This window comes from Schistocerca serialis, chromosome 4 (assembly GCF_023864345.2).
Source record: "Schistocerca serialis cubense isolate TAMUIC-IGC-003099 chromosome 4, iqSchSeri2.2, whole genome shotgun sequence".
In the NCBI taxonomy this organism is placed as follows: Eukaryota; Metazoa; Arthropoda; class Insecta; order Orthoptera; family Acrididae; genus Schistocerca; species Schistocerca serialis.
In genome coordinates, this window is record NC_064641.1 from 296888845 (window position 1) to 296960933 (window position 72089).

Sequence of the window (72089 nt, forward strand, 5' to 3'; positions counted from 1 at the left end):
TATGCACCATACGAAACGTTACGCACCTTACCCGTCGATACAGAAAGCTGTGTTCTTGGTTATTATTCTTACTGATTCATCGTGCCAATCAGATTCTGGAAGTCCATCATTATGACGATTTAAATTCAAGTGTTCGCTTGCTAGCGCAGGACTAGGGGTAGGGGGAGCGGAAGGGGGGGGGGGGGGGACAGACCTTCTAGTTTGATTGCCAAAGTTGCAATGTGCGTCTCCGGCATAACAGGCAAAGTTAAGGATTGGTGTGGATGGTCACATGGTTAATCTGTAACTTCTGCAACCGTCAGTTGTGCATGACTCGTCGGCTTGGTTAAATCGGATTTGGCAAGGTTAATTTGAAGGGGTGGCCAGATGCCCTTCCTGTTGCCATCCCGTACCGCCCCCCCCCCCCCCCAGGGACAGAATCAGTGTACCCCAGCTGTCTGCAGCTAGTGTAAATCATGAATTAGACCGAACGTGTTTTAAATGTCTGCGAGTCGTGTAACTGACGCGGGACTTGGGGACCAGCCTAGTAGTCACCTAGTGGGATGTGGAAAACCGCCTAAAAACCACAGCCAGGTTAGCTGGCACACGGGCCCCCTTTATTAATCCACTGGGCATATTCGATCCGCGGCTGGCGGGCCTACCCAGGTTCAGGAAGCAGCGCATTAGCGCTCTCGGCTTACCTGGCGGGTTCATAAATTCCCTTATAATATTGTAGAGCCGGCCGCGGTGGTCTCGCGGTTGAGGCGCTCAGTCCGGAACCGCGCGACTGCTACGGTCGCAGGTTCGAATCCTGCCTCGGGCATGGATGTGTGTGATGTCCTTAGGTTAGTTAGGTTTAAGTAGTTCTAAGTTCTAAGGGACTGATGACCACAGAAGTTAAGTCCCATAGTGCTCAGAGCCAATATTGTAGATAAAAGTTTCTTTGTGTGATTCTTCTGTTTCATTTATGGCGTGCAAGTAACACACAGTGGATGGTAGTTTTCGCCCCTCATGGCATACCTGAAGTAGAGTCCGTGCAGGATACAGTGACTGTCGCAGAGTGACCAGTTTACGTCCAAAGCGCTGGGCGTGTTCATTCGTACGTTCGAAAGGGGAGGTTGACATTGCCCAATATCGGAGGGTAGGCTAAGCGCTGTGATGACAGAATCGAGGCGTGCGCCCTGCAATCTTTCTTGAACAATTTCACAGAAACTATGTGATAAAAAAATTAATTTTTCGTTACCTATAGCTTGAAACGTCCCCTTAGAAAAATTATACATGACATACAATATTTTTAGCGCAACGCAATCTGACTTTATCTTAACAATGAAGATAAGGGAAATGTCTATTCACATCTTAATTTTTATGTAATTAAAGTGGTGCACCACAAAAACTTATTCTATGAAATAAAATACCAAGTACTTGAAAAGAAAATTATGTATGCAGTTCCTGTGAAGGGAAATGTCTTTGTGCTCCCTCATTTTTTGGGAAGTGTATTACAAAATTAGTATTTACTGGATCTGTAGACAGAAAATATTTGTATTAGTACATCTATAAAATTCTATTTTAACCATTGCTGCAGTGCAGCTAGAAACTAGATATTAAACAAAATGAGCAAATATCTCAACTAGAAAGACAATATATGTAAAATGTTTCTTATCATTTCATTAGGCATTTTAGTAAATATCATAAGTTAAGAGCTCCACAGTGTAATTATATGTATTCAAGTTTGAGCGTGTCGTAATTGCGATGCTTTCTACAAAGAAATGTCAATAGCGAGGATAATGGCGTCTTTCTTCTCATCCTAATGGCTTTTTCTCAAGGCGGCTGGCACACCTGGCCGCTCACAACGCATTACGTCACAGTCACTTACCTTTCTTACCGAAATATTTACGACAGCAGTTTCCGCTACAGTGACAGTCTCATCCAAAGTTTTGTAGGTCGACAATTTGCTTTACAAATGTGTAGAAACAAAATCCTGTAAATATAACAGTGTCCAAAAAATTTTCGCCAGCATTGTGATACATTCACGCATTTACACACATTTGATAACTCTTAAAGTACGATTCTTGGTTTCCAACATCCTTTTTTACAAACCAGAGTCCCTAACTACTACTCCTTATTCCTTACCTTATTACACATGTACATATTCATATTCATCAACATGTCTTCAATATTTCATCATAATGAATACATAGCATAATCAAATTCCTCATATAACACCAGCTTATTGATCATAAACATACCTCAACAGCATAATACACATCGTCGTCGTAATAATAACATCATAACACCTCAGTCAAATCTCAAAATCGTCGTAGCTTTCTGCAATAATGTCAAAACCTAAAAAAAATTCTCTGCTCATTTCAGTAGTGTCATCTACCTCAAACGTACTTTAAAATCATGCTCCCTTACCAAATACATCATTGAAAGCTCTCATAGTATCACAATGGTTCCGAAAAAATATGAACAGTTCACAAAGTACAGACATAATACAGTTTTATAAGTGTGAAGTTATTCAACTGTGTAATTACGTAAACATCTGTCACTGATGTAGTAAAATAAATGTTTGTCTCTCCCAGTTAAATGATCAGATAGCTGTGTAATTCTGTGTTACAGAAATATGGTACTGATGTGTAAAGTTGTATTATCATATACCATATTAGCTAGGGCTCCTTGTGCTTGCCAAACACATGGTACAGAAAGTAAGCGTGTACCCCCCTGAGGATTAATGTAATTATACCCTCAGGTGTTACAGATTACAGCAATGGAATGAAATGTATCACGGAAAACCTTTGTATCATTGTACTTCCAATATCTTTAAAAAAATTATTTAAGTACAAAATTAATCACTCAAATACGTGTCCTGTAGCGCTAAACTTGCGTCTTGCTGTCAGATAATCTCTGTGGAAGTGTAGTTATTGTCCTCCGAAAAGTAAGTGCTGCAGAAGTCAATGTACTTACCTCATGAGAAACAAAAGTGAAATGCTATGCGTATAGATATCATAGTTATTACGTACATTACCGTGATCAAGAAAGTACTATACTGTAACATGTTGTTGTACTTCGAAAAAGGCTGTCACATTGTAGCTATACCACAAAAGTTACTACTAAAACATGTTTTACTTTCCAGAATAATTCAGAAAAACTGTGCAGATATGAAACAGAAACACTGCAAAAGCAACATTGTAAATTGTCACTCATTATTAGCGTCGTGATAAAATCGTGTAGCCGTCACATAAACTAACCACTGTGTCATCTGGTATCTCACAGAAGGTATTTTAAATCCAGAATGTATTTTCAAGTAAACCAAAATGTTGCATTAAAATCTCATTAGCAATACTGGTAAATGTTCTAAGTATGTGAGCCTTATAGACGTTACGTAATCGTGCAACTAACAAGCAAGAATGTACACACACACTAACACTGTGTCGTCTGTTCACAATAACAATGCATTCGTAATTTCTGTTTAAATAAGTTCTCTTCGTTCTTGACTGGATAGTTAACTTTAAAACATAGCTGGATGTTAACAGTTTCTAAGATTGAAAAAGAGTACTAGTAATGTGAAGTGAAAAATTTTATAGCAAAGACTAAGTTAAAAAGCAGATTATCTCTCAATAAATGGTTTTACATGTGAAATGTGGTTTCAACTTTAACGCAATTATCGTGTGGTATACGTCGGTAAAGTATACTGGAATTTTTCTCAAGGTTAGCGTCTATGTTATTTTTCTCTGAGACAGCGGGCGCACGTGGATGCCTGCAGTGCGAGTCATCATCTGTTTCTTTGTTGGCGCGCGCCCTTACTGGGATGAGGAGACCTAATTTCTACAAATTCGCCTTGCCGAGAGGGCCTAGCCCTGTTAGAATTCCGCCAGTTCTGATGCAATTCAGGTCTGTCGTTACGATCATATCGTCTGTCGTCATGTCGGTAGATTCCATAGTTTCTTTCTTGTCGGTCACGTGGTGGAGAATTTCTACCTGAATCGTAACTGCGTGCTGGACCGTTGCGTCTGAAGTTATTCTGTCTCCCTTGATAATAATTATTTTGGTTCCCATATTGTCTGTTTCTCTGATTGTCTCTGTGATAGTCACTACCGCGGAGAGGTGATCTTTCCCTGTAACTATTACTAGTCTGCCAACGGTTGTCATATGGGTAGTGTCACGATTTGTGTTGTGAGACTAGCCTTGTCGTGCCCAGTTATTATTTCTGTCATCGCGGAATTGTGACGGATGTGACCTGTAACTGTTGTGTTCCTGTTTTTGCATTCCGCGATTGTCAGCGTCAATTTTCAATTGTTGTAACAGCCCCTGAAAAGCTTCAATGTCATCTTTGCAACGTCCTGCCAAAATAATATGTCGTAAATGTTCAGGTAGTTTGATTAAACAAATGCGGATGAGTTCTGAGGGGCTGTATGGGTTTGACAGGTATTGATTCTTGTGCAACATGTCTTCAAAATATTTCACAAGACTGGAAAATTCAGATTGTTCGAAATGTTTCATCATTATGATGCTATGTTTTACTCGGTCTTGTGTAGCTTGAGACCAATATGCTGAGAGGAAGGCATGATAAAATTCTCCTTCACTGTGACAATCGTGAATGACCGATCGCATTCTTTCAGCTGGTTCATTCTCTAAGTAGCCACACATAAATTCTAATCTGTGCTCTAATGACCAGCTGGGAGGAAAACAATGAGAGAATTGACGGAGCCACGCTTGTGGATGAATGTCGTTGCCAGAATTCTTAAATGTTTTGAATTTACGTGTAGTAATGAACAGCTTATAGTCAAAATCATCGTGTCGGCGAGTAGCATATCGGTCATTGTTACGTCGTTTCGGCGGTTCCATCTCAAAATTCGGTGCACTTTGCCAATTTCTTTCATAATTTCCGAAATGCCCCGTGTTATTATTTTGTGGCTTTTCCGTATTTCTAAGTTCCTCTTCCCGTGTTGGAGCGCGAGTGTCCTCTGAAATATGTAATTTTTGTATTACTTGTGCCAACTGATCTTGTACTTCCAGGATTTCTCTTTTGTATTGCGTATTAATTTGATTCTGATTTTGTTTGAATTTCTTAATTTGTTCGTACTCTTCTGTGTGAGTGATGGCTACAGGGCTTGTGTCATTCATATCATCATCTACCTTTGTAGATAAGTTAGTGAACTGATCTGAAAGCTCCGCTACTTTATCCGATAGTGAAATTATTTCCTCTGTGTGTTTTTCTGAACCAAGTTTCAGAGTGCCCATTTGTGTTCAAATCGTATATACTGCGTCCTTTAAGTTATCCTGAGTTTTTGCAAGTTGTGTAACCGAATCGGTAGATGCAACTGAGTCAATTTTAGCTTGCAAGGTGTCGTGATTTTCATGAACAATAGTTTGCAGTTCTTTTATGGCTGCTTCGTGATTCTGTAATACATTTTCATGACGCGAAAAAATAGGTTGGAAATGCTCATAAATTTGTGATTTTACGTCATTACAGACTTTCTGACATTTCGATTCAATGTTATGTAACTCAGTAGTTAAATCTTCACGTGTTTTTTCAAGTGTGGTGCCTAACTTCCGAAGATTTTGTTTCATTGTGTCTAACTTTTGAAGCTTTTGCTGTGTTTGTCTCTGATTTTGTTCCATTGTGTCTAACTGTTGCTGTGTTTGACTCTGGTGTTGTTCCATTGTGTCTAACTTTTGAAGATTTTGTTTCATTGTGTCTAACTTTTGAAGATATTGTCCCATTTGTTTCTGATTTTGTTCAAGCGTTGTGTCTAACTTTTGTTGCCTTTGTCCCATTTGTTGCATTACTTGTAATAACAGTACACTGGTGTCTGAAACATGTTCCTCAGTGCTATTCGGCACTGCATTTGAACCGGCAATATTCGCATTTTGAAAAGCAGGAAATGTGTCTTGACTTATTTGAGAAAACGGTGAGGACGCAAAACCTGAATCTACAGTTTTTGCAAGATTGTGCCCTGTCATTTCGGAATCCTGAGGCGAGCTGTTGCCGACCGATCGATCGATAATGCTTCCCTGTTCACTAATTGTTTCACTGCCTACACCATTATGTACAGCCCGTTCCACTTCCCTATGCACAATTACCAAATTACTCCTTTGAACATTAGTTAATTCATTACATGGTGGAGCTAACACACTGCTTTCGTCTTCACTGTCATTTCTCAGTTTACTTTGGAGCCTAGTATTACGTTTTTCACACGCCATAATTGTCACAATATTTCACACGACAACACAGAAAAACACAATTTGAAGAGCAAAATAAGAAAACACATTAACATAGCATTGAAAATAATATCTAGTTAATTGCAAGCGCAGCTGCGAAATACTTGGTGCAAATCTACATTTATGCCACAACTGTTTTACTGTACAACAATAAAAGACTGCAACTACAAAGCAGATTCTCTCTACAATTACGCGCTAGCAATAGACAATAGCTACACTAATTACACAAACTACAAGAAAAAAATTAGAAGATTCTAGTGAGGTATCCTCGACTAAGGATCGCCATATGAAACGTCCCCTTAGAAAAATTATACATGACTGTGCTTAAACTGACATACAATATTTTTAGCGCAACGCAATCTGACTTTCGAATATCCCTACAAAAGAATGGCCCTGACTAACATTAACCTATACGTTTCACAAATCACTTACCTCACAAAAATCTTGGTTACTCGAACTACCGCAATACAGCGAGCGCCACTACTGCCAGCTAAATAAAAGATTCAAACTACGGAAGGCACTAACTACTGATAGGCATAGTTAGCAAATGAAAGATTTTAATAGAGAACAAACAATGTATTTACCTTAATAGTCATCAAAAGTCATAATATATATAGCAGTTCATGACATCCAGTCTCACAAATTTCAGAACTCCGCCATTTCTCTCCCCACATCCACCACTGCGCAACGCTACGCGCTGTTAACATCCAGCTGCCCAACACTACAATGGCAGACAACAATGCAAATTAGCCATAGACTGCACACAGCACAGCCAGTGATTTTCATACAGAGCGCTACGTGGCGTTACCAATAAGAAAATCTAAACAGCCTACTTACAAGCTTTATATGTCAGCCTCATGTTCAAGTGCCCATCATTAGGTTAATGGTCATAGTTACTGTGATATTTGTGTTTATATAAGACACTTAGCGAAATCGAAAAACGTTTTCATTGGAAAATAGGGGTCACTAAGATTCTTCATTTGGTGCATAATTCGTAGCATGTTGCCACATATTAAATTTAACCAACATATTGAAAAATTTCTTTACACTTAGGTGGAGGTCTCGATCTGTCACCAAACTCGAGGAAATAGATCAGATAAACTATATTCATTTGCGTCTGCACGTACCAGCAATAAAGCCAGAATGAAATATCCACAACATTCCTCATATTTTATAAATGGCTTCAGGTATCGAAATGACATTTTGGCAAATCATAGCACACATAGAGGATAGTATTTTGCCGTATGGTTATTATGGAAAACTCTATTATCAGCCATGTTACTCCACTAACTACAGACTTTTTCGATGAAATAATGTAATTTTTTAGGGGCATCGATAGCTGGTGAAAAGAGAAATGCATTGTGTTTTGTAATGGCATAAGTGAAGATATTACATATTTATTTTTGTTTTGAGAATTTGCGTTATTATAAGCTATTGACCCTACTTTTCGTCAATTCCTCACTTAATAAACTTGATAAACCATGGTTTCAGAATTCCCTTGCAATTGCATCTGAGCGTTAATGAGATGACATTGTGAAATCTCCTCTGTGGTTTGGCAAAAGAAGCAAATTTTAACACGGCAACAAGAGAAATATAGGTTTTATTCAAAGTTCGCTACTTATCACGTCACTCTGAAAGTTATAAATGGTTAAGAAGCCATGCGAATATAAATCACTGATTTTGTTGCATTATCAGCGGATTTTTTTTCTAGATACCAAAAAATAAAAGTGGTTCAAATGGCTCTGAGCACTATGGGACTTGGCATATGAGGACATCAGTCCCCTAGACTTAGAACTACTTAAACCTAACTAACCTAAGGACATCACACACATCCATTCACGAGGCATTATTGGAACCTGCAACCGTAGCTGCCGCGTGGTTCCAGACTGAAGCGCCTAGAACCGCTCGGCCACACCGGCCGGCTTCTAGATACCAACCAAAGCAGAAATGACAGTAGATCTCTTTGAATGGTCACCATGGAAGCGTCCACATAGAGGGGCTCCACTTCATATTCACAAAAAGAAAATGTAAGTTTAGGACGGCACTTCCCCTGGAGAGCAACGGCATTTCCACTACAATGGCGGCCCCCAACCTTGCGCGCATTCTACCTGGCTTCGCGAGCTGTGTTCGCCTGCCAGCCGAAGCCCTGTGAGGGTAGAGAACACCAAAAATTTTACTTTACTTGTGTGTTTGCAGCTGCTAAGACAGCATGTGGAATATTCTTTTACTTTTTGTATTTTTTTTCCAGGCCTGTGAAATGTCAATTACATTCAAGCACAGGAATCACAGCACATTATTATTAGAAGCCTGAAAATGATTTATGAACGGTTTAAGGATTTTTATCGTCTAAGAAGGATAAAACTGTTCACATGTGTTGCAATTAAACATGCTAGTTGCTACTGAAGCTTTGTCGTAACAGAGGAATGAAACCTTTCTCCAACATAGATTTTTAAGAGACTGGAGTATGGGTGGAGAACAAAGAACCTGTTTCTAAATAAATTTCATTAATATGACCTGAATAACAAGTACTCTCTGGTTGTTTGAAGCTACACGTGACGTGAGAGAAAAGAATATGAATTTTAGCCAGATAGTAGATACGAAACGGACCTTATAGAAAGCACGAGGCGAGTCTATCCCGTCAAGTAAAATGTTGCTTAGAGTTGCTTTTCTTATGTTCAAGAGCTGGACAGTTTAACGCGGAATTTTTTTTTTTTTTTTTTAATACAGTGAAGGTAATGCCAGATGCCCTGCATTGTTGGTTATCTTTGGTTGTTAAGAAACACGCAGCTGTTTGTCACATAGGTGTTGTAATAAACGTATTTTAAGCTCACGAATTTACTGTAGATTTTGAATACACGTTATTCGTTCCTTCTTCGAGGTGCACGTAAAGTTTTAGAGCTCTTATTTTGCATATGGATGTTTATCGTATTAACTACTTACACATCTCCGAGCTACGCAAGGACAAGGTTTATCAGTGGTTGGCATGTCAACCAGAATAAACAAGATCGCTAGAAGGTGATGAAAATGTAATATTAACACTTTAAAACTTTAAAGTCATAATAAAAATTTTTCTTCCAGTCTTCCGCCCGCAAGAAAAAGCGGTCGGAACCTGTGTGGACCAATTACCTTCGGATTTTGTGTTGGAACGGCTTTAAACAATTCTGTAACTAGAATGAGATTTTCGCTCTGCAGCGGAGTGTACGCTGATATGAAACTTCCTGGCAGGTTAAAACCGTGTGCCGGACCGAGACTCAAACTCAGGACCTTTGCCTTTCGCGGGCAAGTGCTCTACATCCCCAGGCTGTGACTAAGCCATGTCTCCGCAATATCCTTTCTTTCAGGAGTGCTAGTTCTGCAAGGTTTCGCAGGAGAGCTTCTGTTAAGTTGGGAAGGTAGGAGACGAGGTGCTGGCAGAAGTAAAGCTGTAAGGACGGGGCGTGAGTCGTGCTTGGGTAGCTCAGTTGGTAGAGCACTTGCCCGCGAAAGGCAACGCTCCCGAGTTCGAGTCTCGGTCCGGCACACAGTTTTAATCTGCCAGGAAGTTTCAATTCTGTAACTGACAGATCCACTGTTAACAAAGTGCTTGTGCTCACTGCCAGCGCGTTATGTCAAATGACTAAAACTAATGTATAAGGTAGCACCACTGCACGCGCTGTACCACACACTAACGCTATAGCAAACCTGAAGTTGCTTCGAGAATCTGCAGCGCTCACGAGCGGTTACTGTGTTAATTTTTTCCCATTTCTTCGTAAATAAAGCGCAAGCTGTGAAAGACGAATCTTCAGCACCTTGTCCTAGAATCCATCGGCGTAATCAAACATAGTGATCTTGTGGCCAGAGAACTTGCGTAAGCTGTATGTGATATGAATAAAGTTGGATTGGCCGCTCAAGGGCGTGGTGTATGTCTTCAGCAGCTCCACTTCTAGGCACATCCACCTTCTGTGTTAGACGAGTTCAACCGCTATCCATTGTCTCCGCTGCGTGTCAGCAGATAACTGAAACATTCATTTCTTTCCAAATCAAATGGAATGGGATTGTGAAATTTCAGTTATTTTATCCCTAAAACATGAAAACATTTAAACGCAAAAATCACAGCACATAATATTAAACACATTACCTGCCGGCGTTTGAAGATATAGCGACAGTTCACTTACAGAGGTTCAAGAAATATAATTAAGAATGAAATCTAGAAATATTCGAGAATATCTTACGTAACGAGACTACGAAGAGAAGACTAATTTAATTAAAGCACACACGAGGCATTTAAGCAGTTGTTCTTCCCGCAAAACGCATAAAAATGGCACGGCAATAAATCCTAATGTGTGATACATTACGAATTACCCTCAGACATGCAGTGCGTAGTGGTACAAATCTCGAAAATGGATCAAATGGCTCTAAGCACAATGGGACTTAACATCTGAGGTGATTAGTCCCCTAGAACTTAGAACTATTTAACCTAACTAACCTAAGGACATCACACACATCCATGCCCGAGGCAGGATTCGAATCTGCGACCGTACCGATCGCGCGGTTCCAGACTGAATCTCCTTCAACCACTCGGCCACAGTGGCCGGCTACAGATCTAGAAGTAGATTTAAATTTAGCGTACAAAGAAACACACAACAGACCTCGGCCATAACACGGTTAAATTGTAGGCGTCTTATCCAGAGCCGTCTTATCCTTCAAGAAAATCTGAGAAATCCCGAAAAGCTTCATCCATTACATCGGTTTCTACGCCGAACAGTGGAAGCTTAAAAAATTCTTCTGTTCCTAAAACCCAATAAAATCCTAGTGACACCACTTCCTGCCAACCGATTAGCCTTACCTCAACTTCAAAAGTATCCTCAAATCCATCCTCGCCAAATGCACCAACATACAGCTTGACCGATGTCCCTCTCTTCGCAACACTTAGTGTGGCTTTCCTCCCACCTTTTCCACAAATCAGAAATTCTTACACTTAGTCCATCTCCTTTTCTAAAAACAACTAAATGTAACGTAGTTACCGTATCTAGATTATTACAATTATAACAAGCCGACTGGTTTCAACGGGTATAGGTCATCATTTTCAGGCCTACTGATACAAGAGACAAAACTAAAGCCAACTGACTACAATATCAGACTGAAAACGATTGGACAACATACCATACAATATTTACAGTTTCAACGCGTCACACCTGTTTAATCACAAACTGTCAACCAACGTTGTACAAATCTTCGCGAGTTCATGTATGAATTCTGCACCGGTAAGGTGGCGCATGGCTTTGATCAAAACATCACCAGTAAAAATAAAATTTATACCAAATCATAAACAAAACTCATTTCCATTCAACGATGCAGTGGAACTAAGTTCTGAACGATCAGTTGCCAAAAGGACTTGGCCGCCGAAGAAAATCGTGCATATTTAACAGACGAAAAAGTGATGTAGATTACAAGAAATGACTATTGGGAGGGTGAGATCAGATTTAGTTCTGTGTCAGGAGGCGTTTTCCCAGTTCGCTCCTTGCCAGTTTCCCCCAAAGGATGGTAGTGACCTGTAGTGACCAGTAGGCGCAGTGAAAGAAGATTCAGAATTAGTTATTTATTTCCATCTTGACTCGTGGTTGGCAACGTCTATCAATGCCCGCTGAAGAATCGTGTCGTGAGCTGCCCCAGCCGGGTCATGGCAGCTGAGACCGCACGCTTCGTATCAGCCGGCTCCTGCACTGGCGGTACGGCGCTTGGGGTGGTTCCGGCTCTGGCTGTACAGCGACGCCGCGGCAGTAGTTGATGGCGGCGCAAGTGTTGACCTTATAGATGCCGACTTGGGAGATGCTCCGTCACCGTCCCGCTCACCACCCTTCTTCATCATCGTACGAGGATGACGGTTGCCGTGTAGCCGTGCAGTTCGACAATATTAGTCTGCCGTCCAGTTAGACCTTATTCAGTCCGCCAGAATGTCAGGAACGCTGATTTCCTGATCTTGGAGGGACAGAAAGACCTCCAGGTCCTGCCAGCAGCGACAGAGGCAAGCTGTGGTGTTGAGCTCTGCGACGGTAGCTGTCTCTTCCAGTAGCTGCTACTGTTGTCTATAATGTGCTGGAAATCTACGACATACTTGTTCCAGATGTCACTTCACTGCAATCGGGGGCTCGAGTTCAAACGTCACGCATGCTATCGATCCGTCTGACCGACTGCCTTAGAAGCTAAACTGCTGGGGTATTTATCGGTGGAAGAGGTGGCTAATGTTCACCCGAAGTCATTCGTTATGACCGCATAGGACATGCTATTACGAAGGTGTAAGCGATTTGCCTTCTGCCGTGCTCGCTTAACGAGTTTATAGCTTGGAACTGGTTCCTGCCAGCTATTGGTACCATTTGTTGCATCCGCCTGACCTTTTCTTTCGTCACTTAACAAAGGTGACGTGACCCTGTTTGGCTGCTCTGACTTGCTGCATTCTGCTGAAGTTTGCTGCCTGGCTCGCCAGAAACTCCGATTCTATGTTTTGCCCTGACCCAGTCTCGGAGGAGAAATGTTCTCATTGCGGCCGCCTCGTTTTAACACTGCCGCAATGTAGAGAGATCTATTTGCTCTGGGACTTTGAAAATTTTACACATTTAGTGCGCTATAGAACGTTCGAATGCAACAGTATGAAGCAGGCAAGAGGAGATACAAAAGTCCAAAAAATGAGATTGGCAGGAGAAGGAAAATGGCAGAACAGGAATGCCTAAATACATAGCTGAGTTAGGAAAATTAAAGACCCCGTTTAAGAAAAGAGACGTAGCCATCTGAATATTAAGAACTCAGGTACCAATCCATACTAAGCTGACAGACCTGAGGAAGATTAAAGAGGGCTACAGAAGGTAAGAAAACTTGAGGTCAGTCCTATGGAAAGGAAAGAGGAAGTACATATCATTCCGTCAAAATTATTGAGTTTCATTGGAGATCGAACTGGGCCAACACCATTTTACCATATGAAACATATTTCAGACGCACAAAGAGGATGTAACAATCCTATTTCGAAACAAGACATGTGTTGCCAGGTGTGAATATTTAAGTCATGACTGAAAAATATTAATACAAATTATTCATAAAAGAATGAAAAAACTAGTAGAAGCTGACCTCGGAGAAGTTCAGTTTGGGCTTCCAAGAAATACAGAAGCATGCAAGGCAACTCTGACCAAAGATTTAAAGAAGAAGTTTGGTAACAAATAATCTTGATCATGTTGAGCAACACAGCTGAGGTGACACTGATTTCAATGATCATGTCAGCTGTATTATTAAACATTTATTGTGTTACTACTAGTTTCGTTCTAAGAACAGTTTAGCAATCTGAAAATGTCGTAGCACAATAAATGCGTAATAATACAATTGTGCTTCTTTTAACTAATTGTTAAAATTAGCATTTGACGATAATGACTGGATTTGACTCTTTGAAACTTCAATTGTAGCAAGGATAAAATTCAGGAAGGGAAAAATTATCTTCAACTTGTACAGTAACCGACTGCAGTTATAAGAGTGGAAGGAAAATAGAAGGAAGTGAGATAGGGTTACAGGTAATTAGCGATGTTATTCAATCTGTACATTCAGCAAGTAGTAAAGAAATGAAGGAAGAATAGGAAAGGGTACTGACAGTCAAGGAAAAAAAAAACATTAAAATGTGCTGATGACATTGATATTCCATCACAGACAGCGAAGTAATCAATGATCAGTTGAACGGAGTAACTAGTGTCTTAAAAAGAGATTATAGGATTAATATCAAGAGAAGTAAACAAAGTGTAATGGAAGGAAGGTAGTAGGGCAAGGTTTGTGCAGCCCCACTTTCCATTGTGGCCAAATTTATTGAAGATGGCGGCGATGACGTCATCCAAGATGGCGGCATGTAGACTTGCCAACAGTGCATGACGTCAACCAAGATGGCGGATTTTGCGAGAAAGTAGGCCAATTGTGCTATGTCCACTAACCTAAGCCCCAGAAAAAATGGCGGGGATTTTGAATTTTGGCGAGAAAATAGACCAACTGCGCGTTGTCCACTAACCCAAACGTCCAGAAGAAAAAATGGCGCAAAGTTTGAATTCCAACACGTTAATGCATGCAAAAATCATACTTGTCTTTATTATTATTATTCATTATTATTGATTATCATTTATTAACATTCATTATCATTTATTATTATTTGTTATCATTTATTATCATGTATTATTATTGACCTGCCGCCACTAGAAAATTCCCTCCAAATTCAAATTCCAACACGATAATGCCTGCAAAACCTTATTTTTGTTTATTATTCATTATCATTTATTAACATTCATTATCATTCATTGTCATTTATTATCATTCAATATCATTTACTATCGTTCATTATCATTTATTATCATTTTTTATTATTACAAGGGCTACCTCCACGTGAAAATTGCGCCAAATTCAAATTCCAAGACGATAATGTCTCGAAAACTGTACTTCTATTTATTATTATCATTTATTATTTATACAAGATGTCCGATTTTGTCGATGAGAAAGCCATTTTCCTAACATCCATGCCGGCCGCGGTGGTCTCGCGGTTCTAGGCGCTCAGTCCGGAACTGCGCGACTGCTACGGTCGCAGGTTCGAATCCTGCCTCGGGCATGGATGTGTGTGATGTCCATAGGTTAGTTAGGTTTAAGTAGTTCTAAGTTCTAGGGGACTGATGACCACAGATGCTAAGTCCCATAGTGCTCAGAGCCATTTGAACCTAACATCCATAACAAAAATCTATCACAAGTTCAAATCCCAACACCATAATTGATCACACATACTAGCTTTCTCCGTCACTTATCTTTTTTCGCTGCTAGCCTATCATAATCGCGTCAAATAATAAACTGCTCTTATAGTAATGTAAGTCACGTCTTTTGATTTTGCAGGGGGGAAGGGACTGAAGACTTTATTTAAGGCAATACGGTCATCACTTGTTCTCCAACACAGTCAGCACACACATCTTTGATATCGCAGTGCAGTCACCACGACGTCCGTGCTCCAACTGAATTAGATTAAATCCTCGCCACCCCCTGACCAGCGCGCGAAGAAGCTGCCAACGCCCGTCACGTGAGGCGGCCGGCCACTCGCGCTGGACTGCCGGTACACTGGGGGCGAGCCCAGCGAACGCTCCCACGTCGTAAACATGATTTCGCTGGACTGGCTGGAACTTGCCGAGTTTGACGTTACAGTGGTACCTTGTCCAATCATCACGTGTATTCGTCGCCTCCGCACGTTTCCCGCCAAAATTGTTTGCCTCTTATCTGAATCACACAACGGTCGGCCGTTCCCTGCCACACTTTTGGCGCCAAAGTTGTTTTCCTGGGCACGTTCAATCCTGTCCATGCCACCGCTCACCGTCCATCACGTGTCCTTGTACGAGCTAGCGAGAACGCAGTGCTACACCTTTGGCGGCAAAGTTTGCTCGACAGTGGAATCCGCCATGACTATAGAGCAGCACAGTTGCTCCGCACCAGAACGCTCGCTACTCTCTCTCGTGCGAGCATAATAACCGTACAATCGCTGCGCCGCTGCCCCGTTGACGTCACACACCCTACATACACGCAACGGACATGGACTTCTGTAAAAACCTAAGTACTTAATTCCATTTCGTTTTTAATCATATTAAGTAATTCAGTTTACAATTTCGTATACGTATGCAAAGGTGATCAACTACCTAATTTCAAATACTGTTCGAGGACCAGACAGCCACCTTTCCCTAGGAACCAGTGCTGAGTTGGAATTCTAACAGTACAGAAAGGTCACTTCTACTTTCTCTACCAACCTAACAAAATTGTTGGAAAGAAAGGGCACTTGTACTAACCTCAGCCACCCGACCGCCACTTCTTCCCAGGAACCAGCGCCAAGTTTGAAAGCTGCCAGTAAACAAAGCTCACTGGCGCTTCCGCCAACAACCTGAGAAAATTGTTGCAAACCAAGCTCATCACCGCCATACTAAGCCAAAAGCACTCAACCTCTTCCTACACGTTTCAGGTAAAAGGACTCTGTTCCACACCATACAGACCTCCAAAACACTCCTACATAATTCATTTATAATGCTCTAGACACACGCTTGCTAATTATAAACAGTTAATAATAACTCATAGTACAGCAGAAAGACATGCGAACTGCTCGTAAATAATGCAAAACATTTATGTCCAAATTGCCAAACAACTGCTAATTTTCGGAAATAATTTCAGTCCATAGGCTGATGCAAGGAGGAATGAGTGTACTTTATTTATTTGCGACATATTTTTTCGAAACTTTTGCTTCTCATAGGTTTCGTTATGTAAGGCTGACCTAAGGTATGTTCTGAACTCCAGTAGTGCACTACACTTGGCAACACAACCACACCCATCAAGATATTCGTTCCAATTCAGACCTGTAACTCTTCTACAGATAAATTTGTCCAGTTATTTGTCGATTCTCTCACAGTCTGACCAGATGGCCGTTATTGAGCAAAAACAGCTCAGACTGCGCTGTGCTGCTCCGGGAGGTAAGGAAGGACTGTACTCTATTTATTTCAAGCCCTTTTATTTAGTAGTGGAGTATATTTGTCACAAAATGCCAGCACTGATCTAACTGTGGTCATCTGACACAGGCCACAAACAGCTCTTAAACAATGCAGTACACAACATCAGCAGACGAGCTCTGTACTCCTAAACTCTCCAAATAAAGCACAGCACAGTGCACAGAAATGCTCGCAAAATAGTGCAACAGACGCGCCCAAACACCCACAGCTGCCAAACCGACCAAACGTCTCTGCTCGGTCTCCCCCAAACATGACCTCAACACAGTCGCATTCGTGCCTAACACCAGAGAAATTGATATCGCCTATGCGCCTTAGATTACGCTCCAAGGCAGGCCCAGGCAGCGTGCTCGCGAGGTCGGCTGGGGTAGGGCGTGCCAGAGCCTTCACTCAAGTTCAGCTTCCGTGCGCTTCTGACAGCCGAACAGAAAATGCACTCTCCTCCGACACATGTCAAAGCTGCACTGTTCTTCTCATGTATACCGCCGGTGCCTCAGGTCTGTACCTGCCTTCACGTCTATTGTCAGAATAGCCCATAATTCGTTGACACACACGATTAACGCTGCCGCGAAAACATTTACTACTCACATGCAATCGAGATGGTGACGGAAAACCAATCACTCGGATCTGTGCTACACGCGCGTGGTCATGCTATCACAAAACACCCACCCAGATGTGCCCTGAGCCATGTTGCACAGCCCACAGACACGCACCGAATCATAATATCAGTACACACTACAGCAAACTGCTACTAAATAATACCTCACACAGATGTGTAAATACGCTCAGTACTCGTAAACTATCCTAATAACGCATAACAGGGCCTGTATATCCGCTCGAAAAATAACTCAGCAGACGTACGCAGGTACGCCCCACTCCACACCCTGCCCACAGGATCGTGAAGTCACAATCCGTCTGTTTTCAGACCTTGCACAGCCCCTGCTTGGCTTCCGCTAGCATGATTTGGCGCGGTCAACGCGCTCGTCAGCGGTCAAAGCACACACATACGTCCGTCCAGGACCGCAATCCCTCACAACCCTGTGCCACTACCACCGAACGTGGGTGAAAGTCAACTTAATATCAACATAGCATAATTATCAACGCGCAGCCTCCATACGCTAGACACATCATAGCAGCACATGTCTTTACCTCCTATGGCCCTGTAGCACACTGCACATTGCTCCTCACACGACATTACACGGCCCTTTAACTAAACATAACTACACATCCCTGCTCTCGCCTCATCCTGTGGCCAGCCATCTAAAACCTTCTCAATATTATTCTTACTTTACAACATTTTTTTAAAAAAATAAGATCTAATTTACACCTCCCACCGCACCTAACCTCACACCCGTCCCACAATCAACATATGCAAACGTCCTCAACCCTATCTTGACATCTTGACACTCATATATCACCCGACAAACCATGCCCATCAATCAATTTACCATTCTCATCCTCTCTTTTCGAATTACAAACGTAGCCTCTATCTAAACACCAATCACCTCATCTTTCTCGCAATTTCAACAGTAAAATTAATTTTACACACACCCAGAAATACCAAACGCAATTAAAGAGCCAAACTTTTATACAGAGCATGAAGCACATACGACACTCACACCAATATTCAAAGCCTGCTTCATATTTACCACCTCCACCTTGAATTAAATATTATTACCATTGCCACAACATGCTGCCAGCGCTCGATTTGTACCTATTTTTCCGCTCTTAACTGTTGTCACTAGCGGTCGAATATCACTATCGATAGATTGCATAAATTTCCACATAAAAAAAATCTCGCCCCGCCGTTTAGAGACTCCTATATCCGAACACATAGCATCATTCAACTATCACTTGCTCTTATCTAATAACTCATCCATCAGGTCTGGGGGCAAGGTCATCCCTATGTTTCTTTCTTTCTTTCAGCACCAGACAGCTTTTTTTTTTTTTTACAGTGCTAGCTAAATTGTGCCATCAACTTGACATCACCATTCGCGAAACATACTTTCAATTACTTAAACACCCTTACTCAATTACACAGCAGTCCCGCTGAGGACATGACCTTCAATATTACAGTTCTTAATCCAATAACCACCGAAACAAGTACTAAATGCTCAAATTAATCCCATAGCGCCTTACAAAGCGAGTGTCCGAGCGCCGCCGGCGGCATGTCAAATCCTCATAGGTGTCCATCTAAACAGCCGTCCATTCAGCCCCAGGACCAGAATGCTGAAGTGGACTCTCCCTATACCTGCTCTCCAGCTATTGTCTAACCACATACAGTGCAAAAATGGATTCCTGAATAGCACAGCTCTCTATCTCCCCCTTGCATCTCCAAAAGGACATGTAAACAGTGTCTCCCCCAGCCAGCGAACCCGATGTCATTCACCCTTCGCTCACAATTTCCACTCACAAATCTTAAACACGCGCATATATAAAACCATATTCATTCCTTCCAAAACTCACTTAATAATAAAAAAGCATTCTCCCTTTCTAAGCATAGATGAGTATGCATTTATCTTCACCCATATGATCTCTGCAATTTAAGTCAGAGAAAGACACATCTATTACCTTCTGCAACCTGTCTATAAACAGAACGATCTCAGTTACTGAAGGCCGCGGTGGTCTCGCGGTTCTAGGCGCGCAGTCCGGAACCGTGCGACTGCTACGGTCGCAGGTTCGAATCCTGCCTCGGGCATGGATGTGTGTGATGTCCTTAGGTTAGTTAGGTTTAAGTAGTTCTGAGTTCTAGGGGACTGATGACCACAGCTGTTAAGTCCCATAGTTCTCAGAGCCATTTATCTCAGTTACTACAACCGGACCTTGTTTTGACCATTCGCCGGAAATGCGCGCAATGTTGTACGCCTCAAACTAGGTACAAGTACAACAGATCCTCAACACCCTATCATCTTTATCCTCTATCATCAAACAGTGAAAGAGTCATGAAGGCACCAATGCGATCCACCTCCAGCGCCGACAAACGCAATTCACAATACTCCCCCCGAATAACTCAGAGTGCGACCATCCAAGAATTCCTAACAGCTCGCCAAGTCCGACACCTCAAACTACAGATGCCTATATGAACAAGATCATATTAAATATACACGCGCTGCAGAGACCCCTTAAAGTTTGATCACCCATACTCTAAGTTAATGAGAAGCTGCCTCTGGCCCTTGCTCGAACAGTGTTTTCTAACACGCTTTTGCACACTGCCGAGCATTTCGTCTTTGCCGGCCGAAGTGGCCGTGCGGTTAAAGGCGCTGCAGTCTGGAACCGCAAGACCGCTACGGTCGCAGGTTCGAATCCTGCCTCGGGCATGGATGTTTGTGATGTCCTTAGGTTAGTTAGGTTTAACTAGTTCTAAGTTCTAGGGGACTAATGACCTCAGAAGTTGAGTCCCATAGTGCTCAGAGCCATTTGAACCATTTGATTTCGTCTTTCTGCCGCGACTTCGAAGTCAGTGTCTGATTCTAAACAGACATTAACACTGACTGATGCACGGCCTTTCACAGGAAACTATACCTTGTACCTTGTAAATCATATTCTTACAGTCGATAGCATAACATTGAATGATTTTAAATAAAGGACAGCCACAACACAAGGAAAGTAGAAGAGCCTGCTGGCGTTGTAGCGACTTCCCTCGAAAGTGATTGACCACCTCTACATTTAAACTCATATGTCACAGTGACTGAATACTTCATAACTCTGCATTCCATTTCTAGTGATTGGTCATTTTTGTACACAAGTATGGGATCACCGTTTTCGGTGCTAGCAACCCCGGATGTTGCGGTCCATCAACCAAAATTTGTCCCCCAACTCAAGCAAACATTATCAGTCAATCATTATGTCGTACCCACTGCACAGATGCGATGGGTAAGACACCACCGATCTACTGTAATATTATCCATCACAGCTGATATCGCGAAAAATTTTACAGTAAGTCCAACACTGGCCAATCATGTGACAGCTTGTTTTCTTAATTTCAGAATCATAGCTAAACCATACATCCTCTAGTTTGCAAGTGTCATTGTGAACATTCATAGATGACTGCTCAGCACGTCCATTCACACTTAATTCTCGAACACGTAAAGAGGATCAAATTATACCAGACAACGCTATACATATATCTAAGACCTCGCGCATAGTACTCGATCAATCTCTCTGCGTATGGCGGTCACAGAGCTATTTAGTCCTCTTACATTAAAAGACCATCCTCACCTCGGCATTGACCAACCTACCCCACAACATCGCTACCCAATTATTCCTCAACCGAGCAGACGAATACAGCTTCACTCCACCTCTCATAACTGAATAGAGCTTTCCTAGTCCTAACCCCTCCTAGTGCACCACATTTCTCGAAATGTAACCACGTCTTGAGCTCAGCACACCATATCGATCTATAGTAACAGATCTCAAAGTGCCTTAATTTAATAGCATACGGTTAAGAAGAACATGAACGGAGCGATATTTATACACAATGTAGTTCGATACATTTTAAGTAAATCATCCAATCTATCATGTGTAAAAGTATTGTTCTCGAGTCCATGATCGGTGCATCGAAGGTTCCGGTAGGAGAGAGAGAGAGAGAGAACATAAACACACACAAACATACACACACACACACACACACACACACACACACAAACACACACACAAAAAGACACACACACACACACACACACACACACACACACACACACTCCTAAGACTAGAACGTTCAGCACTTAAGAACGGCCGGCCGGAGTGGCCGGAGGGTTCTAGGCGCTACAGTCTGGAACCGCGCGACCGCTGCGGTCGCAGGTTTGAATCCTGCTTCGGGCATGGATGTGTGTGATGTCCTTAGGTTGGTTAGGTTTAAGTAGTTCTAAGTTCTAGGGGACTTATGACCTCAGCAGTTGAGTCCCATAGTGCTCAGAGCCATTTGAACCATTTTTTTGAACTTAAAAACGGGCAATAACCTTAGCTCGCTTACTTTTCCGTCCTGTCAGACATACATCCTTCTCCCCGCTCAGCCAACACTGAGCTATCTCTACCCCAATCGTAAGACTTTTCCTTTCTATGATACGAGCCCAATATAGCCCGTCTGTCGGGTAAGTGTGTACACAATGATTACAGCCCGTCACAAATACCCACAGCTAACTTAGTTATGACGCTGAAGTCTCGATTTTACACCAAGCATGCGACAGGGTGGGGATCGCATAAATAAAAGTGCGTTTAGAGGAATGCGTCAACTTTCATCACACATGAGATGGAAGTCCTATGCTGACCGACGGGTTCACCGTTAACGATCGCAAGTAGACAGTGCTTTAAACCACATACCGAACACGTAGCCGCATACGACTAGAACGCTGGCTATATCACGTGACTTAAGCATCCAAATAGAATACTGGGAAAAAAAATCTACTTCAGAAACTTGTCCTTCTCTAGAATAAATGAGTCAACGTTTGAATCGTACCTAGTTGCAGCTCTGTCTCGATCGATCATCCCGTACACCCTCTGTTATCATTTAACACAGATGTAAGTTTAGACGTGAATGATTCTCTGTCCTCCTGAAAAGCATCAAATACAGTATTCAACTCGCCTGTATCACTGCTACCTCAGTAGACATACACTATAATACGAACTCATCGAGAAAATATAGACTGCCTTCCTTATTCCGCTCGCTTCGATGTCATCGTTTTCCTGCATTCCTCTTGTTGCCGCATACTTGACATCATGTACAAATTCCCCCCTGTGAACCAAAAGATAAGCAAGTACGTTCTCATTTTCACCGCATTTCGGTGTATATTAGGTTAGTTTATAACTATGCACTAATCGGTTTTCGCATTTATTTCGATTTTATGTCAGATCCATCCATGCGAACGAGACATAAGTTATCGTTCTGTGTGTGCTTTGACCGCTGACGAGCGCGTTGACTGCGCCAAATCACGCTTGCGGAAGCCGAGGAGGGGCTGTGCGAGGTCTGAAACCAGACGGATTGTGACTACACGATCCTGTGGTCAGGGTGCGGAGTGGGGCGTACCTGTGCAAGTCTGCTGAGTTATTTGTCGAGCGGATCTGCAGGCTCTGCTATGCGTTATTAGGATAGTTTACGAGTACTGAGCGTATCTACACATCTGTGTGAGGTATTATTTAGTACCAGTTTGCTGTAGTGTGCACTGAAATTATGATTGGGTGCGTGTCTGTGGGCTGTGCAACATGGCTCAGGGCACATCTGGGTGGGTGTTTTGTGATAGCATGACCACGCGGCTGCAGCACAGATCAGAGTGATTGGTTTTCCGTCACCATCTCGATTGCATGTGAGTAGTAAATGTTTTCCCGGTCGCGTTAATCGTGTGTGTCAACGAATTATGGGCTATTCTGACAATAGACGTGAAGGCAGGTACAGACCTGAGACACCGGCGTTATACATGAGAAGAAAAATGCAGCTTTGACATGTGTCGGAGAAGAGTGCACTTTCTGGTTGGCTGTCAGGAGTGCTCGGAAGCTGAACTGGAGTGAAGGCTCTGGTACGCCCACCCCTAGCCGACCGCGGGCGCACGCTGCCTGGGCCCGCCTTGGAGCGTAATCTAAGGAGCATAGGCGATATTCCATTTCTCCGATGTTCGGCGCGAATACGGCTGTGTTGAGGTCATGTTTGGGGGGAGGCCGAGCAGAGACGTTTGGTAGGTTTGGCAGCTGTGGGTGTTTGGGCGCGTCTGTTGCACTATTTTGCGAGCGTGTGTATACACTGTGTTGTACCTTATTTGGAGAGTTTAGGAGTACAGAGCTCGTCAGCTGATATTGTGTACTACAATATTTAAGAGCTGTTTGCTATTGTGTGGTGAAATTAGGAGTTGTTTACATGTTTGTGGCCTGTGTCAGATGACCACAGTCGGATCAGTTCGGGTGTTTTGTGACAAATATACTCCACTACTAAATAAAAGGGCTTGAAATAAATAGAGTGCAGTTCTTCCTTACTTCCCCGAGCAGCACAGCGCAGTCTGAGCTGTTTTTGCACAACAACGGTGATCTGGTCAGACTGTGAGTGAATCGACAAATAACTGGACAAATTTATCTGTAGAAGAGTTGCAGGTCTGGATTGGAATGAATATCTTGATGGGTGTGATTGTGTTGCCAAGTGTAGTGCACTACTGGAGTTCAGAGCATGCCTTAGATTAGCCTTACATAACGAAACCTATGAGAAGCAAATGTTTCAAAAAAATATGTTGCAAATAAATAAAGTACACTTATTCCTCCTTGCATCAGCCTATGCACTGAAATTATTTCCGAAAATTAGCAGTTGTTTGGCTATTTGGACGTAAATGTTTTGCATTATTTACGAGCAGTTCGCATGTCTGTAGGCTGTGCTATGAGTTATTTTTAACTGTTTATAATTAGCAAGCGTGTGTCTAGAGCATTATAAATGAATTATGTAGGAGTGTTTTGCAGGTCTGTCTGGTGTGGAACATGTAGGTGTGATAGATATACTCCATTCGCAAATAAAGTAAATTGGTTCCCCCATCCATGGACCTAGTGCAGGGTGAGTCCTTTTACCTGAAACCTGTAGGAAGAGGTTGAGTGCTGGTGGCTTAGTTTAGCCGTGATGAGCTTGGTTTGCAACAATTTTCTCAGGTTGGTGGCGGAAGCGCCAGTGAGCTTTGTTTAATGGCAGATTTCAAACTTGGCGCTGGTTCCTAGGAAGAAGTGGTGGTCGAGTGGCTGAGGTTAGTACAAGTGCCCTTTCTTTCCAACAATTTTGTAAGGTTGATAGAGAAAACAGAAGTGACCTTTCTTTACTGCCATAATTCAGGTTCCTAGGGAGAGGTGGCTGTCTGGTCCTCGAAAAGTAGTTGAAAATAGGTAGTTGATCACCTTTGCATACTTATATGAAAATGTAAATTGAATTATTTAATATGGTTAAAAACGAAATGGAATTAAGTACTTAGGTATTTACAGAAGACTATATCCACCACGTGTATGGAGGGTGTGTGACGTAAGCGGAGCGGCGGCGCAGCGATTGTACAGTTATTACGCGCGCGTGAGAGAGAGTCAATTAGGGAGCGTTATAGTGCGGACCAAATGTGCTGTTATATAGTCATGGCGGATTCCACTGTCGAGCAAACTTTGCCGCCAAAAGTGTAGCACTGCATTCTCGCTCGCTCGCACAAGGGCACGTGGTGGACGGTGAGCGGTCGGCATGGACAGGTTTGAACGTGCCCAGGAAAACAACTTTAACGCCAAAAGTGTGGCAGGGAACGGCCGACCGATGTGTGATTCAGATCAGAGGCAAACAATTTTGGCGGGAAACGTGCGGAGGCGACGCATACACGTGGTGAGCGGACAAGGGACCGCTGTGACGTCGAACTTGGCAAGTTCCAGCCTGTCCAGTCAAAACATGTTTATGACGTGGGAGCGATCGCCGGGCTCAGCCCCAGTGTACCGGCAGTCCAGCACGAGTGGCCGGCCGCCTCACGTAACTGGCGTTGGCAGCTTTTTCGCGCGCTGGTCAGGGGGTCAGGGGGTGGCGAGGATTTAATCTAATTCAGTTGGAGCACGGACGTCGTGGTGACTGCGCTGCGATATCAAAGATTTTTGTGCTGACTGTGTTGGAGAACAAGTGATGACCGTACTGCCTGAAATAAAGTCTTCAGTCCCTTCCCCCCAGCAAAATCAAAGGGCGTGACTTACGTTACTATAAGTGCAGTTTGTTATTTGATGTGATTATGAGAGGCTACCAGTGAAAAAAGATAAGTGACAGAGAAAGCTAGTACATGTGATCAATTATGGTGTTGGGATTTGAACTTGTGATAGATTTTTGTTATGGATGTAAGGAAAATGGCTTTCGCGCCGAGAAAATCGGTCATCTTGAATAAATAATAAATGATAATAATAAATAGAAGTACAGTTCTCGAGGCATTATCGTGTTGGAATTTGGCCTATAATAATAAATAATAATAAATGATAATGAATAATAGTAAATGATAATGAATGATAACAAATGACAATGAATGATAATGAATGTTAATAAATGATAATGAATAATAAACAAAAGTAAGGTTTTGCAGCCATTATCGTGTTGGAATTTGGAGGGAATTTTCTAGTGGAGGCAGGTCAATAATAATAAATAATAATAAATGATAATAAATAATAATAAAAGATAATGAATGTTAATAAATGATAATCAATAATAATAAATAATAATAATAACGACAAGTACGGTTTTTGCATGCATTATTGTGTTGGAATTCAAACTTCCCGCCATATTTTTCCTGGTGGTTTGGGTTAGTGGACATCTCACAACTGGTCTATTTTCCCGCCAAAATTCAAAATTCCCGCCATTTTTCTGGGGGTTAGGTTAGTGGACGTAGCACAATTGGCCTATTTTCCCACCAAAATCCGCCATCTTGGATGACGTCATGCACTGTTGCCAAGTCTATGTGCTGGCCTCTTGGATGACGCCATCGCCACCATCTTCGATAAATTTGGCAACAATGGAAAGTGGGGCTGCACTAACCTTGCCCTACTACTAAGGCAGTCAGTTCTGAAAAGGTGATGTTGGGGAAATTGCGTTGGAAATGACACACAAGTAGTGGATCAGTGTTGGTATTTGGTAATCAGAATAACTGGCAGTGGCCGAAGTAGAGAGCAAAAAAATGGTTCAAATGGCTGTGAGCACTATGGGATTCAACTGCTGTGGTCATAAATCCCCTAGAACCTAGAACTACATAAACCTAACTAACCTAAGGACATCACACACATCCATGCCCGAGGCAGGATTCGAACCTGCGACCGTAGCGGTCGTGCGGTTCCAGACTGTAGCGCCTTTTACCGCTCGGCCACTCCGGCCGGCAGTAGAGAGCATATAAAATGCAACCTGGCAAAGGAAGGAAATTGTTTTTGTGAAAGTAGCAGATACTACTACACATATTAAAAATTTAAGAGTTAGGAGGTTGTTTCTAAAGGTATGAGTCTGGAGTACAGCCTGGTATTGAAGTGTAACATGGACAATTAACGTGGACATACATGACGAGATGTTTTTGAAATGTAGTACTACAAAATACTGCTCAACATAACATGCACAGAACCTATACCTAATGAAGATGTACTGAACAGAATGGGGATGAAACGAAATTCATGCACAATTGATAGGACACAATCTTGAGGCATCAAGTATTCGTTAATTTGATAATGGGTGTGTGTGTGTGTGTGTGTGTGTGTGTGTGTGTGTGTGTGTGTGTGTGTGTGTGTGAAAGTGGAGGGGGGCAGGTATAAATTGTAAAAGGATATCAAAGTTTGACTACAGCCAGCAGGTTCAAGTAGATGGGGGCCGTAAGACAAACGCATAGATGATGAAGCTTGCACCAAACAGAGTAATATGAAATGCTGCATCACAATAGACTTCGGACTGAAGAACATAAAACAACAAGAGGACACCGTCACAAAATAACTTCCGGTTCGTAGAGGAATTAATGATACTGTTAAGACTCCACGGGAACCTTAATAACAACGACAAAAATGAGAAACGCATTCCTGACTGGAAATGGAGGAAAAAATATTTGATGAACATGTGTCAGGAAATTGACGGTATGCATGGAATGACAACAAATCGTCCCAGAAAACAGCACAAAGCAGCATCGCATTCACGTCACAACAAATGTTCAAAGGGGCTTCTATGGAATGGGGCGCATTTACACGTCGCATCATGGATTGCTGCGCTCTTTCCCACATGCCGATCTCACTCTGAACAGCATCACAGGCATCGTGAACACGCTGTGGAAGAGTCTGCACATCAGGAACTCAACACTTTTCAGATGCCCCCACAGGATAAATTCCATGGGGTTTAAGTCCAGTGATCTAGTATGGCATGCTACAGGTCACTGTGTCCTATCCAAGGTGTAGGGAGGATGTAGAGATGCCGGCGAACTGTAATACGGAAGTTGGGTGGTACTCTGACGTAACCCGTTGTATTGCCACAGGCACATTCTCAAGCAGCTCAGGAGGGGATTCTACATGAAGTACACTTATGTTCCTTCGTCGAAGTGTTTAGAATAATAACTGGTCCAACTATGTGGTCGCCCACACACTGATGCTGACCTGGTGCTGCTGAGAGGCCTCAAACATTCCCCGAGGATTTTCTGTAGCCCGCAGGTGATTATGCAGACTGAGGATGCCAGTTCTGCTTAAGGCTGTTTCATCGGTAAAGAGGATTGATTACATAAATAACATAGTTGTGATGGTCTGTGCAGACACATTGACAAAATCCTCCCAAATCCGCTGATGATAATCCATGCACTCGTGCAGGTGATAGGGATGGTAGCGGTTGTCATGCAGGGTATACAAAATCGTACTTTGGCTTACACCCTGTCGGCGGGCCACTTGCCTGGAGCTTTTACTGGGGTTCATCTCAATATTCTGTAGAACCCGTTCCTCCAGATCCGGTGGACACACAGCCGCCGCCTTCCCGCACTTCGTCTATGTGAAAGAACGCATGATCACACCAACGCCCAAAAAGGGCTTGAAATGGTGTGTGATGTGGTTGGTGTCTGTGAGGGGACTTGTTTTGCTACAACTGTGCTGCCTCTCGATCATTTCCATCTACTTGGCCATACACAAACACCATTTCTGCTTGTTCCCGATATGAATACCGGACCATTCTGCTGCTTACAGTACGCTGCGTCAATCGCACAGTGTCCAGCACACATGGCACACACGGCACCTGGTCAGAGAAACTTTCATTCGTCAGCGCCATCTACCGAGGCAACGATGGATTTCTGGACACACGCTCATAGGATCTTTTTTCCTCCATTTCCAATCAGCAATCAGACTCTGCTATTTGTCGGTTTTATTAATGTTCACCCTGTACAATAAAATTCATGAAAATGTGCTGAAGGTATGTTATGTAAGGCCACAGTAACACAAAAAATCATATAAAAGCAATGGTCTTAAAGTTGTAAAGGAGTGCAGCACATCATTGCGACCATCATAATGTGTCAGCGCTGTCCAGCTATGCGCCTCCGTTGGCAGGCTGAAGTTTATGGGCTCGGTCTGCAGAAGGAAGCGTGGCGCCACTAACTCTCCACTTTGTACGCATGAAGCAGTCTTGGCGGAAACACTGAAGCATTGCGGCGAGACGCTGTGACATACGTCTCCGGCGCGGCGCGGCTATTTCCATGCTGAGGAAGCTCGTTGCAGATGGCAGAAGCAGCATTGCTCAGTCCATTTCCAGCAGGGCTGTAAAGGGTCATCCTTTTAGGAATTACGTAACGAAAATGACGAAAGTTAATAAAATTACATACCAGCTTCTAACACGTTCACCAAATGGGAATGTCACACCAAACCTCTTTTCTTTTCTAATTCCTTACTCTTTCCTAAACTTTGTCAAAAGTCTACTTGCTGTATGTAATTTATTCAGGATAGAAGGAAGATGCGGACAACGAAGCCTACAAGATGAAACAGTTAATTACGCGTGACAAACAAGGGATTAGTGTCTCGTTTGTCACACGAATAGCAATAATCGAAAATACACCATGACTAAAAGGAAAAGGCAGAATGCTACGACTCTCAGAAATTATTTCACACTGAATTTTTAACTCAACCAAGAATCTGGGCGCGAATGATTAACTAGCATCCTACTTGAAATGTGATTAATGTGACACTGTGTCATGTCACACATATCGATGCAGCTGCACCTAATTAATGCTTCTGGCTAATTTTAACTAACTCAGCTAACACTCCCGCAGTTCTCACAATGAAAATAACAACGAGAATCCACTAAACATTGTTTACACGCCAAGACTATATTTTACCATTCGGCCCATCTTAACCAGCAGTTGCTGTATAACTATCGACGTATCACACATCATCCTACAGCCACAACAAGGAATACACCTAAGTACAAAAAAAGAGAGAACAATAATAACTGTCTGGAATGTGTGATAATACGTCATCTCTACAACATCCTTGAAAGTATTTTTAAAACACTCAAGCCACATACACATTGATTCTTCAAAACGTGCAGGGAGGACCTTTTCTTATTGCGGTACACCTTAAATTATTCGATAGCTTCAACGTATATCCAGCTGCAACCCTACAAAGAGGTGAACAGGAAACTCATATTGCAGTTTAGAGTTCAATTGTTTGAATTCACTCGTTATCACGTCAATAAATTTACAAGACTCCCTTGGTGATATTTCAAATCACATCAGTTAACATTTGGCTTTTATGTATTTTCCAAAGGGCGTGCAGCACAGAATGTCATGTTTAACGTAGTTTGATCTGACACCTAGAGAGGGACATTATTTGTTGCTCACAACCGATATCCGTTCCCTAGCGAATCTTTGTGTGTATAGCAATATGAATGTTAAAGACACTACACGAATTTGGAGGAATGTCTTCTCTCCTTTCTTTCAGGTGTGCTAGTTCTGCAAGGTTCGCAGGAGAGCTTCTGTAAAGTTTGGAAGGTAGGAGACGAGGTACTGTCAGAAGTAAAGCTGTGAGTACCGGCCGTGAGTCGTGCTTCGGTAGCTCAGTTGGTAGAGCACTTGCCCGCGAAAGGCAAAGGTCCCGAGTTCGAGTCTTGGTCGGGCACACAGTATTAATCTGCCAGGAAGTTTCATATCAGCGCACACCCCGCTGCAGAGTGAAAATCTCATTCTGGAAACATCCCGCAGGCTGTGGCTAAGCCATGTCTCCACAATACCCTTTCTTTCAGGAGTGCTAGTTCTGCAAGGTTCGCAGGAGAGCTTCTGTAAAGTTTGGAAGGTAGGAGACGAGGTACTGGAAGAAGTAAAGCTGTGAGCACCGGCCGTGAGTCGTGCTTCGGTAGCTCAGTTGGTAGAGCACTTGCCCGCAAAAGGCAAAGGTCCCGAGTTCGAGTCTCGGTCGGGCACACAGTTTTAATCTGCCAGGAAGTTTCATATCAGCGCACACTCCGCTGCAGAGTGAAAATCTCATTCTGGAAACATCCCCCAGGCTGTGGCGAAGCCATGTCTCCGCAATACCCTTTCTTTCAGGAGTGCTAGTTCTGCAAGGTTCGCAGGAGAGCTTCTGTAAAGTTTGGAAGGTAGGAGACGAGGCACTGGCAGAAGTAAAGCTGTGAGTACCGGCCGTGAGTCGTGCTTCGGTAGCTCAGTTGGTAGAGCACTTGCCCGCGAAAGGCAAAGGTCCCGAGTTCGAGTCTCGGTCGGGCACACAGTTTTAATCTGCCAGGAAGCTTCATAAACAATCCTTCTTCGCGCCATGGTTCAGCTCATCATGTGCTTGCTTCTAGTGCAAGCTGAAATTAATTGGGAGCATTTATAGCTTTTGAAAATGCCCATAGGAAACGCTATGTTGGAAAAAGTAACAGAACCAATAATGATAACCTATATTTTATCACGATGACGTATAATGGTTTCCGAAGACAATGGATAACGTTTTAAGATTGTCAAGCAAGGACTGTAATAGCATAGATGTGTCCACCACATTGGACGTCCATTTGAAGTTCGATATAAATGACTCACGCACGCTAATAATAGGGAAATATTACAGAACGTACAAAATAAAATAATCATTCTGTTGCAAGTATTAATCAGAAAATGAAAACAGTGTCTTAGTGTTTTAGAAGGCAATACTATAGGAAAAAAGCCGCCACTTATTTCATTCAGCACCTCCGTCTAACGATTAACACTCGTTTGCTCCACAGAACTAAATTACTAAAATATCTTAGATAAATAATTAGTCAAAACCCAAACTGGAATAACCATCTGCTGACCATGCAATTCTCAGAGTAGACTTAAATTACTAATATTATTATCTGGCGTAAATTGTGGTCTAAATCCTAACAGCGTTATTCATACAAGCAACACTATCATATCCTCAACTCCCGAATATGTAAATGTAGCATAGACCTCCCATATCCTCACGTCTTAACCATGCTCTTCAAACACTTGAGCAATAAGCACTCCATCTTGCTTTCCGTATCCTACCGCTATATCTGCATTCTCAAATTCATTTCATCTCCCAGCACTTCATTTCCTCTTCCAGGACAATTTTAACAATTTTCCTCTCGCACGCAATGAAAAAATCTGAGAGATTTCTCCTTCTTATCACCAGTGTCAACTTAAACAACGACTCCAGTCGACCCTCTTCCTAGCTTAATGAAATATTGCTCATCTAACTCCCACGAATGTAAGTTCCTCCCGCCATATCCATGCAACATACCCTTTCACATGATTTGGTCTCAGTTTCCTTCATGTCAAAATTCTTTACCATATTTGAAGAAATCAGATTTCAGAATCAACAAGAGCTGCTTGTGAACTTATTTAGTGTTAAGTACCAGTTTCGATGATCCGATAAACTTCAGGTATCATAAATATCTTCATGGCAATGCTCTTACTGTTGCGTCACAGAACGATCTCGTGCGCAACTGCAAAATTTTCTTGAAGTTCTCTCCAGCCAGTGCTCAGCCAAAGAAACCAAACTATCACGCCATGTAGCACTTAGACTAACAAATAGGAAAACAGCTGATAATGCAAGTGGAATTAAAGGGCAAGTCACGGAAAGTCATTCCTGGGACTACATTGCTTCACCTCGCTCGAGTGAGACGTTTGAATCATTAATTCAGCAGAAGGACCTGACTAAGGGGGGATCATAACGTCATTCTGAAGTCACAGAACTATGCCGAGTAACTGACAGGGTGGGTGGGAAAGCACAAACATGAAGCACTATAGCTACTGAATGGTTCAAGTGGCTCTGAGCACTATGGAACTTAACATCTGAGGTCATCAGTCTCCTAGAATTTAGAACTACTTAAACCCAACTAACCTAAGGACATCACACGAATCCATGCCCGAGGCAGGATTCGAACCTGAGACCGTAGTGGTCGCGCGGTTCCAGACTGAAGCGCCTAGAACCACTCGGCCACATCGGTCGGCCACTAAAGCTACTGTTGTGACATCGAAGTCCAGCTAAGAATGCTGATGAGCCCAGAAAGACATCCTCAGCAAGACATAGCGTCATTGCCCCAAATGGACAGCAATAAATACTCATGCCCGTAAGTTAGTCAGTTACAGTGTTCGTCCCAGGCGCGTTAGTCCGCGCCATACCGTTGCCAAAAGGTGGCCTAAAGGTAAATGTTCGCACAGGTACCGGGCCGGCTACCACCCTGTGTCAGGGCCCGGGGTGGGAATTTCAGCCCCCAGCTCACCCAACTCTGCAGTACGACTGCTGCGGTATAACTGCCACACTACTTCCCTCGGAAGCTCGCAAATAAACGAATGAGGCACCTTAGACGAAAGTAACAATGACAACATGAGAATGATGATTTAGTTCCAAATGTTTTGTAATGCTTGACTGCCACATAACACTTTTTCAAAATTAATATGCAAACATATTACTAGTATTAATAGTAATACTGTATTAAAGACTTTCAGTGTACGGCTCCACAAATTTAAATTATATGTAAAGTTCTACTCTAGTGAATGGGAAATAAACATCTCAAGTTGAGATTCATAAACTAAACCAGAGGAGGGGATGGTCTGATGCAGAGGGGGGGGGGGGGGGGGGGGGGAATTCCCCCCATCTCCCCCTGCAAATTGCACACTGGTCTGAATACATAGGCCTGTTGGAGTGTAGGAATGTATCTGACTTAACTTTACAGTCCTCTAGACTACCGAATAGTCAGCTAATACTTAGTATGTGTTGGGCGGCTTTCATGATCAAGTTGAAATTTGAGAAGATTGTGCGTTTGCGCTGGACCGTTATTTCCTCCCACGTAAATTGTTCGGTTGACTGTTTCTGCACATTTCGCGCCTTTATTTAGTTGAGAGAAAATCGATTGTGGTGTGTAGAAGACACGTTTACCTGTTCTCTAGACATGGTGAAGACCTTAGTTGTCTTGTAATTTGCACGGCTGATTTGGGATCTGTTACATCACCGACATCGGTATTCGAGAGTGGAAATAATAGTTTACTGTATTTCTTTATAGTTACTCAGTGGTTTACAGCACGTTCCACCTCACTAAAGTTTGGGGTTGTAGAGATATAATTTCCAGTCTATATCTCGGGAATTATGTTGTGCTAACAATCGGTAGGATGCTATCTAGTGCTTGGTATCGAGAAGTACCACGAAAATGGTATAATATTATGGCGACAATACACGTGTTCTTGTAATCTCCGAGTCTGGAGATGTGTGTAGAAAAAAGCGAGCAGGCAAAGAAGCAGGAGCAGTAATGTGTTTGCGCCTAGCGGAAACACGTGCACATTAGTACACATTAGTAAAAGTTATTACACATTCATGTACGTTAATGTATGTGTCACTCTCCACATGAAATATACCAGTTGGAGTTCGTTCTATTGTGTAGCCGTTGTAGTTAAATATTCAAGCTCCTGTCCTCAGTGGGAGAACAGTGTAGCTGAATAAGAGTCTTTCCGTATTTGATGATATGTATGACACTTTGCGAGGTTTAGTTGTTGGTGCAAAAGGCGCTTCCCTCGGACTGGGTAGTATCGTGACATATAACCGGTGTGAGAGTATGCATACGATAACGTTTTCGCGTGCTGTATGGACATAAAAGATAAGTGCACAGTTTGTGTTAAATATGTATATATTGTATTATAAAGTTAGTGTGGTTTATGTTGTGTAAAATGTGTATATATTGCATTGTAATGTTAGTATGGTTTATGTAATGGGATGACTTGAGAGGATGATTGTGGCCTACTGTAAGAGTCTTTCCATATTTGACGATATGTATGGCAGTTTGTATGATTTAATTGTCAGTGCGATATGACGATCTGTGTAAAATAACAGCTGAAAGTCTCGTCTCCAGAAGGAAAAAGAAAGGTGGGCAGCGCTTCAATATCAGCGGTATCAGTAATTCGGCGGGTAAATTCAATAACAGCCAATCAGAATGCTCGATTCATTCACATCGTTTGTGCTGGGATATAGGAGCCTCTATATAGCGGAGGGAACGTTTGCGTATGTTGGAAGTATGAAGGGTAACACGAGATGGACTGGGTACCACGTTAGGCCCGCGAGGAAGACTTCATTCGGCGATATTGTCGGTTGGTTGGTTGGTTTAAAGGCGGGAGAAGGGACCAAACTATGAGGTCTTCGGTCCCTTGTTCCTAATAAAACAGTGTCACAAGTTTTAGAATAAAACGGACGAAACTTATAACACAAAACGGAAGGAAAGGAAAATCCACAAGAACGAAGGGAAGGCAACGAACACTAAAAGCAACAAAAGAGGACAAGAAAACAGAGAGACGCTAGAAATAGAGTAAAAAATGAAAGCAGATTACAGTGGCTGGCCAACCATTAGAATAAAAAGGAAAAGGCAGCCACTCTGCAACACATTAAAACCTCCACCGTAAAAGCACTAGGGTGGAACACACAGAGGGACAAAGGACATGTGCTAAAACCTACATAGAAGTATAAAACCCACTCTCGAGGATAAAACGGAAAACTAAAGCTGCTGTGGAGGCATTGTCGCCCAACACCGAAGGCAGGGTGCTGGGAAAGTTAAAAATCTGCCGCTAAAAGTGGGCAGTCCAGCAAGAGGTGGACGACTGTCATTTGGGAGCCACAGTGACACTGAGGTGGGTCCTCGCGACGGAAAAGGTATCCATGCGTTTGCCACGTATGGCCAATGCGAAGCCAGCAGAAGACAACTGATTCCCTGCGAGAGGCCCGCATGAAAGACTTCCACACATCCATGGTCTCCTTAATGACACGGAGTTTGTTGTGCGTGCTGTTATGCCATTCCATCTCCCAGAGCCGGAAAACCCTGCGGTGTAAGACAGAATGCAGGTCAGCTTCGGAGATGCCCAACTCCAGAAACGGTTTCCGTGTCGCCTGTTTGGCCAGCCTGTCAGCAAGTTCGTTGCCGGGGATTCCAACGTGTTCTGGGGTCCACACAAACACCACGGAGCGGCGGGACTGTACCAGGGCATAGATGGACTCCTGAATGGGCGCTACCAGAGGGTGGAGAGGATAGGACTGGTCGATAGCTTGTAGGCTGCTCAGTGAGTCAGTACACAGGAAGAATGACTCGCCAGGGCATAAGCGGATGTACTCAAGAGCACGAGATGTGCCCGCCAGCTCTGCAGTGAAAACACTGCAGCCAACTGGCAAGGAGTCTTCCATGAACATATGGGAAGCCTACGTGACAATCAGCTATTGAGCCATCAGTGTAAACAACATCAGAGCCCAGGAACACGTCAAGAATCGAGAGGAAGTGACAGCGGAGAGCGGCGGGATTAACGGAGTCCTTAGGGCCATGCAAAAGGTCAAGACGAAGCTGCGGCCGAGACGTACACCATGGAGGCGTATATGAACGGGCCGCAAGAAGAGGTGGTAAAGGGAAAGACTCCAGTATGGAGTGAAGGGACAGCATGCGAACTGTAATCGTTAGCCCCGATCTGGGCCGCCGATGCGGGAGATGGACTGTCATGGTCGGGAAAAAAAGACGGTTATTTGGATGCGCAGGGGAACTATGAATGTGTGCTACGTAACTGGCGAGCAGTTGCGCACGTCTGATCTGTAGTGGAGGGACACCAGCCTCCACCAGTATGCTGATCACCGGACTCGTCCTAAAAGCTTCTGTCGCAAACCAAACCCCACAGTGGTGCACAGGGTCGAATAAATGCAATGCTGAAGATGCTGCCGAACCATAAACCACACTCCCATAGTCAATTCAGGATTGGACAATGGCTCTGTAGAGCCGCAGTAGCGTGCAGTGATCTGCACCCTAATTGGTGCTGCTCAGGCACGGAGGGCATTGAGGTGCTGCCAGCACTTCTACTTAAGCTGATGAAGATGAGGGAGCCAAGTCAATCGAGTGTCGAAAACCAGTCGTAGGAATTTATATGTCTATACTACAGAGAGTGGATCGTCATTAAGGTAAAGTGTGGGTTCCGGATGAATGGTAAGAAGCCAACAGAAGAGCATGACACACGACTTTGCGGCTGAAAACTGGAAGCCATGGGCTAGAGCCCATGACTGCGCCTTTTGGATGGCTCCCTGGAGGCGCCGCTCAGCAATAACAATATTGGAGCAGCAGTACGAAATGCAGAAGTTGTTTGCATACAGAGACGGTGAGAGAGAGGGACCGACTGCTGCTGCTAGACCGTTAATGGCCACTAAAAATAGAGAGACACTCAATACAGAGCCCTGCGGGACTCCATTCTCCTGGATATGGGTGGAACTATGGGAGGCACCAACTTGGAAAGTACGGAGGACAGGAAGTTTTGGATAAAATTCGGGAGTGGTCCCCGGAGACCCCACTCATACAATGTGGCAAGGATATGATCCAGCCATGTTGTACGCTTTACGTAAGTCAAAAAAGACGGCAATCAGGTGTTGCCGTCTGGAAAAGACTGTTCGGATGGTAGACTCGATCGTCACAAGATTATCAGTGGTAGAGGGACCCTGGCGGAAGCCACCCTAACATGGAGCCAGCAAGCCACGCGACTCCAGGACCCAACCCAACCGCCGATATACCACACATTCCAGCAACTTACAAAGAACGCTAGTGAGGCTGATGGGCCGATAGCTATCCACATCAAGCGGGTTTTTACGGGGTTTGAGCACTGGAATGATGGTGCTCTCCCGCCATTGCGATGGAAAGACGCCATCGCACCATATCCGGTTGAAGATGACGAGAAGATGTCGCTTGTAGTCAGATGAGAGCTGTTTTATCGTATGGCTGTAGATGCGATCAGGCCCAGGAGTTGTGTTGGGGCAATGTGCTAGGGCACTGAGGATTATAGGATTCACTGCAGCGTGTAGTGAAGGAGAGGACGTTCCATTCCAGCTGCCGATTGAATGTGCGAAAGGCTGGGGGGTAATTCTGCGACGCAAAGGCTCGACCAAAGTGCTCAGCAAAGTGCTCGGCAATCGCCTTTGCGTCGGTACATAACTCGCCATTTATGGTAACAGCGGAGACATATGTTGCGGCCTGGTACCCGAAAAGACGTTTGATCTTTGCCCAGACTCGGGAAGGTGCCGTGTGGCACCTAATGGTGGAGACATACCTCTCCCAACACTCCTTCTTCCCTTGTTTGATAAGGTAGCGAGCACGGGCACAGAGCCGTTTAAAGCCTATGAGGTGCTCCAGGGAAGGGTGTCGCTTATGCCGCTGTAGAGCTGACCGACGCTCCTCAATTGCTTCAGCGACTTCCGGCGACCAACAAGGGACTGCTTTACGCCTTGGGCACCCTAAAGAGAGGGATCGCATTTTCTGCAGCAGAAACAACTGTGCTAGACACCTGCTCAACCATCACATCGATGTTACCGTGTGGGGGAGATTCAGCGGTGACAGCAGAGGTGAAAGTTCCCAAGTCTGCCTTGTTCAAATCCCATCTGGGCAGGCGTCCATGTGCATAACGCTGTGACAGTGACAGGAAGATCGGGAAGTGGTCACTACCACATAGGTCGTCATGTGCTCTCCAGTGGACACATGGGGCAAGTCCTGGGCTGCAAATTGATAAATCAGTGGCTGAGTAACTAACATCAGCCAGACTGAAATGTGTGGCGGCCCCAGTATTTAAGAGGCAGAGGTCGAATTGCGTCAGTAAAGTTTCGACATCTCTGCCTGAGACTGTAAGCATGGCACCACCCCACAAGGGGTTATGGGCATTAAAATCTCTCCGAAGTAGGAAAGGCTTAGAGAGTTGATCAATCAGTGCAGCTAATACATTCAGGGGTACTGCACCATCTGGAGGAAGATATACATTGCAGACAGTTATTTCCTGCATCGTCCTTATTCTGACAGCCACAGCTTTAAGAGGGGTTTGAAGGGGCACATGTTCACTAGAGACCGAGTTTAGGATATAAACGCAAACTCCTCCTGACACTCTATTATAGTCGCTACGGTTCCTGTAACATCCCTTATAGCCACGGACGGCAGGGGTCCGCATTTCTGGGAACCAGGTTTGCTGGAGAGCAATGCAAATAGCAAGTGTAAAGCTTAACAGTTGCCGCAGCTCAGCCAGGCTGTGGAAAGAACCACCGCAAATCCACTGGAGTATCACATCGTGAGACTGGTAAGACATGGAACATTCAATGAGGCAGTTTACGCCTCAGAGTCACCTGCTGCCATCGATTTGTTGCCTGAGCAGTCTATCTCCATTGTGTCTGAGGGTCGAGCGACATCTAGGTCGTCAGAGGAAGCCAAAATCTCCACCCAATCCTCAGCCGCAGAGCTTGTAGGTAGCGGTGGTGTGGGTGCCACCCCAATATTCTTGGTACTAGGGGTTTTCTTTTTGGATTTCTCTCGCTGCTCCTTGGGTATCCCTGGCTGGGAGGACTTCACTGGCTCAGTCTCCAGGACTGAGGATGAGCGTGAAGCTGTATGACCAGCTGATTTTGGGCTCTTCAGCCACGGGCGGGTGTCGTCTTTCCCACTAGAAGAAACCTGGGAAGGGAGTGACCCAAGGGACCGCTTCCTAGCGAAAGAAGCCGTAGAAGAATTGCGCTTCTCTGGCTTAGAAGTGGGGACGGATGTCCCTGATGGTTGTGGGGAGAGGGGGGTGTTGCAACCAAAGTAGGTGGTGCAAGAGCAACAGGAAGGGAAATGCCTCCCACCAGCAAGGGGGCAGGTGTAGTCTTTCGGCTCTGAGAGGTGACCTGGATTGGCGGAGATTATGGTGCCACAACTGTTGTAGCACTGGCGTAACGGGATGTCATATGCACAGGATGCAAGCGTTAAAATTTTCTCTTAGCCTCAGTGTATGTCAGTCTGCCCAGGGTCCTTTCTTTCTGGAGAATCCTGCAGTCAGGCGAGCAAGGTGAATGGTGCTCTCCACAGTTGGCACAGATGTGAGGCGGGGCACATGGAGTATTGGGATGTGATGAGCGTCCGCAATCTCAGTATGTGACGCTGGAAGTACAGCAGGAAGACATATGGCCGAACTTCCACCACTTAAAGCACCGCATCGGGGGAGGGATATAAGTCTATACATCACACCAGTAGACCATCACCTTAACCTTTTTGGGCTATTTATCACCCTCAAAGGGCAAGATGAAGGCACCGGTGGCAACATGATTATCCTTCGGACCACAGTGGACAAGCCAGATGAAATGTACACCTTGCCGCTCATCGTCGGACTGCAAAAGAAGGTCTCTATGAAATATGATACCCTGGACCATATTTAAACTCTTATGGGGCTTGATGGTTACAGAAACATCCCCCATCTTTTCACAAGCGAGTAACTCCCACGACTGGGCTGTGGATGCTGTTTTGATCAAGACTAACCCAGATCTCACTTTGAACAAGCCCTCCACCTCCCCAAACTTGTCCTCTAAATGCTCAACAAAAAACTGTGGTTTCAGTGTCATGAAAGATTCCCCATCAGCTCTCGAACATACAAGATACCAGGGCGAATAAGATCTGATGCCATCCTTAGCCTGACGTTCCTCCCATGGTGTGGCCATGGAGGGGAACGATTTGGGGTCATACTTCTGTGCAATGAATTGAGCTTGTGATCACTTAGAGACTGCTGGTGTTTCACCACCAGCAAGAGTTGATGGACTATGCTTCATTGCGTATAATCTGCCCTGATGCCACCCATTACGACCAGGGGCCCTCCCCATGGGCGCCATAAAGCCGCAGCAAAGGCCACCTGCCAGGATGGCATTTGCCAGGAGTCCTGATGCCCCAGGGGGATGGGCATCTACCCTTTGGCATATGTGGGGAGTTAATGATGCAGGAATCAGCAGAGTGATCCCTGTGTGGTCAGGGGGCTACACCAACAGGGTACATGGCTGCCCCACCACAACGGACTGGCTACCATGCTGGATATCAGGTGCAAAGAAGTCCATGGTCATCATCGACACTGCATAGTGGATGCTGGAAAACGCATCCAGGAAGGTGACCTCGCCCAAGTGATGGAGAATGGGCAATGCGACAATGAGGATGTGAACTAACGATCTCAATGCACAATGGACACCATGCACATTTAAGGTGCCCTTCCTCAATTGGCTCGCTCTTTGGAATTGGGAGAATTTTGAAGAATGGAGGTAAAACCCTACAGGAGACCATCACATACGACAGGCAGGAATACCTCAGGCCTATTCTAACCCCAGACCCTCAGGGGGACGGCGATAGTTTCATAAACAGGTTCTGATAAAATAAGAATTTTCGTGCATGCAAGCTGAGACATATAGAAAGCGAGTGTTAACTATATCTGGGACAGTATACAATTAACGGTTCGCTGCTTGTGGTCTCGCGCTAGCATTCTCACTTCCCGAGCACGGGGTCCCGGGTTCGATTCCCGTCGGGGTCAGTGATTTTCACCTGCCTCGAGATAACTATGTGCTGTTGTGTCGTCTTCATCATCATCATTCATCCCCATCACAGTTGGAGGAAGGCAATGGCAAACCACCTCCACTAGGACCTTGCCTAGTAAAGTGGCGCAGGTCTCCCGCATCGTTCCCCTACGCTCTGTTAAGAAGGATGGGACTTCATTTCTATTTTCTAGAATTAACGAGAGGTCGACTTGGCTCTTATTTCTTTTACAAAACCATGTGACGTAAGAATAACATTGCGATCGTTTTAGATGGCGAGTTCCCATTCGGTGTTTCACAGGGAGGTGTCAGTGATGCTGAGATGGGTGCGCATCTCGTATGTTTCGTTACAGGAAGAGCAGGCTGTGCTATTCTATAATCAGCGGTAAATACAAGTGCAGCTCTGAGGTGTCTCGTGTATGGGGTCTGCGCCTTGGAGTTCCGTGACGTCGGTATATAACAGCAAATGTGTACTCGAAACTCGAAGCAGCTATCACCTGCGTCCGGCGGTGGCTCGCGTCTGCGGTCCTGCCCGTTCGCGTCGGCTGTGTCGACCACACGCATGTGAGGCTCAGCTTGCAGCATCCGCACTTTGTAAATAAGTCTTCACTCCCGTCCGATCGCGTCCTCATCGGCGTCTAGGTAACCATGTTTTGCGATAGGATTTTCTCAGAAATCAAGTATGGAAACGGATGTGCATACCTCATGCTTGCGGGGCCCAAGCAAGGGCCTGTGTGTGGTTTGAGAGCTGGTTTGAGAGCCACGTCTCATCGTGGTCCGACGGACAGGGTGTGGGGGGACAGTGCTTGCACGCGTTGATTGCATTTTTTTGCGAGTGGGCCTGTAGGCTGTGCCATGCGCAATTTGGACTGTCTACGACTACTGAGCATGTCTACACATCACTGTGCTGCATTATTTAGGAGTAGTCTGCAAGTGTGTACTGAAATTATTTGGTTAGTTTAGGAGTTGTTTGCGTGTCTGGAGAGTATTATTTAGAAGTAGTTTGCAGGTCTGTGGTCTGGGTGAGATGGCCCCAAGTGTGTGAGAGCGTGTGTTTTGTATCAATGTGATAAATGTACTCCATCCCTCAATAAAATATTCAAAAGTAGAGTGCACTCTCCCCTGCAGCCCAGCGCAGCCAGAGACATTTTCGAGCCATTATCCCTCTACCGACCACCATCTGGGGTTCAATGACGTAGAATCACGTGACTAATGCAGTAGCCAATAGAAGTGCAGCACTCTAGGGGTGGGGGGAGGGTGCTACGTCATGAATGAACACTACACTCCTAGTGGGAAAATGTGAAAATTCTCATTTGATAATTGAATATCAAAATTGTCCATTCATTTATGGAATATAATTGAAATTGATTTGTCATTAAGTACCTACGTAATTGATACGTTAGATGAGTGGTGTGGGTATCACATGTATGCAGTTACATTCGTTATCATACTTCCAGAAGATTATCTGAGGCGTCCACGGGCTCTACACGCCATTATGGTCGCGTGAGAGAGAAAGCATTACAGCATCTCTCTCACTCTCAGCGCACAGGGGTGACATGTGTCCGACATACAGCAAGCAAGGATCTTGGATTACGTAATGGAACTGTGCAATTGCTGTGTCCTAGAGCACATGGCGAACAAAATGTATGCAGCCATACGGAATAATGTTACTTGCATCATCAGCTGATGTCATGATAGCGCCCTCTGGAGGCGACGAAATGTACTAAGTCTGTTGGGCTCTGGACCTCGTGTTGGATACACTGGGTGCCGCCATCTTGGTTTCAGTACTTGTGTGACCACCTGACGTCATGAGAGCGTCCTATGCTGGTGGCAATGTGTACTAAGGCAGTTGGGCTCTGGACCCAGTGACGAACACATCTGCAAGAAATTGTTTAAATAATAAAGAGTAGTAGTTTTTTCAGACGAATCCTTAGGAAGAGTAGGTGACAGTTGGGCTAGTGAGTTTAGTGACTTTCTTTCGCGCCATTTTCTAAGACTAGCAGTGAAATCCCAAGTGACCTATCTTCCCGCCAGTTCATAGGAGGTAGTGGTGGTCAGTTGACTTAGGTTAGTGGAGGTAGCCCAAGAGAGCTATCTTCCTGCGATTTTCGTGGGCTCGTATCAAAACACCAAGTGACCTTTGTTTATTGCAAAAATTCAACCTTGGTGCCTGTACATAGGAGGAAGTGGCAGTTGGGTGTCTTAGGTTAGTGGAGGTAGGCGAAGTGAGCTATATTTTCTTTGCTTAGTAGAGATAACCATGGTGTGGTGCACTATCGTCTTGGAATTTGAACTTCGCGCCATTTTTCTGGGAGAGGAGGGCATAGCACTTTCCCACCAAAATTCAAACTTACGACCAAAATTCAAACTTACCACCAAAATCGGTCATCTTGAATGACGTCACAGCCACCATCTTGGATGACGTCATGCGGTGGCCAAGTCTACACGACGCCATCTTGTATGACGTCATAGCTGCCATCTTGAATACATCTGACCACAATGCAGAGTGATCTCATAAGCCATTGTCCCAATACTTCTGTGCACTGTACACCACCCATCCCTTAGTGCAACTGGTCGAGCTAAACTGTCACTTGCTCTCTCTTGATGGAACCACAGTGATTTTTATGTGGATCCTGCTCACATCGGTCTGCTAGGAGACGAGGCTGCTTATGCTGCTGCCAAGGCTGCTGTCCTCATATCACAGCCCACTAGTTCCTATATTCCCTCCGATGATCTCTGTGTTGCCGTCTATCAGGAGGTCGTGTCACTTTGGCATCGCCATCGGTCCTCGCATGATAGGAATAAGCTCCAAATAATTAAATCTCTCCCAGTGGCTTCGACGACCTCCTTTGGGCCCTCCTGCTGGGAGGAGCTTATTTTATCTAGGTTGCGTACAGGGCACTGCCTTTTTAGCCATCTCCATTTGTTAAGTGGCGCTCCCCCACCACTTTGTGCACTTTGCGCCCAAGTTTTAACTGTCTGCCATTTCCTGATGGAATATCCATTTTTTAACCGATTATGTTCCCATTTGGATTTGCCGCCCGAGCTATCGGCCGTTTTAGTGGACGACGTGTGGGCTGTGGCCAGCGTCTTACTTTTTATCCGTCGTACAATATGGCGAAGGCCATTTAATTTTCAGTTCTTGAAGTCCGTTTCTCTGTGGTGTATTTTATAGCTCTTTCTCCACGTCTCTGTTTTTAGCTTCGGGACTGACGTGTAGTCGTTTTTTAAGTCCTCTCTGTCTTGACTTGGGGTATGACCCCAGTTGCTTTTGCGCCCTAAAACAAAACAAACCAAAATTATACTTCGCAAATCACCTAACGTTGATTGTCGGTAAGCCTCTGTGTTAGCTCTAATATCTCTAATTTTCTTGTCGTGGTTGTAATGCGTTCCCTCCTTTCAACCATCGTACGAACATCGAAATGGCAGATATTGACATAACCGATCGCGGAATATAAAAGCAACGTCATGTGCTTTCGTGGCTGCGAAAGTTCAAAGAAGGCAGGAGGTCGTGAAACAACAAACCAAGACAATCTCGGCCTCACACCAGCCTGTCTGACGACATGGTGGAGCGAATGGAGAAAGTTGTTTTGGAGGATCCCCGAATGAATGTGGAGGAAATCGCCTCCGAAGGTGGCATTTCAGTGCGATCTGAGCACAAAATCCTAAAAACGCAAAAAATGCTAAAAGTGTCCTGCAGCTGGAACGGACGACCACAATGCTACATTTGTGGCATTTTGCCAGGCAACGTTGACGCTTAAAGACGGCATGAATGGAAATTTCTTTTCATCGACTGTGGCAATTAATGGGTCATCGAGCCCGATTTTCACTCTTTAAACGAAGCACTTGTCAGCTCAGTGAAAGCACACACTCACAGCCACCAAAAAAAAAAAAAAAAACTTTCGGGTAACGCCAGTACTGAAGAAATGGCCATGTTCGGAGAGAGCGATAGCCTAATACTCACTCACTGCGTTCCAAATGTCAATAAGGTGTCAAGTACAGCCTTCCAAGATGTTTTGAAGCACAAGCTCCTTCAAGTAGTGCGTGAAAAGCGCGCAGAAAAGACTACTCGTGTGCTCTTTGACCAGGACAATGAACCAGCACATGGCTTGACCGTGACCCTGTAGTTTCTTCGTGACAACGATTGTGAAGTGATTAACCGTACCACTAAAGCACAGCGCTCTTCCAGTTGTCAAACTAGATTCACAGAGAAGCATTCGCAGCGACCATGGAATCATGCAATCGACGCTGTCAAAAATTCGTATGTCTGTAAGGAGATTACGTCTGGAAGTGACACAAGTTTCACAGAGTTCGTGTGATCGTTCAAAATGGTTCAAATGGCTCTGCGCACTATGGGACTTAAATTCTGAGGTCATCAGTCCCCTAGAACATAGAATTACTTAAACCTAACTAACCTAAGGACATCACACACATCCATGCCCGAGGCAGGATTCGAACCTGCGACCGTAGCGGTTGCGCGGTTCCAGACTGTGGCGCCTAGAACCGCTCGGCCACTCCGGCCGGTAGTTTGTGTGATTAATTCGTGAAAAAAATCGGAGGTATTATAACGTCAGTACCTTTCGTATTGGGTCTTTGAGTGTTTCATTGCAGTACACCGCTGTTCCTTTCAATTTACTTGCTCCCATCGGGACATACGCTATAAATAATCACCATTTCGTCAACTGCAGAAACCTCTTCGTTTCCTTTGCCTACTGACTTCTGCCTCGGTGCGAATGAGGCAGCTGCTATCTGTTGCACTCCCCACAGTTTCCGCACCTCTGCGCCTCAGGGCTGCCAGCAGCTGTGCAACCCTGTGAAGCAGCGACGAAAAATAAAGCGGAAGCGAGAGTCGGTAACTCGGTGCTAGGCAGCGCGGTGCGGCGCAGGGATGCACTATGTATTCATTAACGCCTACACCGCTTGGCGCGGCTGTAGCATGCTTCTCGGTGCACAAACCGGTATTTACCGAGAGCCAAGTTGCACCAGCCCGCGCCCTGCATACCTAACAACATCTGCACCAACCTTCCGCAGAAAATCTGGTGCAGTTTTAGCGACAGCGTAACAAGCCATCTGCCGAATCGTAGGTCTTTGTCTCGTAGGAAGCGCAGCTAATATCTAGAAACCCGTATTTCTACATTCCGCGGCTACGTGCCTTGAAATTTGCTGATATCCAGTTTTCATATCCATTCGCTTCGCTCATAAATTTATAGTGTGCTCCTACACCACACAAAAGGAGCTGTGGAACGTTCATTAACTTATCGTACTGTAACAAAGAGTATAGTAAACTAATTATTTTGTGAAGGATTTATTCTGCACCCTGAAACGGAACTAGTACGTCGTCCATGTATGCTCTCTTTGTATCCATTCTGTATTTACATTCTCGCTATTGGGAGCGGACTGGCTATAGTTACAGTCTTCGGTTTACAAATGAACAGTGTAAAAATAATGTGGTAACATCCAAGGGTTGGAGTTATTGACTAATAGTACATTTGCCAAGCCTGTTCTGTAGAATTACTACTAATAAAACACTCTGCTTTCAGCATCGTCACTCGGTTCGCCGCCATCAGAGATGTCATCAGTGTCATCGTATTCATCGCAGTCGTCACTGTCGTCACATCTGTCGCCACTGCCGGAGCTCCAATGGCCGCCGTATCCAGTACAGACGAGGAACACCACTTGCCTTGCAGACTCTCCTGGACATCGGCACAGCAACTAATTAGACCCCCCCCCCCCCCACAAAAATCACAGTAACCTACATCAACATCTCCTTCACTTAGCGTCCCCTTGTGGTTCTTCCCCGGTAATATTCCAGCTTCACTACAGTCGCCAGTCCCATCATGAGTGCCACCACCACCACCACCACCACCACCACCACCACCACCACGACCACCATCGTCCGTACCACCACCACCACCACCATCTGCAGCACAGATACCACCAACATCTTCAGCACTACACGCACCACCATCACCTCCACCACCATCTTCAGTACTGGCACCAATACCATCTCCAGCACCACCACCCCCACCACCACCCCCACCATCCCCAACACCACCACCAGCACCACCCCTAATACCAGCACCACTTAGTGACAGCTGCTCCACCCACGTATTCTACAATCACAGGTACATCACCGTTATCATATGCTATCGTTAACTTATTGCGATCTACGTCCTCAATTAATTGCTGGATGTATTCCAATATCTGCCTTCCTCGACAGTTTTTACCCTCTATAGCCCCCTCTAGTACTATGGAAGTTACTCCATGAGCTCTTAACACGCGTCCTATCGTTCTGCCCCCTCTCCAGTTCTGTGCAGAATCTCCTCATTCCTTACCTTACCAGTCCACCTAACTGCCAACACTCCTCCGTAGCGCCACATCTCAAATGTTTCAATTCTCTTCTGCTACAGTTTTGCCATAGTCCATGCTTCGCTACCATACAGTGCTGTACAAGACATGTAATCCGTAAAAATACGTTTACGCTCTGTGGAGAATTTTAAACTTGGATTTCATAAAATGTGCTAGAAACAAAAGTTGATAAACACAGAATCTGGGCAAGAGGTGTCCATTCCTCTTCAACAGAGCTATCCACTATAGAATTCGGTATTACACCTTCTTTAACTTTCTGGTACTTCGGACAGACGTTGTCATCACGCACTGGAACTTTAGTATTCCATTTATTAGTACGATGACTTTTATTGACGATTCTATAAACTTCAGTCTATGGTTTTGATTATTATTAAGTTATGATAGGAGTTTATGTTGCCTCCTGGGTGTGCCTTGCAAACCAATATCTAAATTCGGGATCTCTGTCTCACAATGAGATAATCTAGCGGGTATCTCCCGTTTCTCCACGCCTTTTATTCGATTACAAGATGAGCTTTCCTGCAGAATTCAACAAGTCTTGCTCTTCTCAAATCCATAATGGCTATTCAATATTATTCTCCCATTACTATACGATTCCAGTCTTCCACGCTTATTACATTTTCATCTCCCTTCACGTACTGAAATACACTCTTCATCTCGTCATCTATTCCTTGTAACATTGGCATTGATACCAGTATTACAGCTGTTAGCGTTGGACTGGTATCGATTCTGGTGAGAATAACGGCATTCTTGAAACATTCGCAAAACTTACTCTTTGCTGTACCTTCTCATTCATAATAAATGTTACTCCTTTTATACGATTTTTGAATTCTGTTGATATTATCCTTTGTTCGTCTTACCAGGCATCATTATTTTGTTTCCTTTACGCTTCATTTCACTTCACTCTTAAATCTTGAGTCAGCCGTTGCGTTTCTTTTTGCAGACTCCCTAACTTCTGTATAATATTATGGCTTGTAACATTCCAGACTGTACTTCATACAACGTTACAGGATCGTTTGTTTTCCCCTTCTAATTGGTATAACTTCCCTCTTGGCGGTCTTCTCGTGGATATTCTTATGGGGAATTAGTCCGGAATGTTTTACAAAAGAAGAGTTCGTCATTACAAATATTTTCTTTGGGCATACTTTACTTTCTTTCACGATGCCGTTTCCTCAGTTGATTTCTGCTTCCCATTGCCTATGACAGATGACGATTCTTCTGCCTTTCAAGAATATTTTCGCAGCCTATATAGAAGAACGTGGTCCGTGATTAATGATGTAGAATACAGCGTACCCTTTCTCCTGATATTCCTTTGATATCTACTGCTTTATATCGTTCGTCTTGTAACACATGGTGCACTTTCCCAACTTTTTCATCTGGTCTTACAGTTTTGGTATGTTCCTCAGCTGGATCACCTTCAAGATAGGTACGGCCAACTTTCAATTCAGCTGCCGATATCTGATGTGAAAACGATGGAAAGGCTTCCTAACTTAACCTCATCATCTTTGAATTAATTTCCTTTGCCCCGGACTGCACAGAGTAAAACACTATAAGACGACATCACGTTGCACTTTATACATTTATACGAAGAGTTTAAAAACAACTATTCTGCAGTTAACACTTAACTGAGGTTATTGCGCACGAGCATAACAAAAACAAAACTCCTTTTATACATCGCTCTCTCTGTAAGAAACCACATTTTTTCTACTTTTCATTATATGTAAGTACATTCTGGTAATATACAATTTCGACTGACTTATCATATTACTTGAAACTCTCAGAAAGCTTTGCCGAGGCTCGTAAATCCTTTCAGGTTTGAGGCACAGAAATTCCTTACAAATAACTGAAAAATTTCCAGGAATCTACCTTAGGAGCGTTTTTTTTTTTCATAATACTGCAGAATTTTCCAGTAATGTCTAGAAAATAGAAAAAACTCGCAGCAGTAAGCAGCTGACAAGTGCTAAAAAAGGTTATGTAGTGCCTTAAATTGTTGTTGGCATAAGGACGATGTCTGCAGAGTGGCATCGAACGCCAATTCAATTCATTTCAACGGTGGAATTCGCAGTTTACATTCACGGAATGCCTCTGTAAGCGTTATTGGCAAGGCGACAGATAACGATGGAGGAAGATGTCCAGCGAGTTCGGGCGAACGTAATTCGTAGTCCGCAAGCGACCGTTTAAAGTACCTTACGGAAACATATGACGACTCCATATCCTTCTTTCCTACGCTCGGAAATAATGCTCTTTTTACGTCAGTTGATTCGAGAGTCCGTTCGCGTCTGTGAAGCGACGCGACCTTGAAACTGTTTTACTGTTCAGTGTAGGGCATAAAAGAGTAATTGCGAACCCAGAAAACAACACTGTTTGCACTTTGGACATTATACTTAACTAAAAAGCACTCTTTAACTTATCTCGACCACATGTTAATCTTACGTTTAATTTAGCTGTCGAACTACTCAAGCGGTTAGTAGACAAACCATTAGGCCGTTGTATTTAACAACAAAGTATTCCACGTAGTTCACTGCCCATCATGGTTTTGGTTTTCCTCTAAAGAAAGAGATTGCACCAACCACCGAAACAGGAAACGTGACTAAAGTCAACTTCAGAAATTCCATCTGAAATTTAATGCTTCTTTTTAACATATATGATCGCCACGTTCTGGAGGAACGTTACATCTGTTCGTTTAACATGGAACAGATAGTCCAGTTAATTCTTAATAAAGTTAAAACTTAATTTTGAGAACAAAATTATTTACTGACTTCCTGTCAGTACTTTAAGACTTTTCACGATTTAGCTAAAATTGATACTCTTCTTTTAAATAAACGATATACTCTTGAAAGTTTGAGAAAATGTTTTTATGCAAATTAATTTTACGCAAATGACGTATCAGAGTGTCTCGTCGAAGCTGCGCAATATTACGACCCTCTAAAATACAGAAAATACTGCAGTTATTGCTGCTGCTGTTACAATCATCATCTTTACATTTGAACACAATATAAAGAAAAAACTCAGGTTGTATTCTTGAAATGAAATGCCGACACACTGTACGTATGAATGACAATATACTGAACAAAACGCAATGATCGCAGAACGAGTTGAATGAAATCTGGCTCTCCTATACATTAATCTCAGTTTAAAAGATCGAGCTTGCCTTGTTAATTGTAGTGCAGTCGATTATGTGTTGCCAAAAGACACTTCTACAGATTCTTGACGTCTCTCGTTAAAACAAAAAGTCAATGGCGTCGCCTAGGCTGCACATATTTGATGTATATGAAGCAATGTTGTGCAGCGGCTGGAAACCCATAAGTCAGCCTGGTAATTCTTGCAACCATGGTTAATAATTACGGAAATACGGAAGCGTCCGATCTAACCCGTCGGCTTTGACCCATGACGTCACAAATATAGCGGAAACGACAATTCCAATATGGCGGATATAGAAACGTTGCATACGTATCACAAAGCCGAAAACACATAGAAAAACAACACACACAAAGGTTTCATAAGAACAATCTGCTAACATTGATAGCAAACAAAGATAATAATAAACAAGTGGTACTCAAGGCCAGGCAGGGGGGGGGGGGCTGCGCCCCCCCCTGACCCCTCCCCCCCCCCCCCCCGCCAAAATAAAACTCCCAACCTAACCTCGTATTCAGGGCTACGCTACAGATCAATGTGTACGTCAATCAAAAGATAAAAAAAAGAAACAAATTAAAAAAAGAAAAAAAAACAATATTGATTCATTAGACATAACGAGTAGCGACAAAACATATAGACCATAAAGATTGAACAATCTAATGGCAAACTGATAAAAGCCTCATAGACGACGTTAAAACAAAAAGTACAGTAAAAAGGTAAACTATATATTACAGGCCCTAAAACTCCTACTAAGGTAACGTCAACGAGGCAACATCTACAAACACGCCACACTCACAAACCAAACTCCGCGCCGTAATGACGTCACACACCACAACACCCTTACGTCACGGGTCAAAGCCGACGCGTGAGATCGGATGTTTCTGTTGACCCATAATTACTGGAAATGCAGACTTATTAGTAAACGTCTTCCTCCAATTTTTTGTGCAGATGTTATCACAAATAGCAAAAACTTGGGGACACGACGGAAAACCCAACTGTTTACTGCCACTAATGTCTGGCTATCTATGCCCTGCTCAGTCTTCCTGCGGTAAAGCCTTTTCTGTGTTAAACGTGCTCCCAAACCGGAATCCGACAAGAAAACTTGTTACACGTGTCTCAACACTGTCGACTGTGTCTGCCAACAGGAAGATGCCGAAAATTAAATGACTGATGCGAAACAAAGAATCGAAGAAGAAAGTATATATCGGAAACATTGACTATGAGACGGGAGTCGGTGGATGGGGATGTATTAACATCCAGGAAATAGCGTCCACGGTTCCAGTGGAAGATGTACAGAATGACAGACACTGAAAAATATCCAACAAATAATTGAGATAATTGACTGTAAGTGCTACTCCGAGAATAAGAGGTTGGCACACATGACATCCCGCATGAAACCAGTCTGGAAACAAGTATGGGGTGCTGTGAACATACGCTGTGTACTAATCAGGGACACACAAAACCTCTGTAAAATCGTCCAGCACATTCGCAACTCAAGAAAGATTAATGTTCTGTGTAAACTCACAGCTTGTTATTACAGCCCTTTTTTCTTCATTGAACAAATCATTAAGAAGCACTTGCATCTATAACTTTACGGCTACTATTGTAATTTAGTATGCTTTTAGCTAAATAACAGAACCCCTGTCTCTATGTTGCCACGTATAATCCTCTTACTAAAATTTAGTTTAGCTTCCAAATAAAGTACCCTAGGGGAGGATAGTCCTGTTAATAGGAAAAGGTAATCAATAGAGTTACCCTTTTAACAGGATTTGACCGTGTGTTGCGTCTAATGGATAAGTAAATCATACAATCCAATTCTTTTCCTAAGATCTTACCCAGTGGTTAGAAAGAAAGGCAGTATGAATATTGAAGCTAGGACAACTAATTTACAAGTTCATTTAGTTGTTTAAAATATTTTCTAACGGTCCACGGCCTATCCCAGCAATAAACAGTGAAGTGTAGGAAATGCAGAAGTATGATTTTTGTCTATCTTCTTGCTACTGTTTAAGTTGCTTCTTCAAATAAATATTACTCCACTTATACTACAGCCTCATACATTACGTTTTTAAAAGAGAAAAAGCCCAGTAGATAACTTCAAGGAAGCTAAAAGAATTTTACCATTACCTTTAGAAAAGCACTTTCCATAACCAGCAAACTTAAATACTAAAATACTTAGATACTAAAGGACACACTCTTTATACTGAAAATTTCACTTCAAGAAAACCTCTTTCTTACTGGAATTTACTTCCAAAAGCGATTAGAATGGACAGGGACTGTGATTGCTGTGTTCGGATGAGGGCTGAGTTGGCATCCCTTCGCTCACAGCTGCAAGCGGCGCTGACTTCGGTCGCGCAGCTTGAGGCTGTTGCAAATGGGCACCACTGTGGGGAGCCGGACTTTGGTATAACGGGGATGTCAACCTCGTCCCGTGTGTCCCCAGATCGGTCTGCCGCTGTGGTTGGCCCGGTTGCTGCCCGCTGTGGGGCTGAGCCCTCGCCTGTGGTTGATTCGGAGGTCGTTCCAAGGCGTGGCAGGCAGCGAAAGACGTCCCCAGAGGCTGATCAGAAAGCCTCCCCGGTGCGTCTGACAAACAGGTTTCAGGCACTGTCTCTGGCTGAGCCAGATGCAGCTGCCTGCCCTGTTTCAGAGGATGATTCTCAGCCTTCTAGGTCTGGGCAATCACAGAGGATGGGCTTATTGGTAGTTGGGAGCTCCAATGTTAGGCGCGTAATGGGGCCCCTTAGGGATATGGCGGCTAAGGAGGGGAAGAAATCCAGTGTGCATTCCGTGTGCATTGCGGGAGGAGTCATTCCTGATGTGGAAAGGGTCCTTCCGGATGCCATGAAGAGCACAGGGTGCAGCCAGCTGCAGGTGGTGGCACGTGTCGGCACTAATGACGTGTGTCGCTTTGGATCTGAGGAAATTCTCTCTGGATTCCAGCCTCTATCTGATTTGGCGAAGGCTGCCGGTCTTGCTTAGGAGATGAAGGCAGAGCTCACCATCTGCAGCATCGTTGACAGAACCGACTGCGGACCTTTGGTGCAGAGCCGGGTGGAGGGTCTGAATCAGAGGCTCAGACGGTTTTGCGACCGTGTTGGCTGCAGATTCCTTGACTTGCGCCATAGGGTGGTGGGGTTTCGGGTTCCGCTGAATAGGTCAGGAGTTCACTACACTCAGCTGGCGGCTACACGGGTAGCGGAGGCTGTGTGGCGTGGACTGGGCGGTTTTTTAGGTTAGAAGGCCTCGGGGAAGTACGGGGTGGGCCGCAATCTCAAAGGGTGCATGGCAAATACAGGACGTGCTTGGATCAAGGAACAGTCGGAATTGTAGTTGTAAATTGTTGTAGTTGTGCTGAGAAAGTCCCTGAGCTTCAAGCGCTAATAGAAAGCACAGAAGCTGAAATCGTTATAGGTACAGAAAGCTGGCTACAGCCTGAAATAAGTTCTGCAGAAATTTTTACGAAGTCTCAGACGGTGTTCAGGAAAGATAGATCAGGCAGAATTGGTGGTGGAGTGTTTGCATCTGTCAATAGTGGTTTATCTTGTAGTGAAGTCGAAGTAGATACTCCGTGCGAATTTGTATGGGTGGAGGTTATACTTACCAGCCGAACTAAATAATTGGCTCCTTCTACCGACCTCCAGACTCCGATGATATAGTTGCTGAACAGTTCAGAGAAAATTTGAGTCTCGTAACAAATAAATACCCCACTCATACGGCTATAGTTGGTGGGGACTTCAACCTTCACTCGATATGTTGGCAAAAATACTTGTTCAAAACCGGTGGTAGGCAGAAAACATCTTCCGAGATTGTCCTAAATGCTTTCTCCGAAAATTATTTGGAGCAGTTAGTCCACGAACCCACGCGAATTGTAAATGGTTGCGAAAACACACTTGACCTCTTAGCCACAAACAATCCAGAGCTGATAGAGAGCATCATGACTGATACAGGGATTAGTGATCACAAGGTCGTTGTAGCTAGGCTCAATACCGTTTCTTCTAAATCCGCCAGAAACAAACGCAAAATAGTTTTATTTAAAAAAGCAGATAAAATGTCACTAGAAGCCTTCCTAAGAGACAATCTCAATTCCTCCCGATCTGACTATGCAAATGTAGACGAGATGTGGCTCAAATTCAAAGATATAGTAGCAACAGCAATTGAGAGATTCATACCTCATAAATTGGTAAGAGATGGAACTGATCCCCCGTGGTACACAAAACAGGTCCGAACGCTATTGCAGAGGCAACGGAAAAAGCATGCGAAGTTGAGGATTGGCTAAAATTTACAGACGCGCGAAATTTGGCACGGACTTCAATGCGAGATGCCTTTAATAGGTTCCACAACGAAACATTGTCTTGAAATTTGGTAGAAAACCCGAAGAAATTCTGGTCGTATGTAAAGTACACAAGCGGCAAGACGCAGTCAATACCTTCGCTGCGCAGTGCCGATGGTGCTGTTACCGACGACTGTGCCGCTAAAGAGGAGTTATTGAACGCAGTTTTCCGAAATTCGTTCACCAGGGAAGACGAATGGAATATTCCAGAATTTGAAACACGAACAGCTGCTAGCATGGGTTTCTTAGAAGTAGATACCTTAGGGGTTGCGAAGCAACTCAAATCGCATGATATGGGCAAGTCTTCACGTCCAGATCGTATACCGATTAGGTTCCTTTCAGATTACGCTGATACAATAGCTCCCTACTTAGCAATCATATACAACCGCTCGCTCACCGATAGATCTGTACCTACAGATTGGAAAATTGCGCAGGTCGCACCAGTGTTTAAGAAGGGTATTAGAAGTAATCAATCGAACTACAGACCTATATCATTGACGTCGGTTTGCAGTAGGGTTTTGGAGCATATACTGTATTCAAACATTATGAATCACCTCGAAAGGAACGATCTATTGATACGTAATCAGCATGGTTTCAGAAAACATCGTTCTTGTGCAACGCAGCTAGCTCTTTATTCGCACGAAGTAATGGCCGCTACCGACAGGAGATGTCAAGTTGATTCCGTATTTCTAGATTTCCGGAAGGCTTTTGACACCGTTCCTCACTAGCGACTTCTAATCAAGCAGCGGGCCTATGGGGTATCGTCTCAGTTGTGCGACTGGATTCGTGATTTCCTGTCAGGAAGGTCGCAGTTCGTAGTAATAGACGGCAAATCATCGAGTAAAACTGAAGTGATATCAGGTGTTCCCCAGGGAAGCGTCCTGGGACCTCTGCTGTTCCTGATGTATATAAATGACCTGGGTGACAATCTGAGCAGTTCTCTTAGATTTTTCGCAGATGATGCTGCAATTTACCGTCTAGTAAGGTCATCCGAAGACCAGTATCAGTTGCAAAGCGATTTAGAAAAGATTGCTGTATGGTGTGGCAGGTGGCAATTGACGCTAAATAACGAAAAGTGTGAGGTGATCCACATGAGTTCCAAAAGAAATCCGTTGGAATTCGATTACTCGATAAATAGTACAATTCTCAAGGCTGTCAATTCAACTAAGTACCTGGGTGTTAAAATTACGAACAACTTCAGTTGGAAAGACCACATAGACAATATTGTGGGGAAGACGAGCCAAAGGTTGCGTTTCATTGGCAGGACACTTAGAAGATGCAACAAGTCCACTAAAGAGACAGCTTACACTACACTCGTTCGTCCTCTGTTAGAATATTTCTGCGCGGTGTGGGATCCTTACTAGGTGGGACTGACGGAGGATATCGAAAGGGTGCAAAATAGAGCAGCTCGTTTTGTATTATCACGTAATAGGGGAGAGAGTGTGGCAGATATGATACGCGAGTTGGGATCAAACTCATTAAAGCAAAGACGTATTTCGTCGCGGCGAGATCTATATACGAAATTTCAGTCGCCAACTTTCTCTTCCGAATGCGAAAATATTTTGTTGAGCCCAACCTACATAGGTAGGAATGATCATCAAAGTAAAATAAGAGAAATCAGAGCTCGAACAGAAAGGTTTAGGTGTTCGTTTTTCCCGCGCGCTGTTCGGGAGTGGAATGGTAGAGAGATAGTATGATTGTGGTTCGATGAACCCTCTGCCAAGCACTTCAATGTGAATTGCAGAGTAGTCATGTAGATGTAGATGTACTCTTCGAGTTAACTCTGTATATTCATTTAATATATTTTAGTAACTTTGCTTCACTCTGACTGAATTTTACATAAGCAAATTTTTACTATAACACTGTGCACTTGTTAAGAAAGCTGCCTCATTATTTACACAAAAACAATCTAAATAGTGCCTCTTTACACTAACTTGGCACTTCATAAGTCTGTAAAACAGGATACTCGGATTAATCGAACATCAGGAAGGAACCCTATGTAGGCGTATGGTTAGGTTGAAATAACAGGATGAACCAGTATCTTTAAAGTTCAAGAATGATTATTAAAACACAGCTTAAATTAATAGTTCACACTGTGCAAAAGTAAAATACAAAAAAATTTTATCTGGTGGCTGTAGTCTTGGGTGTGCCGAACAATTATGACGGATACACTACCCACGGTATGACCTGCAAGTATGTTGCTGTATGAGCTCAATTTCTCTTCTTGGCGTCGTTCTGTTCTACATACAATAGGTCAACAACTCGCAGCTATGCCGTAAGCCGTTTGCAGTCGTCATCCGATGCATTTTTGTACAAATTTGCAGGCAAAGTTTCTCCTGCTCCACAAAGGTGCCTCAATCACTGCTGCCTACAGACTGTGTGACTTACTTCCCGCACTTGCTCTATGTAGCGCGCCAATTCGCCCTTGCCATCTTTTCCATTCCTCAGAGCCACTTTCGTTTCAAACAAAAGCACACTGGCTTTTACATAACACCTAATTCTTACATTGTTCCTGAGCGTGGCCACTTCTTACAATTGTCATATTTACATCAACATGCATAGTTTGTTGTTGTTATTGTGGTCTTCAGTCCTGAGACTGGTTTGATGCAGCTCTCCATGCTACTCTATCCTGTGCAAGCTTTTTCATCTCCCAGTACCTACTGCAAACTACATCCTTCTGAATCTGCTTAGTGTATTCATCTCTTGGTCTCCCTCTACGATTTTTACCCTCTACGCTGCCCTCCAATACTAAATTGGTGATCCCTTGATGCCTCAGAACATGTCCTACCAACCGATCCCTTCTTCTGGTCTGCCACAAACTTCTCTTCTCCCCAATCCTATTCAATACTTCCTCATTAGTTATGTGATCTACCCATCTAATCTTCTGCATTCTTCTGTAGCACCACATTTCGAAAGCTTCTATTCTCTTCTTGTCCAAACTATTTATCGTCCATGTTTCACTTCCATACATGGCTACACTCCATACGAATACTTTCAGAAATGACTTCCTGACACTTAAATCAATACTGGATGTTAACAAATTTCTCTTCTTCAGAAACGCTTTCCTTGCCATTGCCAGTCTACATTTTATATCCTCTCTACTTCGACCGTCATCAGTTATTTTGCTCCCCAAATAGCAAAACTCCTTTACTACTTTAAGTGCCTCATTTCCTAATCTAATTCCCTCAGCATCACCCGACTTAATTAGACTACATTCCATTATCCTTGTTTTGCTTTTGTTGATGTTCATCTTATATCCTCCTTTCAAGACACTGTCCATTCCATTCAACTGCTCTTCCAAGTCCTTTGCTGTCTCTGACAGAATTACAATGTCATCGGCGAACCTCAAAGTTTTTTATTCTTCTCCATGAATTTTAATTCCTACTCCGATATTTTCTTTTATACACACAAATATTTTTAAATACAAATGTCATCAGAAAATTATTTAACGTAATAAACAATTTACATAGTATTTTATATACATAACTCACATAAAATGCAAAAAACTTCAGTCTCCAGTGTAGTACACTTTACTTTACATGTACAGAAAATACAGTACCAATATGCGAAAATTTTAAAGCAAAAAGAATTATAAAAAGAATTAGATGAACCATAAACAAATAGTGTTATACATCCGGACATGCTGGAAAATTGACATTTGCCACACTACAGACAGACGGTGTGGACATTGTCATGGTGCAGCCCCCAGAAAGATGCCCATAAAGTTTAGGAGTGGACACCACTGTACCCACACGGTCTGTTGTGGATTGAATGACGCATGTAGCCACGCGACCGCGAGTTTGACAAAAGCGGGCTTCAAACGAGACATGCGGTGGCCGTACTGACTTGCCAAAGCAGCACCATCTTTAAAGTTCCACCGTTAGATGTCAGCACTCTTTGAGCCTGTGCTACTGGGTCGTTCTGTAAGTATGAAATATCCTGGTGACTAGCAGGCGCTCAGGATACCCTGTAAACACTTGGTCGGATTTTCCTGTGTTCACTGGTTGTTGAGGCCGAAGAATTGGGGGGGGGGGGGGGGGGGGGGAAGGACGCCATGGGTGGCCAAAGACACCAGCTGAAATGGTGAATATAAGACACCATAAGATATCTCAATAAAAAAGTGAACACCTTAAGGCGTTGGAAATCACGTACTACAGATAAAAAGAGAATATTACGATGAGTGCGACGGTTTAGAGGCCCAGTACGATGTGTAGTTCCTAAGTTATTTTATGTTAAATATTTTGAGAACAGTATAAACTTTAAAAACTAATAAGTTGATAACACCTTTACCGATTAATATAAACGAAGTTTCTATGAATAGAATCAAAGAATTGAGACAGGATTCTTAAAAACACTACAGTTTTGGAACAAACAATGGAAAGTGTATTCTGTCAGGAAATATTGAGAATTTTAGCCTTAAGATTAATTAATATGTCGAAAGTAGCGGCAGTGTTGTAAAATAAACGTAGTTATGGAAAAATGAGTATGCATACTGTTAATGTATACTTACTGTTTATGTAACAACAAGCAACGTTTTCCATGATAGAATTAGCCTTTACGAGAAAACTAGTGAACGTAACGAAACACTGAACGCATCAACTAAAAACTGAGAAAATTTACGGGCAAATTCATTCATCATAATACATATAGCGATATATTTATTGTTTTTATATGTTCTGGAGGAAAGGAAGTATTTGTTTTGACTCAAAAAAAATGGTTCAAATGGCTCTGAGCACTATGGGACTTAACTGCTGTGGTCATCAGTCCCCTAGAACTTAGAACTACTTAAACCTAACTAACCTAAGGACATCACACACATCCATGCCCGAGGCAGGATTCGAACCTACGACCGTAGCGGTCACGCGGTTCCAGACTGTAGCGCCTAGAACCGCACGACCACACCGGCTGGCTGTTTTGACTCATATTCGACGCGAGGACATAGACATCTCACAGTCACCTTGGCGCGGAGAGCCTGATTTTGGCGATGCAACGAGAAGAATAGTCGGAATCTGGCAGTATTAGCAGACAGTGTTGTGAATTTCGTATGCACGGCTTCTTGAAAGTGTTCAGTTATTCTTAAGTGGCTAAATGTGGACTTATAAAACTTACTCGTGTGTCACTAGCAAACGTTCAGAAATATTTGTGAACTACGCTCTTCGAAGATTTTTCGTCAGGAAACAATTCCGAATTTTGAAATGGTTTTTGGAACTTGTAATTTTGCAAGTTCCCAACTGACGAACTTTAACTTAAATTTTAAACGAGTGGGATATAGAAATATTGTAAGATTTTGGAGTGCAAGAGGTACTGTCTACGTTTACTTATGTTTTCACGTTGACATAATAACATTTAGCATAGCAGTACGTAAATTGTTATTGAGAGAAAAACCAGATATAGTTTTTTTCTTTTACAAAATGTAATCCTTGAGTGTAGTGAATTTTCCTTATGGAAGTTTTTACCTGCATGTAATTTAAATTTTCATTGTTTTATTTTAGGCTTTTAGGGCGCTTTCGGCGAATGGCCATAAGACTTAATCACAGCCAACTTATGAAAAAGATCCCACCACTTTTATGAATAATGATGCTCATGGTTGTCAGTTTCCTGAATGCTGTGAAAGAAATAAACTCACTTCACTTTAGAAACAGAAACAATCAACACACTAAATTTTCTGCACCTCACCATACAAAAAACGAACTACACCCATGATATTATAACATCCAGAAAACCGACAATGATCAGCATAACCTTTCACAATCTGTCAAACCACCGGATGGTGCACAGGCAAACAAGCTTCAGATTCGTGCTACGAAGATTGAACAGAACACCTGTAAGCAAATAGAATCACACACAGGAGCTAAATATAATAGAGCACGTAGCAAAGGAAAACGGTTACAAGCCCCACATGACAGAGAAATTAAACCAACAGATTTGTAAACATATTGTTGTTGTTGTTGTGGTCTTCAGTCCTGAGACTGGTTTGATGCAGCTCTCGATGCTACTCTATCCTGTGCAAGCTTCTTCATCTCCAAGTACCTACTGCAGCCTACATCCTTCTGAATCTGCTTAGTGTATTCATCTCTTGGTCTCCCTCTATGATTTTTACCCTCCACGCTGCCCTCCAATACTAAATTGGTGATCCCTCGATGTCTCAGAACATGTTCTACCAACCGATCCCTTCTTCTAGTCAAGTTGTGCCACAAGCTTCTCTTCTCCCCAATTCTATTCAATACCTCCTCATTAGTTATGTGATCAACCCATCTCATCTTCAGCATTCTTCTGTAGCACCACATTTCGAAAGCTTCTATTCTCTTCTTGTCTAAACTATTTATCGTCCACGTGTCACTTCCATACATTGCTACACACCATACAAATACTTTCAGAAATGACTTCCTGACATTTAAATCTATATTCGATATTAACAAATTTCTCTTCTTCAGAAACGCTTTCGTTGCCATTGGCAGTCTACATTTTATATCCTCTCTACTTCGACCATCATCAGTTATTTTGCTCCCCAAATAGCAAAACTCCTTTACTACTTTAAGTGTCTCATTTCCTAATCTAATTCCCTCAGCATCACCCGATTTAATTCGACTACATTCCATTATCCTCGTTTTGCTTTTGTTGATGTTCATCTTATACCCTCCTTTCAAGACACTGTCCATTCCGTTCAACTGTTCTTCCAAGTCCTTTGCTGTCTCTGACAGAATTACAATGTCATTGGCGAACCTCAAAGTTTTTATTTCTTCTCCATGGATTTTAGTACCTACTCCGAACTTTTCTTCTGTTTCCTTTATTGCTTGCTCAATATACAGATTGAATAACATCGGGGAGAGGCTACAACCCTGTCTCACTCACTTCCCAACCACTGCTTCCCTTTCATACCCCTCGACTCTTATAACTGCCATCTGGTTTCTGTACAAATTGTAAATAGCCGTTCGCTCTCTGTATTTTACCCCTGCCACCTTTAGAATTTGAAAGAGAGTATTCCAATCAACATTGTCAAAAGCTTTCTCTAAGTCTACAAATGCTAGAAACGTAGGTTTGCCGTTCCTTAATCTTTCTTCTACGATAGGTCGTAGGGTCAGTATTGCCTCACGTGTTCCAACATTTCTACGGAATCCAAACTGATCTCCCCGAGGTCGGCTTCTATCAGTTTTTCCATTCGTCTGTAAAGAATTCGCGTTAGTATTTTGCAGCTGAGACTTATTAAACTGATAGTTCGGTAATTTTCACATCTGTCAACACCTGCTTTCTTTGGGATTGGAATTATTGTATTCTTCTTGAAGTCTGAGGGTATTTCGCCTGTCTCATACATCTTGCTCACCAGATAGTAGAGTTTTGTCAGGACTGGCTCTCCCAAGGCCGTCAGTAGTTCCAATGGAATGTCGTCTACTCCCGGGGCCTTGTTTCGACTCAGGTCTTTCAGTGCTCTGTCAAACTCTTCACGCAGTATTGTATCTCCCATTTGATCTTTATCTACATCCTCTTCCGTTTCCATAATATTGTCCTCAAGTACATCGCCCTTGTGTAGGCCCTCTATACACTCCTTCCAGCTTTCTGCTTTCCCTTCTTTGCTTAGAAATGGGTTTCCATCAAAGCTTTTGATATTCATACAAGTGGTTCTCTTATCTCCAAAGGTCTCTTTAATTTTCCTGTAGGCAGTATCTATCTTACCCCTAGCGAGATAAGCCTCTACATCCTTACATTTGTCCTCTAGCCATCCCTGCTTAGCCATTTTGCTCTTCCTGTCGATATAATTTTTGAGACGTTTGTATTCCTTTTTGCCTGCTTCATTTACTGCATTTTTATACTGTCTCCTTTCATCAATTAAATTCAATATTTCTTCTGTTACCCAAGGGTTTCTACTAGCCCTCGTCTTTTTACCTATTTCATCCATTGCTGCCTTCACTATTTCATCCCTCAAAGTTACCCATTCTTCTTCTACTGTATTTCTTTCCCCCATTTCTGTCAATTGTTCTCTTATGCTCTCCCTGAGACTCTGTACAATCTCTGGTTCTTTCAGTTTATCCAGGTCCTATCTCCTTAAATTCCCACCTTTTTGCAGTTTCTTCAGTTTTAATCTACAGTTCATAACCAATAGATTGTGGTCAGAGTCCACATCTGCCCCTGGAAATGTCTTACAATTTAAAACTTGGTTCCTAAATCTCTGTCTTACCATTATATAATCTATCTGATACCTTTTAGTATCTCCAGGGTTCTTCCATGTAGACAACCTTCATTCATGATTTTTAAACCAAGTATTGGCTATGATTAAGTTATGCTCTGTGTAAAATTCTACCAGGCGGCTTCCTCTTTAATTTCTTAGCCCCAATCCATATTCACCTACTATGTTTCATTCTCTCCCTTTTCCTACTGACGAATTCCAGTCACCCATGACTATTAAATTTTCGTCTCCCTTCACTACCTGAATAATTTCTTTTATCTCATCATACATTTCATCAATTTCTTCGTCATCTGCAGAGCTAGTTGGCATATAAGCTTGTACTACTGTAGTAGACGTGGGCTTCGTGTCTATCTTGGCCACAATAATGCGTTCACTATGCTGTTTGTAGTAGCTTACCCGTACACATATTTTTTTTTTCATTATTAAACCTACTCCTGCATTACCCCTATTTGATTTTGTATTTATAACCCTGTATTCACCTGACCAGAAGTCTTATTCCTCCTGCCACCGAACTTCACTAATTCCCACTATATCTAACTTTAACCTATCCATTTCCCTACCTGCCCGATTAAGGGATCTGACATTCCACGCTCTGATCCGTAGACATAGAAAGGAACAAAAGGATAAAACACACACACACACACACACACACACACACACACACACAAACACATGCACTAAACCTTACACAACACAGATCAACACAACACATAAACAATGACCACATGCAAGACGCAACAGTATAACACACACAAACAAAACAAAATGGTACATACTCACCTACCATAAAAAACTGTCCACAGAATAGGGAACACATTGAAGAAACAGGGACTTCAAATAGAATACAGGGTAGATGACACAACACAGAAAATCTCAGAACACAGGAGACACCCACAGATAAATTCAACAGATCAGAATATATGAAATCACATGCAACACTTGTCAGTCAGTATACATAGGACAGACATGCAATTACTTAAAACAAGATACTCAGAACAAGTCATTGAAGAAACAGTGACTTCAAATTGAATACAGGGCAAATGACACAACACAGGAAATCTCAGAACACAGAGACACTCACAGATAAATTCAACAGATCAGGAATATATGAAATCACATGCAACACTTGTCAGTCAGTATACATAGGACAGACATGAAATTACTTAAAACAAGATACCCAGAACAAGTCAGAGCCCTAAAAAGTAGCAGCACCCATAGAATGTTTGCTGACCAACTAATAGCCCATAACCACCACCCAACTACAATAGCAACAGATTTAAAAAAAAATAGAAAAAAACTTAATCTCGCCACAGCATATACCACAAACGTTCAACAGTGAAGAACTTCCTCATACGGAAGGCAATAGCGGAAGGCAAACAGGTTTTCATTGAAAACGCTATCCTCTGTAAAGGTACATTACTTAACAAGTTAAAGGAACTTTATAGAATAGGCAACATAAACAGCTGAAGGGGCTTACACACACACACAAACACACACGCACACCCACACACACACACACACACACACACACACACACACACTCACACATCACGTTTTGTGTAGTGAAAACGCTTTTATAAACAACGAAATTACACAAAGTACATTAATACATATGTGCATTGTCTTCAGAACGCAAAAGAAGAAGGATCTTTCACAACAAAACGTGAGTAGTAACAAATACATACGCAAAACTCTCTGACACGCCAAAATCACGTTTTTTAAAAATCAGGGGATGTGTTACTTCACAGGCGAAATTCACATCTAAATCATTTGGTTTCCAGATGACAAGGTGTCAGTGCAGGACACCTTACAATTGGTCCTGAAATACTAATTAATGTAAAATCACGGTAAGAAACAAAAAGAACAAAAATTTTCTTTAGACCTCATTTTGTTAGATCAGTCGCAACATAAAATTTGTTCACTTTTTACAGTTTTGAACAAAAACCCACCAATGATGGCATGATGTGCTGAAATATGTTTCGGTAAAAAGGAAAAAAGAGTATTTGCAAAAAAACCCTTATCCTATAATTTAATGCTAACACAGAAAGAAGGAACAAGAGCTGCAGATACAAAAGATGAATGTTAAGACTGATAAGATATTTTAATTTCGAATCACAAGGGTGAGAATTAAAAATGCCACTGGGAATTACAGCAAACCAGGGATGAAGGAGATTGTATTAGATATTAACGTTGGCAGTGAACTGTTTAGTCATGTATTCCTCATGATTGAAAACTTCAGCTTAAATGTGGTGCCTGGCATTGATTTTTTTAGTAAGAACTTGTCACTTATTAACCACAAAAATCAGATGTTCGAATTTAACTTTGGAGAAATCTTGAACACATCAAAGTTCAAAACTACAGTAAATGATGATGATTTAGTGGCAAGCTTGCATGTTGCTCAATGAATAATTGATGAGGTGGAGGTTGACGAAGAGGTAAGAAGGAAGGTGACTGATACTAAAGGTATTGAAGACAGTAAGAGGGCAAAATTGTCACCTATTACGTAGAAATAGACATGTAATATCACAGAGGGAAGGGACCAATTTTGAGAATTCTCTCACAGAGAAACCACATGGACCATTTATTGCATCAAGCTGTTTTTACTCAAATGCATACCAGTTAGAGTATTCCAAGCCAAAGAAAACACTGGGACCACTAAATGCGACTGAGCTTCGCCTATATAAACAGCAAGTGTGAAGAGATTGTTTGTAAATATGCTATAACTATGTTTGGGGGGGGGGGTGTGTAATCTGCTTTTTCAGTCCTGTGTTCTGATGTAAGATTTCTGGAGCAGTAATATTGATTTGGAGATGTATTTGTATTTCATTACGGGGGTAGTATCACTTTGCTGTTTGATTGAAGAATTTCGAACTGGCAGTCTCAGAGTAAATACGTGAAATTGTGTCTAAACTCCGTGAATAAATTAAAAGGAGCAGCAGATGGCAGAGAGGAGGAGAATCATGGTTTTACCAAGTGGCAGTATCTATAGTACAGCTTATCAGTTAATAAGTAGTTGATTTGAATTTAATGTAGCGTATTAATTGATATTTAAGATGGGACAGTATTTAGAGTTTTCTTTTGTTTTGTTTTTTGACATGTGGTGTTGACTCAGGGATGTATAGAGATTTTGTTTTGGACACAAACCAAATAATTCTTGGTACTTAGGGGTCCAGTTAGTGGCCAAATCTAGAGCAGCTGATGAAGAGTAGGGTAGCTTAAAAGTACTTGTAAGTCACTGTTATGATATTTCAGGGGTTGTGTTTTGCCTCGGCCATTATTTTGGTTTAGGTTTCTGTGAACAAACGGAATTTTTGTTAGTTACATATACAGCATTGGGTAATATGTTGCTGTGAATTTGTATAATTTTTTGAATTCTGTGGTAGTAAGGTTAAATTGCGATGTTCAGTAACAGTAGTGGAAATTTCAATTGTTATTCAGAAGAAGGCTACTTTGTTTGCTAACCCTTTTTCATGACACTAGTCATTTGAGTTGTCAACTCTGAGTATTAAGATACCACGTCAGAATTTCATTTTGATGGGAGAAATCCTGCCCCAGTGTAACACAGTCACAACGACTTGGGCCTTTCTGTTTCAGAATGGAAATGTTACTGTCACAGATATGAAAAGTCTACACCTCGTATGATGTCCTTGCAAGCATCAGAATTTGTTTATTTGTGTTAAGCCTGATCCTGAAATTTGGTGCTGATTGTGTCAAGTCTGCATTTCAGAGAGGGTAGGGTTCGATACGAGTGGTCCCTCGTGTTCAGAAAAACATTAATTGCAGCTGATTGGTTAACTTCTTTTTCTTGTAAGTGTCATGTCAGCTGGGAGGCAGATGACCTTCAAAAGGCGCTTATGACCAGAGCGGCATTATTGTAACTGATTGGCTCATCAGAAGAAGCGAAAGACTTGGTGAATTTAGTGTCTTTGCCTCATTAACGTAAAGAGAAAAGTGCATTGCCAAAAATACTGATTTTTTTTACTGTTAAAACGGAGTGGGGAAAAAAGAAAATACATGGTAGCGAATTTTAATTTTTTTAACAGTGGAACTGTGTCCACATGAGTTTTAATCTTAATTGTCTCTTGTTTGTTGTGTTTGTCGGACAAAACTGTATTTCTTATAAATACAGAAAGAAAGTGAGATAAGAGTCATTAGCTGTTAGAATATATGTATTTCTTAGGTTTTGTCTACAGATACGTAGTTGTTTGATAGATACTATGAGGAAACGATACTGCACGTGATGCTAATTGCAACTCTCTTCACTGTGTGAATGGAGTCGCTTTTGGGGTTATTGCGATGGTACAGCGCCCAAAAAGATGCCCATAAACTTTGAGAGCGGACGTAGATGTGACCCCACGCTTACTGTGGGTTGAATGATAGATGTACTGCGCAAGCGCGTGTTTGACAGTAAAAGTGAGGTGGAAACCCGACACTTTGAGACTGCACTGTGCTGCCCACAGCGGCACAAGCTTTGACGTTCCACCACTAGATGTCGCCCCTCTAAGAGCATTTACTATTGAGTCGTTCTGGAAATATGAAAAATCCTGGTGATTAGCAGACGCTCATGATACTCTGGGAACACCTGGTCGGATTTTTCCGTGTTCTTTGGCTGTTGATGGTGAAGAATGGAGAATTATTGCAAAATAAACATAATTTGGGAAGTATGAGTATGCTTACCGTTAATTGTTTGCACTCTTCACGACCATATAGGAGCACCTGCAGTCTACAGGTAGTGTGCTTGGTTAGTAATCAAAACGTCCTTGGTTCCTGAATCCAACCCGCCATCGTTTGAATTTTGAATAAAAACCATTAGCAATGGCGGCCAAAGAGGTCTGATGTAAGAAGTTGCATTCAGTCAACAAACAGCCTTGTAAAAGAGGACGGAGGAGTGAGTAGAGGTCAAGGGAACTCCCTTGTCCTGGGATGAGAAACTGCACTCAAAGGCGGAAGAATCAGCAATGATAAACGGCATGAGGACGCAGAAGGCAATGCGAACCACTGCATTAAAGACACATAATGTATGTTTATAGGCCGCGTGGTTTACAGGGCATGTGGCCTCTAATTGAAAAAGTGTCATTATAAACACTCCATTGGCAAAAGATTCCAGACTAGTCCCTCATTCGTATCTCTTGGAGGGGACTGCCAATGGGGAGATAACTATGAGAAAAACACCGACGAATGGATAAAGTTGTACGAGTTGGGGCATAGAATCTCAGAAGTTTGAATGTTGTAGGAAAGCTAGAGAATATGAAAAGGGATATACTAAGGCTGAATCTAGATATAGTGGAAGTCACTTAAGTTAAAGGGAAGGAAGACAAGGATTCCTGGTCAGATTAGTGTACAGTAACATCAACAGCTGCAGAAAATGATATAACGGAAGTAGAATTCGTTATGAATAGGAAGGTAGGGTAGAGAGGGAGTCTCCATGAACAGTTCAGTGATATGGCTACTCCCTCTGAATCGACAGCAAACTAATTTCGACAATGACAGTTTAGGTTTTATGCCAACGTCGCAAGCAGTAGAGGAAGAGACAGAGAAAAGTATATGAGGATTACGAACAGAGAATTCGGTACATAAAGGGAGACGAAAATCCAATAGCCATGTGGGATTGGAAAGCTGTTGTAGAGGAAGGACTAGAAGAAACGATACAGGAGAATATGGGCTTGGTTCAAGGAATTAGAGAGGCTAATTGCTAACTGAATTCTGCAATAAATTTCAGAAAGTAATAGCGAATACTCAGAAACACAAGAGGAGGAGGTGTAGTTGGAAACAGCTGGGAGATATGGGAAGATTTCTGTTACATTACATCGTGGTCAGGTGGAGATTCCGGAATTAGATAATTATTTGATTGTAAGACATACTCAGGAGCACATGTAGACTCAGTTCACAATTTAATAATGATGCAGTTTCAAGTTCTCTGAGGCTGCAGCTACTGCATCACAGAAAGTAGTAGGGCAAAGCAGGCATCAACTACTCTGCATTGTTGCCAGATATATTCAGTATTCAATGGGAGCATTAACCTCCTCTGCATTGCTGCCAAATTTATAATTAACCTTTAAGCTATTGTTCAGGTCTCACCCACTGTGCTTGGTTACCTAATTTATTATCCTCCTTAATCTATTGTTCAGTTAACTTATTTATTACCCCCCTGGAGTTGATTTATAGCCCCTGGGGATAATTTGACCTTTTGAGAAAACAACCCAATCTGTCCCCCTTCTGCTCCTCCTCACCTACTCTTCTCGGAAATCCCATCGCTGATACAAGCATAGTGTTGATATAAAAATTAAGTGGCTACTTAATTAAACTGATAAATTAATTAACCTCTCCCATCGAGAAAATCCTCCAAACCTCAGCTCCCACTGCCTACTCCCCCTCCTGTATCCACCAGGAAATTGGTGGGAAAAGGACTCAGTCTGTGCTGGAGAGGAAGGAACTCAAGATAGGAAATTCAAGTCAGTGTCTATTGCCTAGCAAACGATTTACCGTTTATTTATAAAATTCAATTGGCAAAGGTCGGATCTCACTTTTATTTGGTGGTGACAAGTCATCATACTCGATTGTTTCAGGGGTTCAGGTTGATCAACTAATTAATTAATTAAATCAATACCCCTTGTGTCTTGTGTGCAGGCAATTTTTCCTTGCATAATATTGGTGGATACTAGGACTGGAATATGTAACAGGTTTCGATCCCCCTTCCAGATTTTTTCCCATTCCCTCCTGTTGGTAAAAAATAGCACAGTTAAGTCATGTGACATGAGGTCCACTGCACTGAAGATAGCTAAATATCAAATTTCAGCTCAACTGCGCTGCTCAAGTATCAGAGGTGTTTGACTGGTGTATGCTCGCAATACCATTATTGGAAACAATAAATTGATCAGTTGGGAATTTGAAATTGCGATTGGAGTTTTAAAGCATTATATAATCCCTAAGTTGGTTCTCGCCACCACAGTAGGACGAAGAATGAGGCAGAGGAGGTGGAGAAAGGATCTACCACATGATTGGTTAATAACAACAAATACCACTGCAAGACAGAATCCACTGGGCTGTATTGGGAAGCAGTAAACACCACCCATTTAAACCACTCTCCATTCCATAGCATAGTTGTCATGGTTAGATGTTACTGGAACACTCATATGTCCCACATGCTCATGTCCTGATGTCCATGTGCAGTGCCCAAAGAGGAGACTGTGTACCACTCGATGATTCCCTCCAATCACACACACACACACACACACACACACACACACACACTCACGACCGTGAAGCATGTGTCATGCACTGAGTGCCAGGTCCCACACCCATGCTGGCTGGCTGAGAGAGACCCGCACCCATACTGCCATGCTGCAGCTGCCTGCCCCTGCACTAGCATCTACACCCTTGCCATACTGAGTACTCAGAGGTCAGAGAGAGGCTGTCACCAAGCAGTCAACTGATCAATTTACTTGAAGGGAATAAACGTCTAGTGGAAACACCTCTTCTTACGCAAAATACACATCTGCTGATATCAGCCATCTCCCAGCTAACTGGCTAGTTCACTATTAAGCTATCCAGAGGTTCCCACGAAGGCCACCACCTGAACTTGTCTCTGTGGCTGAGTGCAAGAGCCAATTTGCCAGCCAGCAAGAACTTTTCTTTTTAGCGACTGCTCATCACAGCTTTAATCAGGAAATGTCAAGTTTGTCCTGCCACCGGCTACCTCAGTCACATGCCGTGCACACCAGACACCTTCGTCCTAGGAAACCAGCCACATATTTATCACTGCAATTACAATCAAATATTACGATTGTAGCCCCAATCTGATGATATTCAACAATTTGCAAAGTATCAGGTATGACTCCTCCTGACAGCTGTGGCCCTGGAAATATCACTATCTGTATTCTTCGTATGATTCGACAGAATTTTCCACATAATCTTACATCCCCTTTACAGCTATCGATGTGCTGAAATTGCAGTTTTCGGCATAAAACCCATACCTTCCATATGACTGGACATAGTCATTTTCTTTGCACATATTGGAAGACTGACCACACAATCCAATGCATGTTTCCAAGCCTGCTGAGCGCAGCGAATCTGTCACACACCCTTCAATATACTTCGCCAATAACTGAACGCTGGTGACACCGAATAATATTGAACGAAAATTCCGCAATCAATGAACAAGTTCCATTTGTTTTTCTTGAGAGTGGTATCAATTTGTCTTAGGAACAATGATGTAATCGTCTTATAAACGACGAGCTATTGAAAACAGAATTGCAACGACTACGTTACTGTCAATGTGCATAAAAAGCAGGCCTTGTTCTACAGGCACACAGAAGAGTCTCTAACAATATCCATGTTCAAACCTACACATGCTTTATAAATCGAGGTATGGTATTGCATCCGAATGAGGTGGTCTTCCAAACAAATACTGCGACATTGAATACAGATGGTGATCACTGGTGTGTGTATTAACTGACCGGAATTGTGGGTTTATGTCGCCAGCAATGTAATTTCATAAAAGTATCACCCTGCGAAGAGTGATTGGTTGACCTGAAGACTTAGTTATAATAAAAAAAATTCAACTATTTGCTGTGGCCGCTGGTAGAGTTCTACAAACTGGAACATTGATACACAGATGATCTACACAGTAGTTCTCTCAGGGGGGGGGGGGGGGGGGGAGAGGCCTCTAGATAATTCATTATTTTTTTGACACAAACTTTTAAGAGACAGTTTCGGTTCTTATTATTTTCGCAAGTTAATGTGCACTTGAGTTGAACAATGAAGTTGCAACAGCATCCACCAAATGCATGGCCTTCCACCGGCAGAGTTACAAAATTTTATGTGCGAGTTGTTGTGTCTGTAGGTATTGTTTTCCTCGTACTTCCTAGCAGAGTATAACATTTTAATTTGGTCTTGACTCAACAAATAAAGCCGAAAGCAAATTCCTCAAACCCAAACACATCAATGCTTGTTTACTCCAGTAAGTGGAGTTCATACTGTCAACCATAGGAGTCGACTTGATTCACTTAAGAAAATACAACACCGTCAACTAAAGCATAAATAGATACCAATTAAAGCAGTAACTTTTGTTGCCCTAGCTGTGAGTACTGAGTTAACAAGTAATTATACTGAA

At 43.0% G+C, this 72089-nt stretch overlaps 1 non-coding gene across 1 annotated transcript; it reads left to right on the forward strand.

The window, feature by feature from the left end:
• Window positions 1–30514: 30514 nt before the first annotated feature.
• Trnal-caa (transfer RNA leucine (anticodon CAA)) lies at window positions 30515–30589 on the forward strand. Its single transcript has one exon. It is a non-coding gene; the product is annotated as a tRNA-Leu (tRNA).
• The last annotated feature ends 41500 nt before the right edge of the window (window positions 30590–72089 follow it).